The 67,665-nt window shown below is 37.7% G+C and overlaps 2 protein-coding genes across 2 annotated transcripts in view; one reads left to right on the top strand and one right to left on the bottom strand.

The window, feature by feature from the left end:
- Window positions 1-9,875: 9,875 nt before the first annotated feature.
- LOC115230225 lies at window positions 9,876-54,414 on the top strand (the record flags this gene model as incomplete). Its single annotated transcript, XM_029800441.2, has 7 exons — window positions 9,876-9,936; window positions 15,484-15,549; window positions 18,868-18,929; window positions 31,501-31,602; window positions 46,815-46,947; window positions 50,201-50,334; window positions 52,531-54,414. Coding segments are annotated over 7 exons (693 nt in total), but the record flags the coding sequence as incomplete, so codon positions are not given.
- Window positions 54,415-64,246: 9,832 nt separating this feature from the next.
- Window positions 64,247-67,665, bottom strand: part of LOC115230226 — a 7,068-nt gene continuing 3,649 nt past the window's right edge. Inside the window, exons 2-3 of the mRNA XM_029800442.2 lie at window positions 67,307-67,576; window positions 64,247-64,503 (exon numbers count right to left, since the gene is read on the bottom strand). Coding sequence (XP_029656302.2) covers window positions 64,304-64,503; window positions 67,307-67,576 — 470 coding nt within the window. The 3' untranslated portion in view covers window positions 64,247-64,303. The remainder of the gene's footprint in view (window positions 64,504-67,306; window positions 67,577-67,665) is intronic.

Here is a 67,665-nt window from a genome sequence, read left to right as displayed (position 1 = left end):
AAAACAAGTACCAGAAAAAATACTGGGGTTGACAATGATTAAAAAAAGACCCCTTGAAGGTGTTGTTCCAGCATGGCCAGAGCCAAATGTCTGAAACCTATAAAATGAGTAAACATAGATCATAAATTATAACTGGAAATCGGCTGCGAGCTGACTGCTGAATGGGATCAGACTCATTTTACATGACGATGGGTGGTAGGCTATAAATTAGTAGAAGGGTTTTGTGAGCTGAGTCCATAAGTTGGTTTTAGTTCCTAATTGAAACCAATTCACTTCGTTTCTAATGTCAATAAATGCCCCCATGAATGTCGTAAATGTTATTCACTCATTCTTCATTCTGCGCAATGAGAAAGAAATCAATATTACGACACAATAGCAGTGAGTTGGATTTCTAAATTGTATAACATAATCTGGTTAAGATTGAGAAGCAGACAACTTATAGGATGTTGTTTTAAAAAAAATTTGCTTCTCCTGAGTGAATGTATAAAGATATCCAACAGTGGATGTCAATATAACCTAAACAACACAACAGAAAAATGTATTTTTTTTTCATTTAAATAAAAACTTCCCTGTCAGAAAAGGTGACACAGCTTGTATAAATGTGTTTAGCTAAAAGCTTAGACATCAAAAAAGCCGAGACACTCTTCCTGAACACGACTTTTTATTGATCTTAACAGAGGTTCCACGTAAAGTGTTACATGGATACTTCACTCTTTAGCATTCAGATTACGCTGTCAGAATGTCTTTTATTTATTTCAGTCATTAGACTGCAGCCATCCTGGAACGCTACCTTGGAGAGATTTTGGTCAAATAAAATCAACACCAGTGCTTATTTTCCAAGCCTGGTATTTATGCTATTGGTCTCTTTTGCCGAACTGCTAAGTTACAAGGACATAAATACACCAACATCAGTTGTCAAGCCGTGGTGGGCAACAAACAGAGATACAAAAACACACACACACACACACCACACACACACACACATAGATATATTTATATACGACTGGCTTCTTTCAGTTTCTGTCTACCAAATCCTCTCACAAGGCTTTGGTTGACCCAAGGCTATAGTAGAAGACACTTGCCCAAGGTGCCATGCAGTGGGACTGAACCCGGAATCATGTGGTTGGTAAACAAGTTACTTACCACACAGCCATGCCTGCACCTATAATATAATCCTTTCTACGGTAGGTCTGAAATTTTGTGGGAGAAGGCTAGTTGATTAAATCAGCCCTCAGTGTTTCACTGGCACTTGATTTATCGACCCCGAAAGAGTGAAAGGCAAAGGTTGACCTTGGCGGAATTTGAACTCGGAATGTAGTGACAGGCAAAATAGCACTGAGCATACCTGCCAGCTTGCTGCCTTTGCACCTATAGTATAAAGGCAACGAGCTGACAGAAACATTAGCATGCCAGGTGAAATGCTTAGCGCTATTTCATGGTTTTATGTTCTGAGTTCAAATTCCACCAAGGTCAACTTTGCCTTTCATCCTTTCGGAGTCAATAATTTAAGTACCAGTTGCGTAGTGGGGTCAATTTAATTGACTGACCCCCTCCCCCAAAATTTTGGGCCTTGTGCCTAGAGGAGATAGGAATATAATGCTTATTTATTCATATTGTTTTGAATTAATGATGGCTTATCTCATAGCTTCAAGATTTTGATGATGTTGTTTATTTTTAGAATGACATTTCAGGGTAGGTTTGAGAGGCCAGACCCGGCCATTTTGAACATAAAACATATAGAACATTTGCACCAGATTATGCTAAAGGGTTAATTCTTAACACTGGCACATAAAAGGTTTTCTTGTTTTGCTGATCTTCTTAAGAAAACAAATCTGTTGAAATTTGTTCTTTTTTTTGAAGTCCTCAGAATTTTATAAACTTTCAACAGATCATGAAATAATTCAGTTTTGGAAGAGTGGTTCTTGAAGCAGGTCACACAGAGCTATAAATAATATAAACACTTTTGGATAGAAAATGTTGAGGGCTCTCTTCATTAGTTTGCTTCCCAATCATACGGTCCTGGGTTCAATTCCTCTGTGTGGCATCTTGGGCAGGAGTCTTGTACTATAGCCTCAGACTAACCAAAGCCTTGTAAGCAGATTTGGTAGACAGAAACTGAAAGAATCCTAGTGTGTGTGTGTGTCCCACCACTGCTTAACAGCTGGTGTTGGTGTGTTTACATCCCTATAACTTAGCCATTTGGCAAAAAAGACTGATAGAATAAGTACCAGGGTTTAACAAAAAAATTGGGATCGATTCCTTTGACTGAAACAAGTAAAAGATAGAAGTATACTGTGGAGGCATATGGCCTAGTGGTTAGAGCACTGGACTCGCTGTTGAGGGATCGCGGGTTCGAATCTCAGACCGGGCAATTTGTGTGTTTATGAGCGAAACACCTAAGCTCCACGTGGCTCCAGCAGAAGGTAATGGTGAACTTCTGCTGATTCTTTCACCACAACTTTCTCTCACCCTTTCCTCCTGCATCTTGCAGCTCACCTGCGATGTACCAGCTTCCTGTCCAAGTGGGGAACCTATACGCCAAGGAAATCGGGAAACCGGCCCTTATGAGCCAGACATGGCTCAAGAAGGAACAAACAAACAAACACCTTTACACTGTTTTATTCCTTAGTCTGTGACAAATTTCAGAAAGTTTGAATGACCAAACATTTTCTCACTGATTTGTTGGTTTACTTAGAATTTAATTCTCCCTCAAAATGGTTTCCTCTGATCTCAGTACACTGCTCCCAACATTCAACCCCAGTTTTTGACGGGTTTCCAGGAGGTAATGCACAGTTCTCATAGGGAATTTTTTCCAATCCCCTTTTTATTGTCTGAAATCATTGACCTTCTGTGAAAACAAGGTGGATTTCAACAACTTAGAAGAGGGAAAGGGAGTGGAGAAGAAAAGATCTGTAGGGGAAAATTTGGAGAATTTGGCATCTTTGGAACAAATCATTTTGTGTCTTTACCAAAACAGGTTGTGGAAAGTGTGTATTGTTGTAGTACATCAAGGTTTATTTTGTCTTTGCCTCAGGCCTTGTCCTTCATATTATCTCTTTCAAGCACCTCAGGACATCAGCAGTGTCCAAGCACATGAAACAAACTTATCTTGAACAATGCCCTTCAAACTCAGAAAGGACATTAACTTCACCTTCATTCACTTTTAAATGACTAAAATTTTTTTTTTTTTTGGTCATGCCAACAATTATTCAACTCCCTGCAAAGATTAACCTTTTCGTTTTCAACACAATAACTTTACATTTATGATTCTGTGACTCTTACAGAAAGATTCCATTATTATTTGAATGACAAAATTGCTTCTGACTGACTGTGATTTGGTTTTCTTTCTGCACATCTGTGCTTGTGCCACATAAAAAGCTCCTGTGATGGTGCCACGTAAAACGCATCCAGTACACATTGTAAGGTGTTAGGAAGGGTATCCAGCCATAGAAACTACATCAAAATGGACAAATGGAGTCTGGTGCTGCTCTAGGTTGACAGCTTCTGTCAAGCCATCCAACCCATGCCAGCATGGAAAACACACTAAATGATAATGCTGTCAGTATTCTGCAGACACACCACATTTTGCACCAGCATGATGTACCTTCAATTCTCATTTTTAAGAACCATAATACAGACTGGCACCCATGCTGGTGGCACGTAATAAGCACCATTCAAGCATGGGTCGATGCCAGTGTCGCCTGACTGGCACTCATGCTAGTGGCACATAAAAAGCACCCATTACACTCTCGGAATGGTTGGCATTAGGAAGGGCATCCAGCTGTAGAAACTTTGCCAGGCCAGATTGGAGCTTGGCACAGCCTACTGGCTGGCCAGTCCCCAATCAAACCGTCCAACCCATGCCAACTAGGAAAACAGACGTTAAATGATGATGATGACACTAACTTCTTCAGATAACCTGTCTGCTATCTGTGTGTTTGTGTAAAGGAGTTTGTGTTCCCCTCGTCCTCCCATTCATTCACTTCTGCTGGTCGTAAACAATTACTTATATTGTCAGTGTTGTTTGTTTGCTGTGCACTGCAAACGCATGTCCAGGTTTCTTGACTTGTCTTGACATGTCTTGCATAATCTTCATAAAAGAAAGGCTCGCTCATGCTGTGTCATTTGTTTCCAGTTCTTTGCGTAAACACATTCAAACCGTTATTTGTTGAACAGACAGAGAGATTATTACATCACCTGGAAGCAGGTGGAGGCCAGCATCATGAAGGCTATCAAACCATAGAAAACTCTGCCATAATGTGTACTCTTGTCTGATCTGTGCAAGCATGGACATGACGATGACGACAATAATGACAACACACACTTTTGCAGTGTAATTATCTGTTGTTGTTGTGGAAAATTGTCGAGATCCTTTTTCAGTGGATGTTCTTCCTTCAAAACGTTGGCGCCACTCAGGACATTGCATACAACCCAGACAATCCTACCTATAGGCTTGTTGCATTATTAGAAAAGGTTTTACAAAAGTTTCTCAAACAGAATTTCATACAAACCTATTCAAATCTTTGTTTCATCTTGCAACAAATTAAGTTCTCTGAATAGGCGCTGGAGTGACTGTGTGGTAAGTAACTTGCTTACCAACCACATGGTTCCAGGTTCAGTCCGACTGCATGGCACCTTGGGTAAGTGTCTTCTTGTGAGTGGATTTGGTTGATGGAAACTGAAAGAAGCCTGTCATATATATATATATATATATATATATGTGTGTGTGTGTGTATGTATGTATGTATATGTGTGTGTGTGTCTGTGTTTGTCCCCACAACATCACTTGACAACCAATGCTGGTGTGTTTACGTCCTCGTCACTTTGCAGTTCAGCAAGAGGGACCAATAGAATAAGTCCTGGAATCGATTTGCTCGACTAAAGGCAGTGCTCCAGCATGGCCTCAGTCAAATGACTGAAATAAATAAAAGAATGCATTCAATCTGGGGTGGCTTTGTATCTCCTCTAGTACAAGACACCTGTTCCTATCCCTCTGTCATACTTGAACCTTTCATCACCTGACATAAAAGCCACCGCCCTCAATACTACAACCCCTTCAGTTGAAGGGATCTTGTCATATGAATCCCTTGGTGTGAAGTGGTTGGTGTCAGAAAGGCCATCCAGCTGTGGAAACCATGCCAGAGTAGATGCTGCAGCTTGATGCAGTTCTCTGGCTCCTTGGCTCTTGTTAAAATCTACAATATATGCCAGATTGGAAAATGGACATTAAATGGTGATGATGACGACGGAACAACTGTGGCTATTTTTCAACTGAAAGTCACAGTCACCCAGATATAGCAGTGCAGTTGTGAGCACAGTGTTGGCTGGTTGGCTTGCTGTTTTTTAAAAGTTGAGCTTCATTTTCAGACAGGCTTTGGTATTACGTATAAAATGTTATTAATTCAAATAACAATATGATTTAAGAACAAAATTTGATAATTGTAATTATTTAAACAATGATTTTTGTTTTTATGGAAACCTTACTGTTGTTTGTTTGTTTGAATTTTCATTCATTTTGTTCCTATTCATCAGACGTGGAAAGCATTTCAACCTACATGTTGTTGTAAGGCAAGATCCCACAGTTGTATCCATGCATAAGCTGTCCCCAACCTGTGACCAGAAGGGACTAACCCTAACCCTATCATCACTCCAAACACATGTCAGTCACTTGCAACACATCCTTAAGAAAGGGGCTATTTACCCTGTCACTTCTTGACATGATGTCATTTCCTCTCCCTTCTAATCCCTTGACTTGACATCACTTCCTTTCTCTTCTTGTCCCTTGATGTGATGTCATTTCCTGTCCTTCCTTCTGGTCCCTTGACATGATGTCACTTTCTCTCTCTTCTGGTCCCTTGACTTGACATCACTTCCTTTCTCTTCTTGTCCCTTGATGTGATGTCATTTCCTCTCTTCCCTTCTGGTCCCTTGACTTGACGTCACTTCTCCCTTGCGGTTCCTTGACTTGATGTAATTTCTTCTCTCTTCCAGTCTCTTGACATGATGTCATTTCTTCTCCTCCCTTCCTGTTCCTTGACGTCATGTCATTTCCTCCTTTGACATGATGTCATTTTGCCTCCTCCCTTTTGGTCCCTTGACGTAATGTCATTTCCTCTCCTTACTGGTCCCTTGACTTGACACCACCTCTTCTCTCTTCCGGTCCCTTAACATGATGTCATTTCCTTTCCTCCCTTCTTTTTCCTTGATGTGATGTTATTTCCTCTCCCTTCTTTCTTCCAGTCACTCATCCTTCCTCCACACTACATTAATTTACTTTTGAAATAATCATTGATTTAAAAAAAAAAATTACAGCTTACGCAGTTGTTTACTGAATTAGGGAATTATCTAAAAAAAATGTTATAGTTTTGTTTTGCTTTTTAACCAGAATATTCCCAAATGATTGCCTTCTCATTCAAGATTAGACATTGATTTGGTAATTATTGGTTAGTTGCCAATTAGGTAATAATAGAGCCATAACACTAGATATGTAGATTTATTTAACAAAAATGGTATCAAGCGGGTTGTGATAAAACACTACATGTGTAGTAAATGCTTTCATTTAACTGATATCGTTAGCAGGACAGTTGATTGGAAGATGCTCAATTCAATAAAGGGACCAGAAGGGAAGAGAGGAAATGACATCACGTCAAGGGACAAGAAGAGAGGAGAGGAAATAACATCTGATAGATTGATATTGAGATAATGAATTTATTGGCAGCAAAAATGTGTTCACAAAAATTGAATTCTGTCATTTATATAAATTCAGTTTAGCCTAAAATATAGAGTTTGGGAAGCCAAATATGAAGTGGGACTGTGATCAGGTGGATATGCAATGTGCATTTAAAGTACAGGCTATATTAAGAAACTGATTGGGCATTGGGGGCATCATCATTGTTTACCATCCCCTTCCATCCATGCCAGTATGGGTGGACAGCTTGACAAGAGCAGGCCAGCCTGCACCAGACTTATGTGACTGTTTTGGCAGGATTTTTACAGCTGGATGCCCTTCCTAACACCAATCACCCAGCAGAGTGGACTTTGTGCTTTTTACATGGCACAAGCACCAGAGAGGTCAGTTTTGGCAAGGTTTTTACAGCAGGATGCCCTTCCAAATGGCAACCACCTTACAGTGTGTGCAGGACGGTCATTAATATATATATATATATATATAATATATATATATATATATATATGTATACGTATTTAATGTTTTCTCAAATAAACATGCACTTGAGGACACTGTAAGGTGATGCACATGCACTCAGCTCCAAGTGCACCTTATAGCAGAAACAGCTGTAAGCTAATGAAGCACATTGCATAATTCCTGTCCTAAATCCTGCCAAGATTGACTTTGCCTTTCATCTTTTTGGGGTCAATAAAAGAAATACCAGTTGAATACTGAGGCTGATGTCATCAACTTTACACCACCCCTCTATCTTGCTGGCATTGTGCCAAAAATTGAAACCAGTATTATGAACAGGCATAGTTGTGTGGTAAGAAGCTTGCTTCCCAACCACATGGTTCTGGGTTCAGTCCCACTGCGTTGCACCTTGGACAAGTGATTTCAACTATAACCTTGGGCCAACCAAAGCCTTGTGAGTGGATTTGGTAGATGGAAACTGAAAGAAGCTTTCAAAATGTAACCACATGTGAATTGTTGGCAATTTTCTTCCCCCTTCCCTTCTATTGGACTTTCCTCTGTTTCTGAAGAAGAGCACTTGCTCAAAACATTAAAACCCTCTTTCTTTCCCTCTCTGAGCATCTGCTAATGCTTTACATGTACTTCATCCTTGCGTTGTGTTTTTTTTTGTGTTTGTTCTTTTTTTGGATTTACTATGTGTGTGTGTGTGTCTGTGTTTGTCTTCCCCACCATCGCTTGACAACTGATGTTGGTGTGTTTACGTCCCCATAACTTAGCAGTTTGGCAAAAGAGAACGATAGATTAAGTACGAGGCTTACAAAGAATAAGTTCTGAGATTGATTCATTCAACTAGAGGCAGTGCTCCAGCATGGCCACAGCCAAATGACCGAAACCAATGAAGGAATAAATGAAACTGTATCCACTGCTTGATTCAAATCTTTAATACTGCCAAGTTTTATCCGTAACGAAGATTTAATTAGGAATCTGAATTTTAAAATTTTAAAATTAAACTAGTCAAGAGTATTTTGACTTTTTCCGACATCAGTTTACTTTATATTATTTACATTATTTACATTTGATGAATATTTGTCCACATTTTGTTTGTTGTTAACATATGGCATAGTGGCTAAGAGCACGGGCTACTAACCCCCAAGATTCTGAGTTCGATTCCAGGCAGTGACCTGAATAATAATAATAATAATAATAATATCGAAAAATACCTTAGGAATGGGAACCCAGGTTTGAAATTTCCCCAAGACACCTGATGAAGGGTGGAGGGTATATCAGCTGAAACGTTGTGTTAACAACAAACAAGAAGAGGACAAATATCCATCAAATGTAAATAATTCCTCATCTCTCAAATATATTACTTTGTAATCATGGAGGACTAATTTTTCTAATTTTAACTCCAAAAGAACAATCTTCCAGAATTATTATACTTATGTAATTTTTACTCAAAATTGGAAAAAAATGTCCTGGAATTTACTGGAATTTATGGTGTTTGCTTCTACACTGAATTGATTAGTTTTATATTGGAGGCACAGGTGTGGCTGGGTGGTTGAGTGGATCACTTTCCAATTGCATTTTTTCAGGTTCAGTCCCATTGTATGGCACCTTGAGCAAATGTCTTTTACTGTAGCCCTGGGCTGACCAAACCTTTTGAGTGCACTTGGTTGATGGAAACTGAAAGAAACCCATTGTGTGTGTGTTTGTGTCTCCTTGTCTCATGTGAGAGTTGTAAATGAGTTTCACTGTCCTACAAGCAGTGTCATTCATTTCCAAGAGTAGACATTAAAACGCTGATGATGATTTAATTATACGAGGGTGAGTCAAAAAGTAATGGCATTTTGTTTAGGACAGGTATAATTACCGACACAGGAACATGTATTATACATCAAAATGAAGCTGGTCCTCTGTGAATCACATCCTTACTTCTCAACATAGTCACTGTTTCTCTCAATAGCAATGTTTCACCTTCGAATGAGAGCATGTATCCCTGCCCTGTAAAATTCTGTTGACTGTTCTTTGAGCCACTTCTTCACTACAGTTTTCACTCCCTTGTCACTGGAATAATGCTTGCCTCTCAAACCCTCTTTCATGGGGCTGAAGAGATGATAGTCCAGAGACGAGGAAGTGAAAACTGTAGAGAAGAAGAACAGTCAACAGAATTTTACGGGGCAGGGATACATGCTCTCATTTGAAGGTGGAACATTGCTATTGAGAGAAACGGTGACTATGTTAAGAAGTAAGGATGTGATGCACAGAGGACCAGCTTCATTTTGATGTATGATACATGTTCCTGTGTTGGTAATTATACCTGTCCTAAACAAAATGGCATTACTTTTTGACTCACCCTCGTATAATTAAATCATCATCAGTGTTTTAGTGTCTACTCTTGGAAATGAATGACACTGCTTGTAGGACAGTGAAACTCATTTACAACTCATATTTGTAAATTGAGCAAGGACTTTGAACAAGTCAGTGAAAGAAGCTAAAATCGAAGAGAATATTATGAAACAGCCCAAAAGTAATTTAAATGCTGCATTTTATTGGAATACAGCCCAGACTTGCCTTTTGTGTTAATTTTTTTCACATTTTGATTTCTCATTTAAATTATGCAATTTACCAATATTTTCTTTTTTTTTATTGATTATATTATTTTAATATACACATGCATATCTTTTAAAGTTCATTTTTATTCATTTACTTACGAATGAAATTGATTTTTGTTTAGATATGCAAAGGTCGTGCTCCGCGTACTTCAAAGTTACAAAAACCAAGGCCATTGAAAAGAGGTAAGTATTGAATATCAAAATATTTCCAGTTTTTCAATGCAAAAGTATTGAATTTTGTTACTCAAGCTGCTAACCTTTATAATCCTCTGCTGAATTTTACTTGGTCATGTGCAAAGGGGTGCTGAAAAGTTTTTGGCTTCTGTTCTTTAGCATTTAAACCGGCCAGATATCATCATCATCATCGTCGTCGTTTAACATCCGCTTTCTATGCTGGCATAGGTTGGACAGTCCTCAGTCAAACCGTCCAACCCATGCCAGCATGGAAGCAGACGTTAAACGACGACGATGATGATGATGATGATGATGATGATATCTGGTCAAAATGTTTGACCTGTTTTATGTTCAGGCCGCCACCATGTAAAAAGCACCAGCCAAATGTAGTTGACGCCAGGCTCCTCGCCCCAACTGGCTCCTGTGCCAATGGCATGTAAAGAACGGCATCCGAACATAATCGATGCTAGCCCCCCACCTCCCGGCTCCTGTGCCAGTGGCACATAAAAAGCACCCACTACACACTTGGAGTGGTTGGTGTTTGGAAGGGCATCCAGCTGTAGAAACATTGCCAGATCAGACTGAAGCTTGGTACGGCCTCCTGGCTTGCCTGTCCCCAGTCAAAACTGTCTAACCCATGCCAGCATGGAAAACGGACGTTAAACAATGATGATGATGATGATGGTGATGAGTGACAAGATCTGGTTTTTCACATCTATCCTACAATGTCAATCTAGATAATTCGCTGTTACCTCTTCAAAATCTCAGGCGCTGACTGCTGGAGTCTACCAGCGAGTATTTATTGGTAAATTTGGCTGGATGGTCATTCACCTGTCATTGAAACTGCAGCAAAGAAGCCGAAGAACAAAAGGCCAAAGAAAGAAGGAAAAAAACAGCAGAGCTGAAGACACCTGAAGTGGAGGTGGGTGCCATGTTGTAAACAGTAGAGGCCGAAGCCAAAAGTGGTTCCTCCTGATGATGTCCTTAGCCACTGAGTCCTATAATGAGCTTTTGAGGTAGCAAACCACAAAAACTGGTTGGAAGTGCTAGCTACAAAATAAATAAGCATTAATTTGGACAGAATAATGCTAAAGGGTTAAGGGTATCGCGAAACGCCTGGCTGGAGGCCCAACCTTCCAAATTCTTCTACAGGACTTAAAAAAAACTGAAGGACCACTGCAATGTGTCTGTGAATCTGGGAGGGGAAAATATTGAATAAAATCATAATTAACTGATGCTCCTCTACTTTTCTTTTACCCAAAGCCAGGAACTTTTCAGCCCCACCCCTTCGTAGGCTGTAATGTATTTATATGAAACTTCCTTGTAGTATCCCAAAATGTAATATTTGCTTAATCTTTGTAATTTCATAATTTTATAATGATAGAAATAGGTGCTGGCTTGGCTGTGTGTTATTAAGTCTGTTTCCCGGCCACATGGCGCCAGATTCAGTCCCACTGCCTGACACCTTGGGCAAGTGTCTTTTACTATAGCCTCAAGCCAACCAAAGCTTTGTGAATGAATTTGGTAGATGGAAACTGAAAGAAGCCCTTCATATGTATGTATGTATATATATCCAATAGTGTGTGTGTATCTTTGTGTCTGTGCTCCCCCACCCCACCCCACTGCTTGACAACCCGTGTTGGTGTGTTTATATCCTGTATCTTAGCGGTTCTGCAAGAGAAACTGATAGAATAAGCTCCAGGCTTTCTAAAAAGAAAAAAAAAAGTAAGTATTGGAGTTGATTTGTTCGTTTGACTAAAATGGCCGCTGTCCAATGACTGAAACAAGTAACAGATTACAGTGAATGTGAAATGTACATTTTGGATTGATTGGATGGAGAGAGTCTTTTGATTGATACCTCTTTATGCTAATGACCAGTTTTTTTTCAGAAATCAAATGACTTGGTTTTGAACAAGAATCGACCTTCTTGCATGATGGTGCACTATCATACAAGACAGTTACAGTTTGCAATTTATGAGCTGTGCTTCTGTTGCTATATATATATATATATATATATATATATATATAGCCTCTTAGGTTCCCAGATTTTTTTTGTCTTTTGGGTTCGTTCGAAGAGGGTTCATAAAACTGGAAGGTGTAGTATTGTTTTCATCTTAGAGACATACCAGAATTCATTAAAGAAATATTATGGCTACATTTGCTGGGATCACAGATGAGATACACCAGAATATGGTGAATGATGCTGGAATATTGTGAAAAGCTACAAAAGAAAGTCATAGAATTTTAATGCCATTAACCCTTTTGTTACCATATTTCTTCTGCTGAGATGCTCTGAGTTTCTTTCAATTAATTTTAAATATAACAAAGAATTTAGTAAAATAACTTAGTTATTATTCAGCTAGTGTTAGGAACATAAGTTGTGACTAAGGTTTGGTGGAAAATTTTAATTCAGAAATTTTGAAAACAAGACATTTGTACTACAAAACCAGAGGCTGTTTCAGGCGGATTGGTAACAAAAGGGTTAATGTTACTGATATTTTGAATATCATCCATTTTATCCGACTTTTCTTTACCATCGTGATTAAATTGACATCATTTACACAAGTATAGACTTTAAATGTTTTGTGAAAATATCAGCTAAAAGCATGTATATGTAAAATAGTTTACTTCCCAATCACATGGTTTTTGGGTTCTGTTCCACTGCATGGCATTTTCAGTGTCTTCCACTATTGCCCCAGACGACCAAAGCTTTGTGAATGGATTTGGTTGACAGAAACTGAAAGAAGCCCATCTTTTCTGTGTGTATGTGTGTACATGTCCTCTTGTCTTGACATCATATGATAGTTGTGAACAAACATCCCCATCATATAAAATAATGTCATTCATTTTCTGTCTTTGATGAAAAATTCTCTGGCCATGAGGGATGTTACTGTACTTGGAATTAAGATAAAGTTTGGTATCTGGCAGTGGACAATCTGCCTCAACAAATTTCGTGTGACTCCTGCTAGCATGGGAAACTGTATTGTTAGTATGATGATGGTGGTGGTTATTAGAATTCCAATCTCTATCTCAAGGTACCATTCCATGAGATTTAATCTGCTACACGATTCTTGGAATTATACATACATACCAAGAAAGTGGATGGTCAAGTCAAGAGATTGGCATTTTACATTCTTTACACTACCTTGGGGTGGAGGCGCAATGGCCTAGTGGTTAGGGCAGTGGACTCGCAGTCGTAGGATCGTGGTTTTGATTCCCAGACCGGGCATTGTGATTGTTTATTGAACGAAAACACCTAAAGCTCCACAAGGCTCCAGCAGGGGGTGGTGGTGAACCCAGCTGCACACTTTCACCACAACTTTCTCTCACTCTTTCTTCCTGTTTCTGTTGTATCTGTATTTCAAAGGACCAGCCTTGTCACACTCTGTGTCATGCTGAATCTCCCTGAGAACTACATTGAGGGTACACGTGTCTGTGGAGTGCTCAGCCACTTGCACGTTAATAAATGAGCTGTGATGTCACTGGTGCCAAGCTGTTTCGGCCTTTGCCTTTCCTGTGGATAACATCGGTGGTGCGAAGAGAGGGTGGTATGCATAGGCAACTGCTGGTCTTCCATAAAAACAACCTTGCCCAGACTTGTGCCTCCGAGGGTAACTTTCTAGGTGCAATCCCATGGTCATTCATGACTGAAGGGGGTCACAACACACAACTGCCTTGGGTTTGTACCCAGGACATTCTTAACTAATTCGCTGTTGCAGGAAAATGATTATTATTATTGTTGTTGTTGTTACTAGCGAGTTGGCAGAAATGTTACCAATCTGCGCAAAATGCTTCGTGGCATTTCATCCATCTTTACGTTCTGAGTTCAAATTCTGTTGAAGTTGACTTTGCCTTTCATCCTTATGGGGTCAATATAATTAGTACCAGTTGATCATTTGGGTCAAATTAACCACCTTACTCACTCCCCAAAATTTGCTGGCCTTGTGCCAAAATTTGAAGCCATCACTATTGCTACTACTACTACTACTACTACTGTTATTATTATTATTATTATTATTATTATTATTATTATTATTATTATCATTGTTATTATTATTATTGTTGTTGTGGTGGTGGTGGTGGTGATCTTGCAGAATTGTCAGTACTCCAAGCAAAAATGCTTAGCAGCATTTCCTCCGTTAGACTCTTGAGTTTCACTTCCACCAAGGTCAACTTTGCCTTTCATCCTTTTGGGGCAGATAAAATGAGTACCAGTCATGAACTGGAGTGGGTTTAATTGACTTACCTCCTCCTTTAAAATCTCAGGCCTTGTGTCTATAGCAGAAAAAATTATTATTATTGTTATTATCATTATTATTATTGTTGTTGTTACCACTTACTAATCTAGTGGACATGACAATATTAAGGTTTCCAATTCCCAGTTGCAACCCCGAATTCACTTACTGGTAATATTCTTGAGAAAGTATGCCTTTATTTTCAATGTTTATCGTCTTCCTTTATGAACTTGTCATCTCGTGCATCATGAGAAACTTTTCTCATCTGTTCTTATTCAGGAATTTTAATTACACTCTTCTTCTGTTTGATTTTCCTTTTCATTTTTGGTGTGAGTGAATAGTGTTAACGCCATGTTGATTTAATCCCTTAATATTCAATTTACTCTGCCAAAGGTAATGCTTATTTATTCACATTGTTTTGAATTAATCACATGTCGTCTTGTAGAGTTGAGACTCCAATGATGTGATTGTTTATTGTAGGTTAGGTGTGACTGGCCACATCTGGCTGGTTTGATAATAAAACAGATAGACTATTTGGGCCAAATATGACTGGTTTAATCCTTTAGCATCTAAACTGGTCAAATATTCTGTTTTCTATTCAAACCAATGAGATCTTGCCTCTCACACCTACCCTACAATGTCATTCTAAAAATAAACACATTATCAAACTTCAAAGCTACAAGACAATGCATGAATAATTGACAACAATTATGCATTTCACAAAGTAAATTGGATGCTAAAGGGTTAAAGTTACGGAATATTATAAACGATCCAAGAGGATTATTCTGTGCAGGTCAAAAGCATCGTTTCTTTTCCTAATTATATTGAAAGTGTTGGATTTATTATTACATTTAAAATAGAAAAGAATTGTAGTTCGCTTGAAGTGCCATAAGTACAGAAGCAGACTAATGAATGAAATGTGGAAATCTAAACAATGCAGAGATGAAAGTTTCGGACACAAAAGCTCATCTTCAGAAAAATACTGTCAAGCAAATATGTGTCGACATAGATCCTGCTTTTGGGATTGCCAGATGAGCAGTGGACCTGTTTTAGTTAGATGCTTGTACTGTGTTCTTCTGATGATGGGCCTTTGCACCTGAAATATGTAAAAGTTCTTCAACTTCCATTTCTGCATTGTTTGAAGCTTTCCTCATTTCATTTTTGTAATTCTACGTTTAAAATATTTAACACTTATTTCTTGGTTTTTCATTTACATGTATATTTTTCACTTCTGACTTTTCAACACTTGATATTTAGTTATTTTACAACTGAATGTAAAACTTATACTGAAGCAAACGTCATCTAATGTTCTTGATTTTAGAAACCTTAAATGGTACACAAAACGGGAATATTTTCTGTGGTGGATTCTACCTCCTAAGCCCTACTGGTAATTAGCTGAATCTTATCTATAAAAAGCTTCTTAGCTTATTATAGATTGCTTCATATTATTTCTGTGTGTCATTATAAATTTCTTTATTTTCAATTGGTTATTTTCATTTGGTTGCTTTGTTGCATTTAAAATTTCATTTGAGCAATGACTTTTTTTTTTAAGGCTGTTTTTGCATTTATTAATTTTCATTTAAAAATTGAGTTCATTAGTTAGTGTTATTCATTTCTGTAATTTATAAAATAGCATCAAACATCTTCAAACGTAGCCTTGCATCTTTTCTGTGTTTTGTGGAAGAAGTTGTTCATCGTGTGCGTGTGTGTGCCTTTGGGTCCGTGTTTGTTCCCCCCACCACTACTTGATAACCAGTGTTGGTGTGTTTACATCCCAGTGATCTAGCAATTCAGCAAAAAGAACGGATTTAATAAGTTCCAAGTTTAAAAAAGAAAAATATATATTGGGGCAATTTGATCGACTAAAAATTCTTCTAGGCTATGATGCCCCAGCATGGTCACAGTCCAGTGACTGACTGAAAGAAGTAAAACAATCATGTTCCAAACAAGCTTCTATCACAGAACATTTCAAAAGAACTTCCTGGCTTTAGTTTTGATGTAAGACCAATATTTTTTGAAATCTTCCCTCTGAAAGTTTTCTCTCCTAGAATAAGATATGAGTCTATGTTTGAAGACAGCAATAAACTTTGGAAAAGGGTATGGCAGAATTACCTAATTCTTAGATATTGTGAAACTCTGATAGTTTTCTTTTAAACTCAGATGGATTTAAGAAATTATCACTGTCTTTGCTTGTTGCTGCTTCATGAAAGTTCACTTTACATTGGTTTTTGCCAGTTTTCGTTGTGAAATTTTAACCTTTCAGATCATACCGTATATTCTGTACAAAATAAATTTATATTAACAACTTAGGAAGATCTAGACTTTACAAAAATCTTTGGCAGCAGTTAAAAATGGTAAGGGTAAGTTTACTCAAAGAAGTTATCAATACTCAACAGCTTAATGTGTGTTGTCAGCAAATTAATTAGTTAAAAACGAAGCAACTGGCAACTGGCCTAGTTGGACTTTTGTTTCTAATCAAATAATATTCAATAAGAGATATCTTTGATGACATTGTTTGAAAAGTATTTTGATATTTTAGTTGTGTAAATTGAGATTCTGCTGGCTTTGTTCCATGCTTAAAATAGGAAAATGCCTAGCTGGATATATTTCTCTTCCATTCATAAGAATTTCAAATTTATTTTTTTTTATTTTTATCTAAAAGAAAAACATTTCTAGTTAATACAAATTTTAATTTTTTGCTTTTCTATTGGAATTTGAAGTTTAGATTCATTCAACTGTTATTGAAAAAAAAAATATTGTTTCAAAATTAGAAAAGCAGAAAGAAAATGGAAAATTTGATTCTGTTTGTTTTTTTTTTCTTTTATTGTAAGAATTTTTGAATATTAAACTCTACTGGGTGGTTATGTTATATTAGTAAATCCAAAATAACTTATGACTTCCTTATAGAGAGATATTTTGTTAACAGTAAACTTATTGAACTGTATTGTTTTCCCATAAATCTTTTCACGGGTTAGTTATCATTTGGTAAGGAATAAAACAATGTTTTTCGTAGAACAGTTTCAAATAAAAAGATAAAACCATTTCCCAACTCTGATTTGTGATTTTCCCCAATCATTTAAATATAAATCATTTCTGGATTTTGTTTGCAAACATAATTTCTTTCAAAAGTCTGGAAATCATGTTCAGAAAACATTTTGTTATGGAAATATTTTTGTAATTGATTCTAAGTTATGTTTTCTTTCTTTTAAATAGATTAACTTCTAAATTAGATAATCTAGTGTTTTCGCAGATAAGGTATTGATTTTCATTGATATTTGCTTTCTTTAATTTACAATAAAAACAAGATTGCACCTGATATAATATTTTAATTTAGTCAAGATATTGGAATAGATATTATTACATCAACTGTAGTAATTTGATATTTTTTGCTTTCTTGCATTGTTAATGTCTGAGATTATATAACATTTTTGGAAACCAGCCATTTCAAACATTTCTTTTCCTGTCTATGATACAATCTCTAAACCAAAACAACCCCTACCACCCAAAAAACTAAATAATTTATTCCAAAGATTTTCATCTTTTTTTTTTAAAGTTACAAATTTTTTATTTACCTAAAATTATATGATTATGGATATCTATTTCTGTTGTAGTTTAAAATGTCAAGAGTTAAGGAAAAACAAATGATTTTATTAGCTAGATCAACGTTTTCTAAAGTATGTTCACTTAAAAAAATTCTGCTTTATAACAAAATTAGTATTCATCATTTTCAAGTTATATATCATATTATATATATGTATATATATATATAACTTAAGTTTATTTCCACAAATTTTCTATAGAATTCAGAACCAGTACTGAAAGTTATGTTTCTAATATGAATTTGTCTACATAAACAATGCAATAGAAGATAGAAAATACTGGTGTATATATATATTTCAGGAGTTATTGCTGATTCATCAGCATCACATCCAACTAACTCATCAACTATCCATGAACCCATTGCTTAAATACCCACTAAGTTTAGCTGTGTAACATTACTGGATAGATTAATTTAAAATATTAAACACACACAGACATACGCACTAATTATCTTTCTTAAGGATTTTTTGTTAGATCTAATGTTTTTAAAATTAAGGTGGTAGGGAATTTTTGTACCTTTATTGGTATGGTTGCTGCAGTTTTTGGGAAATATATAAGGGTTCCATGACAAGTTTGGCAATCACTGGGTTAGACCTCATAGAAATCTTAATAACTTACTACAACCGTTTTATTGGTTATCTTATAAGATTGACTCAGTAATATCTATCTTCAGTTTCAAAAAATCACACTTCATTGTTAGTCGTTATAAATACACTTGCCTGCTGTGTACAATTTACTGAGATTGTTTTCTTAAAACTATTTTCAATATTTACTTTATTCAGTTCCTTGTTGTATTTAATCTTCACATTTTGTTCTTTTTTTTTTGTGTTTATGAAAGTCTTTGTCGCATGACTTCAGTTTCAGTCTTAACTTGTTTTACTATTTATTGTATAATTGTTAAATGTTATCTAAACTATAATCATAGCTCCAGTCATTTTATTTCAATTTACTGTGAATTTCTTATTTTCACTTATCTGTTTGTTTATTTTTTTTGTAAAACGTAATTGTTTTGTCTTTTTGCATTTGACATTTAAGCATTTTGATATCGTCACAGTAACAGCTGCATTTTATTTCATTTCATTCATGTACAAATTTTTTCCTGTAGATCCAGATGTTGATTTGAATAATCATATACCATCGACGTCCACCAATGGTAAACTATGTGAGGTAAGCTCATGTCTGATTAGTTTGCTGATAAATCGTCATCATTTCACATCCATTTTCCATGCTGGCATGGGTTGGATGGTTTGACAAGGAGCTTGCCAGCCGGAGAGCTGCACCAGGCTCCAGTTGTCTGTTTAAGCATGATTTCTACAGCTAGATGTCTGTAGTGGTCTTTGTAGCTAAATAGTTGAATGATCTCCCTTGCAAGAAGGATCTTCCTTTCTAACTTTCTTGAAGCTTCTGTGTCAGGAGACGTGATTCTTAATTATTCAAGAAGCTTAGCATTTCTCTTGGAAGTTTCTAAAATGTCTAGTGTTCCATTAATAAAAACAGCTTGCTAACTCCGCTCTTTGCTTCTTGGTTGTTTAGACTTAGAACCATTCATGTCATTGCCATGTCCATCTATTTCTCTATGCCACATGACTGAAAGCTGCCACTTAGCTGTTATTTCTATATTTCCTATCGCTGAACTTTCTTGCATAGATTACTTCATTCAACTAGATTCTACATTACGGTTATGTTTCATCGTTGACCAGTAAATAAAATGTATTTTTATGTAGTAAATATTATAAGTCTTGAATTTATTCTTCATCTCTATATGAACTCTTGTAATAACATACACACAGCCACATCAACACCTTATATATAACCATTACATGCCCTTCTTAAAGCCAACCCCTTTACAGAGTGTACTGGGTGCATTTTACGCAACACCAGCACTCGTGCTTTTTATATGGCGCCATCACAGACACTTTTTACATGATGCCAGCACTAAAAGATGAACTGAAAACATTTTAACGATTTAGATTTTTTTTCATTTCATCTAAAATAGTGTTTATGCTAGTTTATAAGAGTTGGCATATTAGAGAACCATGTGGCATCTTGGGCAAATGGCCTCAGGCCAAAAAGAAGTTTGTGACTAGATTGGTAGACAGAAACTGAAAGAAGCCTGTCTTGTGTGTGTGTATGTGTATGTATCTGCATCATCATTTAATGTCCGTTGTCCATGCTGGCATGGGTTGCATGGTTTTGTATGGCTGCATGCCCTTCCTAATGCCAACCACCCCCAAGAGTGTAAGAAGTGCTTTTACATGCCACCAGCATGGGTGCCAATTTGTGTGACACTGGTGTCTGCCACATCTGCAATATTGTTCAGCTTGATGGGTCTTCTTCCCAAGCACAACATAATGCCAAAAGTCTTGGTCATTGCCTTCATGAGGCCCAACACTCAGCTACTTTGCCTCCATGAGTGAGTGAATTCCTTTCGAGTGTTGCTGCTTTGTGTTTGTGTTGTCTCACACCACTACATGACAACTGGTGCTGGTTTGTTTACTTCCCCATAACTTAGCAATTTGGCAAAAGAGACCAACAAAATAAGTACCCGGATTTAAAAAAAAAGCAAATATTGGGTTGATTCATTTGACTAGAAATGTTTCAAGGTGGGGCCCCAGCATGGCCACAGTCCAGCGACTAAAAAAGTAAAAGATAACTTCTTAATATGATTCGTGAATAAATGCCAAAGACATACACATTTAAATTTGTTCCTACAACCACAGATGTTTCTATGTTTTATTGCATTCTACTTAACCCTTTTGGTACCAACCTGGCTGAAACCACCTCTGGCTCTGTAGTACAAATGTCTTGTTTTCATGAGTTTTGAATCCAAATCTTCCACCAAACCTTAGTCGCAATTTATGTTCTTAACACTAGCTTAATGACAACTAAGTTATTTTACTAAATTCTTTGTTATATTGAAAATTAATTGAAAGAAACACAGAACATCTCAACAGAAATACAGTAACGAAAGGGTTAATCAATTATCCTGTTACATTTTGAATATAACATCTCCCCTAAAATATGTCTGACTATTTATACAAATAACATAATTTATATTCTATTTATTTATTAATTTCATTTATAAAGTGAGTTACGTTGAAAGCACTTGATGTTATGTGTTTTAATTAGGTAAATTGAGGATAGTTGAGAGGAAAGCACTGGATGATAGGATTAAAGTGGGCTAATAACAGCTGAGACAGTTTAAATTTGTATTAGGAAGAGCTAGTGTGCATTCTTAGTCATAGTAACATTTGATTACATACTAGTCACAGTGTAATTACTACTGACTTCTATTTAAAGAAGTCATGGTTATTGTTTAGTTTGGTACTCGACTCTTTTGTATATTGATCTACCTGTGAATTATTATATTGAAATTTCAGGAAGTATACGAAGGGAACTGTAATTTGCGTTTGTACCTAAGCTTTTAGTTAGGGGTTGAATATTCCTTTTCTACTCTAGGCACAAGGCCCGAAATTTTGGGGGATGGGGACCAGTCGATTCGATCGACCCCAACACGTAATTGGAACTTAATTTATTGAACCCAAAAGGATGAAAAGCTAAGTCGACCTTGGCGGAATTTGAACTTAGAACATAACGGCAGACGAAATACTGCTAAGCATTTCACCCGGTGTGCTAACACTTCTGCCAGTTTACCACCAGAGTTAAAGGTTGAATATTAAAGAGCAAATTAAGACAGCGAACTGACAGAATCATTAGCACATCATTAGTAAAATGTTTAATAGCATTTTGTCTGTCTTTACATGCTGAGATCAAATTCCACAAAGGTTATCTTTTTGAGGTCAATAAAATAAGTACCAGTTGAATATTGGGGTCAATCTAATTGACTTAGCTCCTCCTAAAATTACTGGCCTTGTGATAAAATTTGAAACCAATATTAAAGAATAAACTGATGCAATCAGATATATATATATATATTGAGGAAACTATTTTTTAATAATATTAATTGTTTCTTTATTACCCACAAGGGGCTAAACATAGAGGGAACAAACATGGACAGACAAACGGATTAAGTCGATTGCATCGACCCCAGTGCTTAACTGGTACTTATTTAATCGACCCTGAAAGGATGAAAGGCAAAGTCGACCTCGGCGGAATTTGAACTCAGAACGTGAAGACAGATGAAATACAGCTAAGCATTTCGCCCGGCGCGCTAACGTGTCTGCAGGGCTGTTTAGACTGTTAATTACATGTTACTGTTTTGTAACAGTGACATTGATTTTAATATTTCATTAATTTCATCCTCTAAAAGCCAGTTAACAAATAGCTTTTTCTCTGTTCACCTGTTAATAGCAGAAACAGGTGTCACTTAGCACAGCCGACCGGCTGTTGGATTGGGCTAAAATGTTTTACTGTATCTTGTTTTGCTCTGACTGCAATAAACTTGACCTTTCATCGTGTGAGCTTCATAAAGTCAGTCAAGTTGATTCGTTTAACTGATATAATCCTCTGCAAATCTGTTGCGTTGAAACAACACGAGAGATCAATGTTAACGATGCATTTTCCATTTTTATCTCCAAAGTAAATTTACTCTGGAAAATTTGCAAATATATCTACTTTAATAATACTGTTGTGTGTTTCTCTGTCACAACATATGAACGAGAAAGGAAGGGGTGATAGATGAATAAGGAAGGGAGGGGTGGTGACAAACTGGTAGTGGGAGCATTTGAACTGTGTGTGTGTATGTGTGTGTGCGTGTACAAGGGAAGTATGTGAATGTTTGTATGTGTGTGTATATGCCTGTATGTGTGTGTGTGTGTGTACAAGGGAAATATGTGAATGTATATGTGAACCATCGTTCTTTTAGTAACAAATGATGATTGATGTCACATCTCGAAGGACAACCACTTGATAACATTGGCAAGTGTATTAATTTGATTTCCTATCCATATTTATATATAAAATACTACAATTAGCCTTCATTTTTGACGGCACAGGGTCAGCTAGTTTATTGATAAATTTTAACGTATTGTAGTAAATAATCAAAGTTTATAAGCCAATTAAGTTGATTCAATTAACGGGTTATAATCCCTTACTAATCTGTTGTATTCAAACTTGAGAAATCAATATAAGTGATAATAATATGGGGCAGAATTGTTAGCATGCTGGGCGAAATGCTTAACAGTATTTCGTTTGTTTTTATGTTCTGAGTTCAAATTTCACCAACTGACCCCCTCCCAAAAAGTTTTGGGCCTTGTGCCCGTAGTAGAAAAGAATATTTTCTCTCAGTTAAGGTGGCGAGCTGGCAGAATTGTTAATATGCCGGGCAAAATGCTTAGCGGTATTTTGTCTGTTTTTATGTTCTGAGTTCAAATTCCACCAAGGTCGACGTTGCCTTTTATGCTTTCGGGGTCGATAAATTAAGTACCAGTTGTGTACTGGGGCCAATCTAGCCATAACTGGCTCCGTCCCCCAAAATTTGAGGCCTTGTGCCTAGAGTAGAAAAGAATTGTTAGCACCCTGGGCAAAATGCCTTACAGCATTTTAGCTTTTTTTTTTTTTTTACATTTTGAGTTCAAATTCCGCTGAGGCCAACTTCACTTATCATCCCTTTCGGGGTTGATAAAATTAGTCCCAATTGAGTACCAGGTTTGATGTAATCAATTTATTCCCTCATCCAGAACTGCTGGCCTTGTACTAAAATTGGAAACTGATACAAGTGAAATATTTTACTTTCAACTCCAACATATTTACAAAAAATTTTATGTAAAAATATAATCGCTTTTTTTTGGGGATAAATTTTAAGGTGTTATATTAAATAATGAAATTTTATTGATTTTTTTATTTGTGCTTACAACTGTAATATTCATTTTCAAATTTATTTATATTGAGGGTAGTTGTAAAGAAATATTTTATTTAACAAGCTGATATACAGATATTAATATATCCAAAAATGAATTCATGAAATACATTTATTTGTTATTAAAGTCTTTGATTATTGTAAAAACTTAGCAAATCAAACATACCATGGCTAACATTCATTTTGAAACTTAATAATTTATCACTAATAAGTAACATTAAATAGGAAATATTGCTTGTGGTATCAGATAACCCAGGTTAGTCACACGCACGCGCGCATATTACTATGGCACTCCATCAGGTACGACGACGAGGGTTCCAGTTGATCTGATCAACGGAACAGCCTGCTCGTGAAATTAACGTGCAAGTGGCTGAGTACTCCACAGACACGTGTACCCTTAACGTAGTTCTCGGGAAAATTCAGCGTGACACAGAGTGTGACAAGACTGGCCCCTTTGAAATACAGGTACAACAGAAACAGGAAGAAAGAGTGAGAGAAAGTTGTGATGAAAGAGTACAACAGGGTTTGCTACCAGCCCTTGCTGGAGCCTCGTGGAGCTTTTAAGTATTTTTGCTCAATAAACACTCACAATGCTCGGCCTGGGAATCGAAACTGAGATCCTTTGACCACGAGTCCGCTGCCCTAACCACTAGGCCATTGCGCCTCCACACACACATATACGCACATGTGTGTGTGTGTGTGTATGTACATATGACAGCCATTGTTGTTTCACTTTATTTGACTTATTGCTGGTTTCTGACCCATTTTACACTATTTTCTCCTGAGTTAGCTGTCAGAATTGTTAGAACATCAGAAAAAAATGCCTTGTGGTTATTTATTCCACCTCTATACATTCTGGGCTCAAATCTCATTTGTGAACCCATGGGAAACAAACCTCCACCTACTATTCTGTCTATATGTCTGTGCACTCCTTTCAATGCAATGTATGCCAGGTCTGCAAATCTAACAGAGGCCTCAAAAATCATTTTAAGATCCACAAAAATCAGCAGCTCTTGGTAGTCCAAATCGGATGTGCAATCTGTGTGGGTGTCTTTTCAGAACATTGCCTGGTTTAAAAAGCCACATCAGATGCCATGATGGTTCTAAGGTGTAGGTACCGGAGGTGGCCAAACTCTGCATAAGGAGTAGACAACCACCATATATATATATATATATATATATATATATATATATATATATATATATATATTACGGAGTGGTTGGCGTTAGGAAGGGCATCCAGCTGTAGAAACACTGCCAGATCAGACTGGAGCCTGGTGCAGCCTCCTGGCTTCCCAGACACCGGTCGAACCGGCCAACCCATGCTAGCACGGAAAATGGACGTTAAATGATTATGATGAATGATAATAATAATAATAATAATAATAATAGACAACAAAAGAATGAGACCGTGATATTAGGTAAATAGAGGAATTTATATATGTATAGTTTAGGACAATCAGTAAATTGTCATAATAGGACAAATGCTGGAGCTAAGAGCTACGATGCATTCTCATCGGCTATTATGACAATAGATGCGTGTATTTATATGTATAAATGTCTAATATATATGTAAGCATACACCTATGTGCATATGAGGATGAAGTTGCATGCATATATATGTGTGTGTGTGTGTGTATTACAGTTCTATATCTAAGAGATGAGGAGTTATTTATATTATTTACATTTGGTGGATATTTGTCCTCATTTTGTTTGCTGTTAACACAACGTTTCAGCTGATATATCCTCCAGCCTTCATCAAATGTCTTGGGGAAATTTTGAACCTGGATTCTCATTCCTAAGCTATTTTTCGATGTTGTTATTATTATTATTTTTATTATTATTATTATGTTCACTGCTTGGAATCGAACTCAGAATCTTGGGTTAAGAGCCCATGGGCATATGGCGTAGTGGTTAGGAGCACGGGCTACTAACCCTAAGATTCCGAGTTCGGTTCCAGGTAGTGACCTGAATAATAATAATAATAATAATAATAATAATAATAATAACATTGAAAAATACCTTAGGAATGAGAACCCAGGTTTCGAAATTTCCCCAAGACACCTGATGAAGGGTGGAGGGTATATCAGCCGAAACGTGTTAACAACAAACATAATGTGTAAATAATGTGTGTGTGTGGATTTGTGTATGAGTACATAAATGCATATGTTTGTGTGTGTATGGGCATGTATATATATATATATATATATTTGTGTGATGTCCTAAACTATACATATACACACATACATATATGTATATGTGGATGAGGATAGCTGTGTGAAAAAGTGCCACACCTTAGCGGTTGTGGGAACCTGTGGAAGAGGTAGACCCAGGAAGACCTGGGATAAGGTGGTGAATCACAACCTTTGAACATTAGACCTCACCAAGGCAATGACTAGTGACTGAGACCTTTGGAAATATGCTGTGCGTGGGAAGACTCGCCTAGCCCAAGTGAGACCATAACCCTGTGGTCTATGCCAGGGGTGTAACCAGCCCACTTATGTGTACCTTTCCTTCATTGCACACTAAGCTCTGCTTGCGAAGACCTGTTGAGGCAAGGTAAATAGAAATCAAATTCGATGACTGGTATCCATGCTAGTGGAGCACTAAGAGCACCATCCAAGCATGATCGTTACCAGAGCAGCAAACTGGCTTCCGTGCCAGTGGCACGTAAAAGGCACCATTCAAGCGTGACTGCTACCAGCGTCGCCTACTGGCACTTGTGCTGGTGGCACATGAACAAAACATTCAAGCAAGGTCATTGCCAGTGCTGCTGGACTGGCCCTTGTGCAGGTGGCATGTAAAAAACACCCACTACACTCTCAGAGTGGTTGGCGTTAGGAAGGGCATCCAGCTGTAGAAACACTGCCAGATCAGACTGGAGCCTGGTGCAGCCTTCTGACTCTCCAGACCTCAGTCAAACTGTCCAATCCATGCCAGCATTGAAAGCTGACGTTATACAATGGTGATGATGAGATTATATATGTATGTACACACACACACACACACACATTTATATATATATATATACTATTACTTCTGTTCAATATATATATATATTATATATATATATTGGGTTGGTGCATAATTATTGCGGCTTTTTTTTCAATAAATTTTATTCAACAAAATCAATAACATGTAACAAAAACATCTTTAAATGATTATTCTGGAGCATATTCACCATCTACTTCAATTACTGCTTCCCATTTGCTTGGCAGACAGTCAGACTGTCATTTAAAGATGTTTTTGTTAAATATTATTATTGTTTTTTGTTTTTTTTGAAAAAAAGCCGCAATAATTAAGCACCAACCCAATATATATATATATATATATATATGTGTATATATATATATATATATTGAACAGAAGTAATAGAGTTTGATAAGTGCCGATGCACGAAACTCGCGGACCTTGAGTCACTCTATTGCTTCTGCTAAATATTAATAAAAATATCCATATACTCATAATTTGAATTCTATTTTTGCTGTTTGCATCAACATACCAGCATAAATATATATATATGCGTGCACACACACACACACACACACACACACACACACACACACACACACACACACACACACACACACAGTGTTATGGTTGTGTATGGGTAAAAGAAAGTGTTCAGTACACACTTCTTGTGTATATTTTGTGTATTAAAACCAAGAGAGACTTTATTGAAATGAAGATTATTTTTTAGTGGTTGTTTGAAAAGAAAAGATTAGGCTTAAAGCTTAATAGATTTGATTACAAGCTACTTGTGCGTGTGTGTGTGTGTGTGTGTGTGTGTGTGTGTGGTGTGTGTGTGTGTGTGTGTGTGTGCATGCATGCATGTGTGTGTGTATGTATGTGTGTGTTTAGTGTTAATGCTTGTGGCTTAGTTGTTAGGGTTATTCAGCTTACAATCATAAAGTTGGGAGTTCAATGTGTCCTTGAGCAAGACACTTCATTTCACGCTGCTCCAGACTGCTCAGCTGGCAAAAATGAGTTGTATCTGTAATTCAAAGGGGTCCAGCCTTGTCACATGCTGTGTCAAGGCTGGATCTCCCCCTAAAACCGTTAAGGGTGTGCAGGTCTATGGAGTACTCAGACAGTAATTTTTTTTTTTTTTTGTTAACCTGTACTTATTCTGTCGGTCTCTTTTGCTGGACTGCTACGTTACGGGGACGTAAACAGACCAACACCAGTCATCAAGTGGTTGTGGAGAACAAACACACACACACATATTATATACAATGGGCTTCTTTCAGTTTCCATCTACCAAATCCACTCATAAGGCTTTAGCCAGCCTGAAACTATAGTGGAAGACACTTGCCCAAGGTGTCACAGAGTGGAACTGAACCCGGAACCACGTGGTTGGGAAGCAAGTTTCTTACCACACACCTGCACCTGTTTATACATCTATGTTGTTTATATATTTGATATTAATGTCATATGACCTTTATTTTGGAATGATTGTTGAGATGTGCGTAGCTTCTTGCAATTGAAACAAGAACTGGAACAAGAAGGTTTCTGTGTTGCTTACAAATCTAGGTTAAAATTGTATCATTGTTACTGGGTCAGAAAACTGGATTTTTCACCATAATTATTGCAACTATTTCTGATGGGAGGAATTTTTTGCATTTTTCTCTGTTGTTAAGCAAGAAAAAGACTGCTTTGTGGACACTCCTAGATTTTATCATCTTTTATTTTTTTTTTACTTGTTTCATTCATTGGCCTGTGGTCATGCTGGGGCATTGTCTTGAAGGATTTTAGTCAAATAAATTGACCCCAGTCCTAATTTTTTCAAAGCTTGGTACTACTATCTGTCTCTTGTTGAAGTTATGAGGACACTAACGCCAGTTGTCAAGGTGGGGGCACACACACACAAAAGGCTTCCTCACAGACTCCATCCATCAAAAGCATTAATCAACCAGGGACTACAGGCAACGGACATTTACCTGAAGTACCAAGCAGTGGGACTGAACTGCTGAACCACATTTTAATTTCATTCCAATTGCCTATTTCCATTCAAGTTGGATGGATTTTGACTGAAAATTTCTCTCCATGCTTGACTCTGCATTTCATACATTTGCTACCCAACCCCCAGGGGCGGGTATGACTGCATCATCATCATCATCATTGTTTAATGTCCACTTTCCATGCTGGCATGGGTTGGACGGTTTGACTGAGGACTGGTGAGCCAGAGGCTGCACGAGGCTCAATCTGATCTGGCAAAGTTTCTACAGCTGGATGCCCTTCCTAATGCCAACCACTCTGAGAGTGTAGTGGGTGCTTTTACGTGCCACCGGCATGAGGGCCAGTCAGGCGGTTCTGGCAATGACTATGCTCAAAAGGTTTTTTTTTACGTGTTACTTGCACAGGAGCCAGTCTGGCAGCACTGGCAACGACCACACTCAAATGTTGTTTTTTACGTTCCACTGTCACATGTGCCAGTAAGGCGACGCTGGCAACGATCATGCTCCAATGGTGCTTTTCACATGTTACCAGCACAAGAGCTAATGTGGTTAGAAATTTACTTCCCACCCACATGGTTCTGAGTTCAGTCCTACATTGTGGCACCTTGAGCAAGTATCTTCTGCTTAAGCTTTGGGCTAACCAAAGCCTTGTTCGTGGATTTAGTTGACAGAAACTGAAAGAAGCCCTTCATAAACAAAACTTCCCTTTGGCACTCAATTCTGAATAAGTCATCATCCTTCAATCGAAGGATGGCTTGTCTTTCATTTCTTATCATCATCATCATCATCATCATCCAGTGTTTTAAATCTGGGTTTTGTCCCTGTTGATGTGGGGTGGCTGGATCTACCTCAATGCCATAGCAACCAAGGTAGGCAGGTGCAACTGACCCCAACCTTTGGGCTGGCAGGTGCCCATTCTCCTCTGCTATCATGAGGCTTTTTTTGAGCTGGATTTTCTATGGGGAGCATGCCCTTGCATACCTCCAACCTCAGTTTCTAGACATGAGCGGTCCCGAGACCAAGGCCTCTATCATGATTTTTAAGAAATGCAGTGGAAAACTAGCTCAGGAAGGCAGGGATGCTATTCCCTGAGTTCCCTTTGAGATGCTCTGTGTTTCTTTCAATTAATTTTAAATATAACAAAGAATTTAGCAAAATCAGGAACATAAATTGTGACTAAGATTAATAATGATTATAATAATTATAAGAAGAAGAATGATAATAATAATTATAAGAAGAAGAATGATAATAATAATGATAATAATAATAATAATAATAATGATAATAAATGCCCTGATGCAGTACCAGGCAGTGGCTCTTGTGGCTTCTGATCTTAACTGACTAGAAGTGTTATCATGTACATTGTTTTGTCTTGGTATAAAAGATGGGCTACAGCAAATATTCTGCTCAATACCACAGATTTGCTTGTCAGTTGTTTGACCTTAACCAGTTGAGCATGTCCCTTAGTGGCTGACGATATGTGCATCTCTGATCACGAGCAGAAGTAGTGGGGGAGCATCATAGTTATGTGTTGAGAGAGATTCTTTGGGGTTTGGATAATTCACCTCTGGAAACATAGGTGTTTCGTTCATCATCCGTAAACAAACCTTATTCAGGGACCTTTTGCGTGGGCTAAGCTACTCGACCTGAAGAAAATTCTAACTGGGCCCTACCTGCAAAGTCATGTGCTGTTTATCTTGATATGAGATCATGCACATATGGTTGTGATGCATATGGCTGGTGTACCCTTATCAGACAGGTAGACATGATGAGTATATTGGGCTTCATATAATTGCAGCCCAGTGTCACTTTGATGGCATTTACTGCTCTCTCTCTCTCTTTCTTAATAATAATAATAATAATGAAATTATTGTGTATAGTGTTCAGGTGCACAACTCACCAAAAATGCATGTACAGTACATAGAATTATGTACAAAAGTCAGGAAAGTGAACAGTTATTGGATCGCGATATACATGTGTGCTTCCCAACCACATGGTTCCAGGTTCAGTCTCACTGTGTGGCACTTCAGGCAAGTGTCTTCTACTATAGCCTCGGGCTGACCAAAGCCTTCTGAGTGGATTTGGTAGACGGAAACTGAAAGAAACCTTTCATATACATCATCATCGTTTAACATCTGTTTTCCATGTGGCTGCACCAGGCTCCAATCTGATCTGGCAATGTTTCTACAGCTGGATGCCCTTCTTAATGCGAACCACTCTGAGAGTGTAGTGCGTGTCTTTTACGTGCCAGTGGCACAGGACCCTGTCAGGCGGGCCTGGCATTGATTGTATTCAGTTAGCGCTTTTTATGTGCCACCGGCACTGGAGCCAGTCGGGCAGCCCTGGCATCAATCACATTCAGATGGTGCTTTTTTACGTGCCTCTGCCACGGGAGCCAGTCAGGGGTCACTGGCATCGGCCTTGTTTGAATGGTGCTTATATATTTATGTGTGTCTGTTTGTTGTCATATCCCCACCGCCGGCTCTTGACAACCGATGTTGGTGTATTTACGTCCCCGAAACCTAGCGGTTCAGCAAAAGAGACTGATAGAATAAGTACTAGGCTTACAAAGAATAAGTCCTAGAGTCTGCCTTTGACTAAAGGCAGTGCTCCAGCATGGCCACAGTCAAATGACTGAAACAAGTAAAAGAATAAAAGAATTACATTTGACAAAAGAACTAATAAAATTATCTCAGATTTTCAATTCCTCTTTATTGTAACTAACTGGCAAACATCTTGGATCTGCTATCATTTGGAATGGTTTCCTGGAACTGAATAATCTTCAGTATTGTTATTGATGTATTCTTTTGAATCATTAAAAATTTGTGATACCATCTTGAAGGTGACAGTCATATTTGGCATTCACTCTAATGCGTAAAACAAACAAGAATATTAAACCATTTTATATTTTATTAATCCTGAATAAGTGTCTGATTCTTTTTCTTTTTTCTTTTTTTGGCAGAGAAAAATTATTCTTCAAAATGTTCTGCAGAACAAGGCAAATTTTGTGATCCAAAGGAGTCTGTCTCATGAGCCCCTAAGTGAGAGCAGTTCATCAGTATTGGTAAGGAGAATTGTCTACTTGCAATGATTAATAAAGTGTTTTTATTTCCTGAAACGGTCAAGTGTAGCGGTGTGGAGGCACAGGCATGGTTGTGTGATAAGAAGTTTGTTTCCCAACTACAGGGTTCCAAGTTCGGCCCCACTGCTTGGCACCTTGGGCCAACCAAAGAATTGTGAGTGAATTTGGTAGATGGAAACTGAAAGAAGCCTGTATATTTATATATACCTATGTGTGTATATATCTTTGTAACTGTTTGACCCCGACAACTGCTTGACAACAAGTGTTGGTGTGCTTATGTCTCCCATAACTTAGCAGTTCAGCAAAAGAGACCAGGCATTAAAAAATCAGGACTGGGATTAATTCCTTCAGCTAAATTTTCTTCAGCCCCAGCATGGCCAGAGTCACATAACTGAAACAAGGGAAAGGTAAATGGTAAAAGGAATCATTCTTATTTCTTTATTGCCCATAGAGGGGACAAACAAAGACAGACAAACAGATTGTCGATTATATCGACCCCAGTGTGTAACTGGTACTTATTTAATCGCACCCCACCCCCCAAAGGATGAAAGACAAAGTCGACCTCGGCGGAGTTTCAACTCAGAACGTAGCGGCAGATGAAATACTGCCAAGTATTTCGCCCAGTGTGCTAATGTTTCTGAGATTCTGTGGCAGGAAGAGGGGGGGGGGGGCGGTCAAACAACAAACAGCAGAAAAAGATGAACAGCAGCAGAGAGGAGAAGTGAATGGGAGAATTAAAATGAGAAGGGTTTAGAGCAGTGGTTTCCAACCTTTTTACTACCAAGGGTCCCTTTTATTTAAATGAGTTTTCTCACAGTCTCCTTTTAGTATGCTTATCCTTTTGTGTGTGTGTATATATATATATATATATATATATATATAATAAAATATATAATAAAATATTAGGGAATAAATCCAAACTTACAGGGAAAAATCAGATTTAGGATTAAATCCAATTTTATAGTATAAATATATTATATTATATTAAATTAGAGATAAAACCACTATTAGGCAAATCAAACAATGAAAAACATAAGCCAATACATAAAATTAATTTAATTTATATTATTTTAAATATATATCAAAAGTATTAAAAGTTTAATAAAAGATAAAGAGTATATATATATATATATATATATATAGGCACAGGAGTGGCTGTGTGGTAAGAAGCTTGCTTTCCAATGACATGGTTATGGGTTCAGTTTCACTGTGTGACACCTAGGGCAAGTGTCTTCTACCATAGCCTTGGGCCGACCAAAGCGTTGTGAGTGGATTTTGTAGATGGAAACTGAAAGAAGCCTGTCGTGTATGTATATATATATATATATATATGTGTGTGTGTGAAATTTTGAATTTACAGACCCCTGGTTTATGAACCACTAATTTAGAGACTTCTTAATTCCTTTGACACCACTTGGAATATAAGACATCAACAAGAGATCTCCATCTGTTTCAATCCTTGGCAGTGGATTGGTCACCAGGTGTCGCTACCTGCCACTGCTTTAGGTTAATGAGTTGCAGTAAGAAGTGTAAATTGTTGTGTATTTGTATTGTTTGTACATTCAAATGTCCCCTACTTTTTAAATAACCGTACACTCTATTGAAAGCACAATCAACAGACTAAATGTTGATAGACAGATGTTTAAATGATGAAAGCAAAGAAGTGTGTCATCATCATCATCATCATCATCTCTATTTAATGTCCGTTTTCCAAGCTGGCATGGGTTGGACTGTTTCACTGAAAACTGGTAAGCTGGGGAGCTTCACCAGGTTCCAATCTGATTTGGCATGGTTACTGCCGCTGGATGCCAACCACTCAAAGAGTTCCACGCCACTGGCATGGGTGCCAGTCACCAGTATTGGCCATGACTGTGATCTCACTTGGCCTGACAGGTCTTTGCAAGCACAATAAAATTGCCAAAGGTCTCGGTCACTTGGCACTGCCTCTGCAAGGCCCAAAGTTTGAAAGGTGCTTATTATGTGCCACTGGCACAGGTGCCAGTTATGCAACATTGGCATATTGCTTATTTTTCTGCCATTATCAATTTCATTAATTTATTACTGATACATCAGGTACTTGTCTCTGCTGCTGCTAATGTAATAAGTCACCTGAGTAGAATTGGTATTCAAGTCATACTCAAATCAAACCAGTCTTGAAAAGAAGGAACACTTTAGCCAGTGTAGTCCTAGATACCTTTTTCTTTATTACCCACAAGGGGCTAAACACAGAGAGGACAAACAAGGACAGACATAGGTATTAAGTCGATTACATCGACCCCAATGTGTAACTGGTACTTAATTTATCGACCCCGAAAGGATGAAAGGCAAAGTCGACCTCGGCGGAATTTGAACTCAGAACGTAACGACAGATGAAATACGGCTATGCATTTCGCCTGGCGTGCTAACGTTTCTGCCAGCTCGCCGCCTTAGTAGTCTGAGATGAAGTGAAACTGAGCAACAATTCTATAATTTCTTCAACACAACCAAATGTATCTCTTTGCTCAAGGAGACTGTTTCTTCAGTTTGGAGGAAAGGAAATAAGGAAACACAGATCCTGCATCTAATATGTAAAAACATCCTTAATTATTTTTGTTGATGCTAGCAATTTGAGGTAGGTTCCCCTTTTTTCTTGGTATGGCTTTACTCTTTTACTTGTTTCAGTCATTTGACTGCAGCCATGCTGGAGCACCGCATTTAGTCGAGCAAATCGACCCCGGGACTTATTCTTTGTAAGCCCAGTACTTATTCTATCGGTCTCTTTGCTGAACCGCTAAGTGACGGGGACGTAAACACACAAGCAATGCGAGAGGGACAAACACAGACACACAACATATACACACACACACATCCATATATATATCTATCATCATCATCATCATCGTTTAGCGTCCGTTTTCCATGCTAGCATGGGTTGGACGGTTCTACTGGGGTCTGTGAAGCCAGAAGGCTTCATCAGGCCCAGTCAAATCTGCAGTGTTTCTACGGCTGGATGCCCTTCCTAACGCCAACCACTCTGTGAGTGTAGTGGGTGCTTTTTACGTGCCACCCGCACTGGTGCCAGACAGAGCGGCAACGGCCACGAACGGATGGTGCTTTTTATGTGCCACCGGCACGAGGGCCAGGCGAGGCTGGCAACGGACACGAACGGGCGGCGGTGGCAACGGTCGCGAAACGGAAAGTTCTCTTACATGCCACCGGCACTGGTAACACATCTGCAATTTCCATTGATCGATTTCGATTCTGATCGTCACTTGCCTCAACGGGTCTTCACAAGCAGAGTTTTTACATGCCACCGGCATTGGTAGCACATCCGCAATTTCCATTGATCGATTTCGATTCTGATCCTCACTTGCCTCATCACGTCTTCACAAGTAGAGTTTTGTGTCCCAAGAAGGGAAGGTATGCATACGTAGGCTGGCTCCATCCCATGTAGAAGGCCACGGGTTATGGACTCACTTGTCCTGCCGGGTCTTCTCGCGCACAGCACACTTCCAGAGGTCTCGGTCTCTAGTCATTTCCTCAGTGAGACCTAAAGTTCGAAGGTCGTGCTTCACCACCTCGTCCCAGGTTTTCCTGGGTCTGCCTCTCCCACAGGTTCCCTCAACCGCTAGGGTGTGGCACTTTTTCACACAACTATCTTCATCCATTCTCGCCACATGACCATACCAGCGCAAACGTCTCTCTTGCACACCACAACTGATGCTTCTTAGGTCCAGCTTTTCTCTCAAGGTACTTACACTCTGCCGAGTGTGAGTACCGGCATTACACATCCATCGGAGCATACTGGCTTCATTTCTAGCGAGCTTACGCATATCCTCAGCAGTCACGGCCCATGTTTCACTGCCATGTAGCATGGCTGTTCGTACACACGCATCATACAGTCTGCCTTTCACTCTGTGCGAGAGGCCTTTTGTCACCAGCAGAGGTAAGAGCTCTCTGAACTTTGCCCAAGCTATTCTTACTCTAGCAGTTACACTTTCAGCACACCCGCCCCCGCTGCTGACTTGGTCACCTAGGTAACGGAAACTATCAACTATTTCTAGTTTTTCTCCCTGGAAAGTGACGGAAGTTGGTCTCAGAGCATTTTCAGTGTTTATTGTTCCTGAGCATCTGCCACATACAAAAACCATCTTCCTAGTTAGCCTTCCTTTGACATTGCTGCATCTCTTATGTGTCCATAGCTTACACTTGGTGCATCTTATAGAGTTTTCTACCTACACCTTTTCTACAGATCGAGCAGGGCCATCTACCTGAAGGTGTTTGTGATTTGTCTACCTTCCTACTGATTACGACTTTGGTTTTAGCTAGATTGACTCTGAGGCCCTTCGATTCTAATCCTTGTTTCCACACCTGAAACTTCTCCTCCAGTTCTGATAGCGACTCAGCAATTAGAGCAAGGTCATCAGCATAGAGGAGCTCCCAAGGGCATCCTGTCTTGAATTCCTCCGTTATTGCCTGGAGGACTATGATAAATAGGAGGGGGCTGAGTACTGAGCCTTGGTGGACTCCTACCTCTACCCGGAATTCTTCACTGTACACATTTCCAACCCTCACCCTACTAGCGGCGTCCTTGTACATGGCCCGCACAGCTCTCACTAACCATTCATCTATCCCTAGTTTCCTCATTGCCCACCAGATAAGGGATCGGGGGACCCTGTCGAAGGCTTTCTCCATGTCAACAAAAGCCAGGTACAGGGGCTTATCTTTGGCTAGGTATTTCTCCTGCAGCTGCCTTACCAGGAATATAGCATCAGTAGTACTTTTCCCTGGCACAAACCCAAACTGCATCTCATCTAAACTAACTCTCTCTCTAATTAGTTGGGCTATGACCCTCTCCGTAACCTTCATCACCTGGTCCAACAGCTTGATACCTCTGTAGTTATTTGTATCTAGGGCATCACCTTTACCTTTGTAGCAGTTGACTATTATACTGCTACACCAGTCATTGGGTATGACCCCTTTGTGTATCACCTGATTAACTATACGGGTGACTAGGCTATAGCCGACACTACCAGACATTTTGAGCATCTCTGCAGTGATTCCTGATGGGCCTGGGGCTTTCCCTGTCTTCATGCTTCTAATTGCCTTAGCTACCACGGAACTATCAACTCGGATAGCTGGTCCCTCTGTTGGGTCAACATTCGGCAGACTCTCTTTATCCCATTCATTTTCTTCATTCAGCAACCTTTCATAGTGGCATCTCCAAACCTCTCTCTTTGCTTTGCATCCTCATTTAGCGCAAGTGAACCATCTTCCATGCGAACACACTTATCTCCTACCACATCATCACGATTCTCTCTCACACACTGTCTTGCAACACGAAACACCTCCAGTCTTTGGTCCTCACGGCGCAGAACATTGGCAAATTTTTTCTTATCTGCTTCCCCTCTGGCTAAATAAACCTGTCTCCTAGCTTCTCTTTTGGCAGTCTGATACAATCCCCTGCTACCCCCATTTTTCCAGACCTTCCAAGCCTGTCTCTTTTCTCTAATAGCCCTGTCTACAATATTGTTCCACCACCACGTTATTCTAGGTCGAGAGGGGACTTTGCACCAGCCACAGATCTGGTCAGTGGCTCTCAGCAGGTTGTCCCTTAGAAACGTCCAGCTGTCTTCTACCCCCCTGTGATGCTCTATCCCCTCTCTACTTCGTCAGAGGCTTCAAGTAATATGTCCCTAAATCTCTGTCCATTTGCAGGATCTTTAAGCTTCCAGATCCTTCTTCTCCATATTTGTCGTCTTCTGGTTGTCCTCCTAGTCCTGATCCTAAAGTCACTAACTACCAGTCTATGTTGTGGGGTACATTCTTCACCTGGGAAGGTTTTGGCATTTATAAGCAGCCATCTCTCCCTTTGCCTTGTAAGGATGTAGTCAATTTGGCTGGTATGTTGGCCCGATTGGTAAGTGACGAGGTGGCTGGTAGGTTTCCTGAAGTTAGTGTTGCAAATCATAAGATTATTTGCATCGCAGAACTCCAGCAGCCTGGTTCCCTCCTCGTTGCGGGAGCCATAGCCATAGCCTCCATGTACGCCATGGAAGCCCCCAGCATGTCGTCCAACGTGACCATTGAAGTCACCAGCCATAAAGATAAGGTCTCTGTCGTTCGTCAACGAGGTAGTCTGCAGTAGAGTGTCATAGAATCGGTCTTTCTGTCCATCGGGTAGCCCCGACTGAGGAGCATAGGCTGATATAATGGTTGCTAAACTATGATGAATCACTAATCTAATCTTAAGTATTCTGTCACATACTCTGATTACCTCAATTACTTTATCTACCCATTTCTCAGCGATAAGTATACCCACGCCACCAACCCCGTCAGTGTTCCCAGCCCAGAAAATCTTGTACCTGCGTTCCTTGGCTGTGAGGAACCTAGCTGATCCTCCTCTCCACCTTATTTCTTGCATGCAACATATATCCACACATCTCCGTTCAAGCATCTCGACTATCTCACCAGACCTACCTTTCAGAGTGCCAACGTTGAGGGTGCCAACCCTGAGGGTGTGGGAGGCATGGGCTCTAGAGACCCTGGGACAGTGGACAGTAGCTTCGTGTACCTGAAAAGAAAGCTCGCATTTGGCAGAATTCATGTGCAAGAAATGAAGTAGTAAAGTAGCCTTCAGTACAACCTGCATAACGCTAGCCTTTCATATTTTGCACTGTATGAACATTACCTTACATAGGTCGAGACTAGGGGTAGGGAGGGGTAGGGATGGTGAGAACATTTGCAGTCTTCATGGGAAGCAACCCCGGAATGGCAGAGAATAGGAACTTCCGGCATGCGTGGTGGGGGTGGGAGGGCGGGTGCACCGTGTCTGAGTAAAGAGGTTCTGTTAATCGTATGAGCTAGCAAATGGGTTTGTATGAATCGGGAGACAACGCTAAACGAAAAATTGAAAAATCAGAGTGGCTATGAACCTGTAGACAAGTCTAAACGAAAAAAAATGTTTGAGCTAGACAGGGTAATGAGGGAATACTGAAAGAATGAGGGACAATACAATGAGATGGAAATTGAAGAATAGAGAAAGAATAAGAATAAGTGCAAGAAAGAAGGTAGTTGTAGCGAGGTTGGACGATTCACTTAACTTTTAGCCATTTATGATCTGTGCGTATTCTTTAGATATTTTGAAGCGAGTGGGGTTAACGATAAATGCGATCGCTCTTTTATATATGGCGATGATGGTTTTGGGAGGGGGGGGCATAGAGAACCATGGCGATGATGGTTATGGGAAGGGGGGACATAGAGAGAGAGAGAGGGGTTAGTTAGAGAGAGAGGTCAAGGGACACGTGACAATAAGCGGTGTGAGGGAATTTGACTGGGGACGGCATTGTCGATAAATAAATTAGATAAATAGGTTTGAAAATCAGAAAAATCAGAGGGAATATCATTATTGATAGCTAATATAACACCGTGTCTGAGTAAAGAGGTTCTGTTAATCGTATGAGCTAGCAAATGGGTTTGTATGAATCGGGAGACAACACTAAACGAAAAATTGAAAAATCAGAGTGGCTATGAACCTGTAGACAAGTCTAAACGAAAAAAAATGTTTGAGCTAGACAGGGTAATGAGGGAATACTGAAAGAATGAGGGACAATACAATGAGATGGAAATTGAAGAATAGAGAAAGAATAAGAATATAAGTGCAAGAAAGAAGGTAGTCGTAGCGAGGTTGGACGATTCACTAAACTTTCAGCCATTCATGATCTGTGCGTATTCTTTAGATATTTTGAAGCGAGTGGGGTTAACGATAAATGCGATCGCTCTTTTATATATGGCGATGATGGTTTTGGGAAGGGGGGGGGCATAGAGAACCATGGCGATGATGGTTATGGGAAGGGGGGACATAGAGAGAGAGAGATAGGGTTAGTTAGAGAGAGAGGTCAAGGGACACGTGACAATAAGCGGTGTGAGGGAATTTGACTGGGGACGGCATTGTCGATAAATAAACATTAGATAAATAGGTTTATATATATATATATATATATATATATATATATATATATATACATATATACGACAGGCTTCTTTCAGTTTCCGTCTACCAAATCCACTCACAAGGCCTTGATTGGCCCGAGGTTATAGCAGAAGACACTTGCCCAAGATGTCACGCAGTGGGACTGAACCCGGAATCATGTGGTTGGTAAGCAAGCTACTTACCACGCAGCCATTCCTGCGCTTTGTACAGAATTTTCTGTGATTGACAAATACAAAAAAGATCATTAAAAAAAAAAGAGAGAAGAGAAAAAAGGAAGCTAAAATACTCTGGTCATATCAGTAAGAGCACAAGGTGCACAGAAACCCTTACTGGAAGGAAAGATAAATACCATATGCTCGAAAAAATTTAGAACCAACTGGTTGTGGCACGTAAAAAGCACCATCCGAATCGTGGCCGATGCCAGCGCTGTCTTGACTGGCTTCCGTGCCGGTGGCACGTAAAATGCACCATCTGAATCATGGAGTGGTTGGCGTTAGGAAGGGCATCCAGCTGTAGAAACACTGCCAGATCAGACTGGAGCCTGGTGCAGCCTCCTGGCTTCCCAGATCCCCGGTCGAACCATCCAACCCATGCTAACGGACATTAAACGATGATGATGATGATGGTTTGATTACACCAAGGACTGGACTAAACTGTACGGTGAATGTATAAGAATGGCAGAGAAAAGATCCAAATGGAGATTCCTAATACTCAATTAGCCGAGTGTGGATGGCACCTAATTATAACGAGTGGACGCTAACGATAGATAGGTTCTAAACTCGTGTAAGAACTGGGGTTTAGTTATTTTGATTTCTTTTTCTTTGTGTTTTTATTGTTTGTAATTGCAAGACTTTTATATTTATTTTAGTCACTTTTTTAATGCATGTTGTAATGGGTTGGACAGATCTACTGAGCAGCATGCCACAGCTTATCAAATTGTCACTGAGGCCTAACATCTTCAGATATACATTATTTACATTTGATAGATTTTTGTCTTCTGGAGCCTGGTGCAGCCATCTGGTTCGCCAGCCCTCGGTCAAACCGTCCAACCCATGCTAGCATGGAAGGCGGATGTTAAACAATGATGATGATGATGATGATCTTGTTTGTTGTTAACACAACGTTTTGGCTGATATACCGTCCATGGGCATATGGCGTAGTGGTTAAGAGCACAGGCTACTAATCCCAAGATTCTGAGTTCGATTCCAGGCAATGACCTGAATAATAATAATATTAATAATAATAATAATAATAATATCGAAAAATACCTTAGGAATGAGAACCCAGGTTTGAAATTTCCCCAAGACACCTGATGAAGGCTGAAAGGTATACCAGCCAAAATGTTGTGCTAATAACAAACAAGATGAGGACAAACATCTATCAAATGTAAATAATGTACATAATTCCTCATCTCTTAAATAGAGACCTGTATCTTCAGATTGACCTACCTTATCACTTCCTTCTAGAATATCTTGCTTAAGTTATCTCTTAAATAATCAATGTAGCTCTATTTCACACAACATTCATGCTCTATATTTGTCACAGTTGTACACTGATCAATGGTCTCTTAAAAACAGTAAATTGAATCTAGACTTAAACCCATCACGATTCACAAAGGATTACGTATCATTCTTGTTTAGTTTCACAGAGTTTTGATTCAATATCATCAGACCAGCTGGCATCCCTTTCCCATGTGTTGCCAGACTTGATATATTCCATGTTCTCTACAAATTTAGCCACTGCTTCACACATTTCACTTCAACATTGCTCAGTCTGTAGATGTTACACATTCAAAATCAATAACTGCCCCCTATATTTTGTACAGATTACTTTCTTCTGGGAAAAGGAAACTTTTTATTACCTACAGAGGCATCAGTTCCTGAACTTCCTTCCACCTATACTGTAGCTGCTCTACTTTCACTGTATTTAACTTCCAGTACTAATTAGGTCACTTAGGCAACAGCTACTATCAACTACTTTCTTTATTGTGTGTGTGTGTGTGTGTGTGTAATGAGTATTCTTACTCTATCTGTGCTACACATCACTTATATCCTGTTATTTTGCTACCTTCCTCTCAACCTGCCACAAGTTCCCTCTCACCATTTTCTGTACTCTTTGCCTTGCATGGAGTTTGCACCAGTTTCCTATCAACTGCAATTCTTAACTAAAAGAAAGAAGAAAAAAATCTTAAAACTTTATGTATTTATTTTTGGTTCTTTAGTATGATGTATTACCATTGTTTGATTGGTTGGTTAAAGGTTATTTAATCTAATCTAGCAACCAAAATGTTTGACCTTTTGAAACAGAATATGTTGATGCCAAAAGAATTCATGCTTTTCTCACAAAATTTGTTCTTTTTGAAAAGAGTAAAAATCTGTTTTACATTGGCTGTGAAGTAAGAAGTTTGCTTCCCAACCAAATGGTTCCAGGTTCAGTTCCACTGCGTGGCACCTTGGGCAAGTGTCTTCTTCGATAGCCTCAGGCTGACCAAAGCCTGGATTTGGTTGACAGAAGCTGAAGGAGTCCATCGTATGTGTGTGTGTCTGTCCCCCACTCTCTGCCACCACCACCACCACTTGACATCCAGTGTTGGTGTGTTTATGTCCCTGTCACTTAGGGGTTCTGCTAAAAACACCAATAGAATAAGTACCAAGTTTTAAAAGAATAATTACTGAGGTTGATTTTGACTAAAAAATTCTTCGAGGCAGTGCCCCAGCATGGCCACTGTCTAATGACTGAAACCAGAAAAAGAATAAAAGTTTATTTAATCTAATCTAGTAACCAAAATGTTTGACTTTTTGAAACAGAACATGTTGATGCCAAAAGAATTCATGCTTTTCTCACAAAATTTATTCGTTTTGGAGAGAGTAAATCTTATTACAGATTTAATTTGAAACTGTAGTCATCAATTCGTTTAATTATCTGTTGGCAGAGAAATATTTTACAGCAAGAGATGGCGATACTAATATTTGATTTTTGCTTCTCACTAATGTCTTAACTTAAACAATTTCCTTTCTTTGTCAATGCCTCCAGTTCCAGATTTAAATTACCCACAAATGGCAGCTGTTTAGAATATTGCATCCAAATAGTCTAACACTTCCACGGAGAGAGAATTATTTGCTTAATAAATCATTCAATTTAGCCTTTCTGATGAGCATACAGTTATTGTTTTGCTGTATCAAGACTTGTTTCAGACTAGAAATTCCTCAAATGAACCGGAACAACATCTCTGGTCTTGAGATGAATGTTTCCTCTGCTGTCAGTTATAATAACCTGCTACAGTTGAAAGCACAACCTAGAACTCTGGAGTTGAATTCTATTCTGTGGCACCTTGAGCATGTCTTCTTCTATAGGTCCATGTCCAGAAAATCCTTGTGAGTGGATTTGGTAGATGGAAACTGAAGGAAGCATATCACACACACAGACATGGTTCTTTTATGCACCCTGTACCTGTATGAAAGGACCTCTTGATACTAATATCACAGTATTTAGCATTCTATGACATATAAAAGATTGTCTTTTGAAAAGACATAGAAATTCTATGTATAATGGCAGCAAAATTTGGCTGGTATGCAGTGACCAGATACCTGCCACTGAAGATATAACAGTAAACTGAAATCACCTGATCTGGCATTTCCAGTACTCATAACAGATGATTCTTGTCTGCCAAAATTTATGCCTGCTTTTATGTACCGTGCACCTATATGAGAAGACCTCTCCAAGGCTAATACTGCAGTATTTTGTGTTCTAACAAGGCACCCACATTAAGTTGGATATGAAGATTTGTGTGTTACCTTCCTTGTAAACAGGTAAATGTTGGCAGCAGAAAGGGCATCCAGCTGTAGAAAATCTGCTCAACAAATTTTATCTGACTTATGCAAGCATGGAAAAGCAGACATTAAACAATGCTGAATACAACGTCTGTTTACGTACAGGTTACACTCATGTTTTCAGTTGTCTTTTACATTGATTTAGGATCACTTCTTGCATCTATTTGTTTAATGTTTCATCTTGGTAATTATTCAATAAACTTAGAACTGGGGGAAGAAACTCCTATCCTTTCCCCCTCCCCCCTCAATAGTTTCAATATTATAGTTGTTGACAACTAGTTACTAAGTTCCTAAGGAATTCTGATTCATGTTTGGTGAAGGATACTCTCACTGCCCACCTTTAGTGAACATTACTGATCATATCTAATTTGACAGAGGAATAGATGCCGAAGTTATGGTTTTTTTTTTTAATGCTGGGCCTCACAGAGACAATGACGAAAGATCGAGACCTCTGGTGATATGCTGTGACTGTAAAGATCCGGCAAATAAAGTGAGTTCATGTCTATATCCTACACCAGTTTCACATAACCAGCTCCAGCCCATTCAAAAGTACCTTGGATCGTAGGGCGACCTACTGTGCTTGAGGAGACCTATTGAGTCAAGTACATCAACATCAATATGAAAATCAAATGGAAATTGTGGCACATAAAAAGCACCATCTGAACGTGGTCAATGCCAGCACTGGCTTCTGTGCCGGTGGCACGTAAAAAGCACTCACGGAGTGGTTGGCGTTAGGAAGGGCATCAAGCTGTAGAAACACTGCCAGATCAGAATGGAGCCTGGTGCAGCCTCCTGGCTTCCTAGACCCCAGTCAAACCGTCCAACCCATGCTATCGTGGAAAACGGACGTTAAACGTTGGTGATAATGATGAGGATGTTGATTCCTGATTGCTTTAATTGAAACCATTCTCATTACACTTATTGTGTTCTCTTGACGGTGGTAAGTGTCAGCAATATATTGGTGTTGATTAGAAAACATCAGTTCGTGTCCAGACAAAATTAAAATTAATGTTTTGCATAGGAGTGGCAATGTGGTAAGAAGCTTGCTTACTAACCACATGGTTCTGGGTTCAGTCCCACTGCATGGCACCTTGGGAAAGTGTCTTGAACCATAGCCTCGGGCCGACCAAAGTCTTGTGAGTGGATTTGATAGAAGGAAACTGAAAGAAGCCCGTCGTGTATATATATATCTGTGTGTGTATGTATGTATATATCTGTGTATATGTATGTATATGTTTGTGTGTCTATGTTTGTACCCCCCACCATCACTTGACAACCGATGTTGGTGTGTTTACTTAGCGGTTCGGCAAAAGAGACTGATAGAATAAGTACTAGGCTTACAAAGAATAAGTCTTGGGGGGTCGATTTGTTTAGTCAAATGACTGAAACAAGTAAAAGAATAAAAGATATTAAATAATTCTTGTTTGTGCATTAAAAAAATATACAAACTAAGGGAAATAACTCTTCAAAGAAATGACAGAAAAAAGCCATCTCAATGTCTATAATGAAATATTGCGTTTTTTTCTCTCTCTACTATTTCCAGAAATGATGGAAATTTTATTTTAAAATTAACAGCTTTCTGCCCTTTCGTATACAATAAAAGTAGCGGATCTTTTCGGTTTGAACGGCAGTTTTTAAAAATAATTTCCACGTAACTAAACACTTTTAAACTTCGTATACTGGTAGAATGTGTTTATAAAACATCTTTTTCTCTTGGCTTTCTTGAGAAAATTCTATCGTTTGTAAGATATTTGTTGTTTTTTCTTCTTCAATTTCTGCAATTTCAACCAATCAATGACGTCTATTGAGTTGAAAACATTCTGTGCAGTATGAATATGTCCCACGTTTAAGAAACAGATTAAGTTTATTTACATTTGTGAAGAAAAAAAGATACCCCACCCCCACCCCTAAAACAGATTGAAATGCAATAGATCGATACTAGGGTCATAATTATGGGTGACAATTTCATATGACACCCCTAGAAAAAACTGCCGGTCAAACCGAAAAGATCCAAAGTATCTTGTAACAAAGATAATTATTTTGCCATTGTTGTTATATTCATATAAAAAAAGAATATTTAGAAAGGAATTCCAAACCAAACGAGCTGTCAGCTGATCAGGCTCCACTTTATTAGTCTGTTATTTTCAGTTAGTTAATTGTACTTCCCATGTTCAGAGAAATATTTTAGTAATTGTGTCAAAAGAGTCGTTTCAAAGTCTGCTCAATTGTTTAGAAACATTTTCCAACTTCATTTATACCTCGAAACAACTCACAGTCCTCTCTGCATGCTGCTGCCCTGCGTCTCCTCTCCCATCACCATCGTTTAACGTCTGTTTTCCATGCCGGCATGGGTTTGATGGTTTGACAGCAAATGGACAGTGTAAATTGATTAGATCAACCCAAGTACTCAGCTGGTACTTATTTTATCGACCCCAAGAAGGAGAAAGGCTAAGTCTACCTTGGCAAAATTTGAACTCAGAACATATAAAACTAGATGAAATGCTACCAAGCATGGCATGCAGACGACTCTGCTAACTCCCCACCTTAGAGTCTATTAAAGTTGGCTTCAAATTTTGGCACAAGGACAGTAATTTTAGGGGAGAGTTAAGTTGATTACATCGACCCCAGTTTTCAACTGGTACTTATTTCATTGACCCCGAAAGGATGAAAGGTAAAGATAACCTCAGCAAAATTTGAACTCAAAACATAACAACTCTGATGGAATGCTGCTAATCATTTTGTCCAGCATGCTAACCATTCTGCTACTTTGCCAGCTTTGAGTCTATTAATATTAAAACTCTGAATGTGGAGTTTCTCAGGTTAATACCAAACAATTCTAAAAACTTTGTAAATAAGGCTATATTTCCATTCTCATCAAATTCAGGAATTACATTAACTCTGAAAGAAGTCGACATTCTATAATGCTTTTCGAGATATACCATTTGCAATAAAAATCTTTTCACCCAATAGACAAACATTCTCACTAATGTACTTCAAATACTAATGAATAAAAAGAACCGTGTCCCTTTTTCAGTCTTGTGTTTTCCATCTTTAAAAACCTCCCTCTAATCTCCTTCAACCTATAATAATGGTCCGACCCAGAATCTCCTTCAACCTATAATAATGATCCGACCCAGAATGAAAATGTAATTGTTTTTCTTTTTGTCGACCACAAGCACTTTCTGCAAGTTCCTCTTTCATAGAACTATCCGGAACTTTTGTTCTTAGTTTTGCTGAAATTTTCACTGTAATCCTCTCCTCTATCCTTAATTATCATAATTAATTCTTAAATCTTAGAAACATTTGGCTTACAACTGATATTTTGTTATGCTTTTCTATGTACAACATATTTATGTTTTTTCTTTCTTTCCTTTTTTTTCTTCTATTTCCAGAAGTGTAATGGGCCCAGATCAGCTGGTTGTGTCAATAGTTCCAGATCTGTTTTCTTTGGAGATGTAAAAGAAAATAAATACCATTCTTTGACAGATGTTCTTCATTTGATGAATGATATTTTGCCCGAAATTTGTAAGAAACAGTTTTCAAGCACTTCACACAACTCCTAATTAACACTTACTCCTTAATGAAAATATAATGAAAATTACCAGATAATTTAAGAATTCAAAATAACTCTGATGTGGCACCTTTCAAATATGCTTTTCCCTCATATTGTTTAATTCAATTCTGTGCAAACTGTGGCCAGCAGAACTTTCTGATAACATGATTAACCCTTTCGTTACTGTATTTTTTTTTGAGATGCTCTCTGCTTTTTTCAATTACTTCAAACATAACAAAGAATTATTATTAAGCTTGTGTTAGGAACATAAATTGTAACTAAGGTTTGGTGGAAGATTTTAATTCAGAACTTTAGAAAACAAGACATTTGTACTCAGAGCCAGAAGCAGTTTCAGACAGGTTGGTATCAAAAGGGTTAAGAATTGTGTCTCTATTGTATATTTTAACCCTTTCGTTATCATATTTCTGTTGAGATGCTCTGTGTTTCTTTCAATTACTTTAAATATAACAAAGAATTTAGTAAAATAACTTGGTTATCATTGAGCTAGTGTCAGGAACATAAATTGTGACTGAAATTTGGTGGAAGATTTTAATTCAAAACTTATGAAAACAAGACATTTGCACCCAGAGCCAGAGCTGGTTTCAGCCAGGTTGGTAACAAATGAAAGTTAAAGCTTTTGGCGAGTGTGGCCCCCACCCTTGATAATGAATCATGTCTTATGCAGCCTGCTTCTCAAAAAACAAAAACAAACTCATACCTGGCTTAGTCCATATAGTTTTTTTTATATACAAGTGCATGTGTCAAGATTCTTTCATTAGGCATCGGTCAAGGTTCGCCTTTTTTTTTTTTGAAAGAGAAACAGTTGCTCATTCATGCAAGTCTCTTTCTTCTCACTGCTGACATGGTCCAGTGCTTCTTGGCTTCAGCGTCATTGCAGGATTTGCTATCAGAACTCAAAGAGCCAGGAGAAACCTCACACCACAAAGCCTCTTACCAATCCTCTTGCTATTCCACCACCACACTGTTTTGGTTGGTAATTGATTGTTCCCAAGACATGAAAGGCAAAGTTGACTTCAGTTGGAATTGAACTCAGAGCAGAGGGTATCACAACATCTGCTGCATTGCATTGTAGCCAACTCTTACTACAAATTATTTGGGTTTAATATGAAATATAAATCGTCTAAATCCAGTTACTCAAAAAAAGATGTTAGGATGTGATCTGCTATTTCTAGTACCCCTGTTGTCATCTAGTGTGGCCTTTTTTTTTATTTCTTAAATATGGTTGGGTATGATTTGAGAGCAATTTAGCTACTATCTTTAGCAGATTGAATGACAGAGCATGTTATTGCTATATCTTTCAGTTTTCTGTTCAGTAGTATAGTTTATTGTCCTTCTTATCTGTTGGTATTTAGTGAAGGGTTTATCAAGGGATTTTTAACTGATTTTGTGACAGAAATAATTAATTTCTGTTGTAAATGCATGAAGTAAAAAGTTCGCACAAAAGAGACTACAATTTGCTGTTAAAGAGGAGAAGAGAGATCTGTTTTGAAGTGGAAGACTTCTGTATGTAGTGTCCCATTTCTACTTCACGGTGAACAGGTCCCGTTGATTCCAAAAGTCGCTGTTGGTTTTCTCTGACTTTATGAAGAATAGTTGCAAAGGGGTGTAATTGCAATATTGTAAGAGTTATCTACCTTGCTTTTCCTCTGTCCTGTTGATAGCCTTTTCTATTCAGGGTACAAGGCTCAAAATTTTGGGGGAGGGGGCCCAGTCGATTAGATCGACTCCAGTACACAACTGGTACTTAACTTATCGACCCCGAATGGATGAAAGGCAAAGTTTGAACTCAGAACCTAAAGACAGACGAAACACCGCTAAGCATTCGCCCAGCGTGCTAACGTTTCTTATTTCTTTACTGCCCACAAGGGGCTAAACATAGAGGGAACAAACAAGGACAGACAAACGGATTAAGTCTATTATATCGACCTCAGTGCGTAACTGGTACTTAATTTATCGACCCCGAAAGGATGAAAGGCAAAGTCGACCTTGGCGGAATTTGAACTCAGAACATAGCAGCAGACGAAATACTGCTAAGCATTTCGCCTGGTGTGCTAATGTTTCTGCCAGTTCGCCGCCAGAGTTAAAGGTTGAATTTGGTTGACGGAAACTGAAAGAAGCCCATCATATATATATATATATATATATATATATATATATAGATAGATAGATAGATATATATATATATATATATATATATATATAGATATATATATATATATAGATAGATAGATAGATATATATATATATATATATATATATATATATATATAATATATATATATATATATATATATAGATAGATATAAATATATATATATGTAGACATGTATGTATTCCTTTACTCTTTTACTTGTTTCAGTCATTTGGCTGCGGCCATGCTGGAGCACCGCCTTTAGTCGAGCAAATTGACCCCAGGACTTATTCATTGTAAGCCTAGTACTTATTCTATCGGCCTTTTTTGCCGGACCGCTAAGTTACGGGGATGTAAATACACCAGCATCGGTTGTCAAGCGATGTTGGGGAGACAAACACACATACATATATATATATATATATATACACATACATACATACATACATACATACATATATATATATATATATACACATACATACATACATACATACATATATATATATATATTATATATATATATATACATACATATATACGACGGGCTTCTTTCAGTTTCCGTCTACCAAATCCACATACAAGACTTTGGCTGGCCCGAAGCTATAGTAGAAGACACTTGCCCAAGGTGCCACACAGTGAGACTGAACCTGGAGCCATGTGGTTGGTAAGCAAGCTACTTACCACACAGCCACTCCTGTGCCTAACTATGTCTATGTGTGTCTTTGACTCTACCTCCCCCCACCGCTTGACATCCGGTGTTGGTGTGTTGATGCCCCTATAACTTAGCGGTTTGACAAAAGAGACTGATAGAATAAGTACCAGGTTTTAAAAGTACTGGGGTTAATTCATTCAACTAAAAATTTTTCAAGGTGGTGCCCCAGCATGGCCACAGTCTAATGACTGAAACGAGTAAAAGAATAAAAAAATCTAGGATAACTTACATTGAAACGCATTACACCCTTCGCAACGCACACAGACAGGGATAATCCCTGCTTTTATGGATACAATTTGGATTTCATGCTTGGGTATTTTTTCTGAATGTTCTAAAAATTCTGCTTCCAATTTTGTAGCTTCCCAAGAAAAACTGAAATGCAAATTGTCACGACAGAAGCTTCTTCATTTGTCGACTTCCCCTTCATCTCAGAAACCTCCCAAAGATTGGATGCAGTTACGACTAGAGTTTCCTGATTTATTTAATTTAGAGGTAATATTTTTTTTATTATTCTATGTAACATCATTCACCCTTTTGTTACTCTATTTCTGTTGAGATGCTCTTTGTTTCTTTCAATTAATTTTAAATATAACAAAGAATTTAGTAAAATAACTTAGTTATCATTAAGCTAGTGTTAGGGACATAAATTGTGACAAGGATTTGGTGGAAGATTTTAATTCAGAACTTATGAAAACAAGACATTTGTACTACAGGGCCAGGGACGGTTTCAGCAGGGTTGGTATCAAAAGCGTTAATATGAATTTTTGTAATGATATTTGTGCAAATAGAATAGAGGAAACTTTGTTGGTGAACCAAATCCTTGAGACCCTGAGCCATCCTAGATGAATGTTTCATTTGTGTCTTGAGTGGAATTAAAAGTTTACCAATAATTATTTTGAGGCTTAATTCTTAATTAATAAATACATGTGTATACATGGAAGTGTGAAGGTTCATGGTCTTGTTGTTGCATTCATGATTGTAATATTGTGGTTTTGATTCCCAGACTGGGTGGCACACATTGTGTTCTTGAGCAAGACACTTCATTTCCCCTTTGCCCCATCCCACTCAGTTCCAACAATAGATGGGAAGTTAACCCTGTGAAGGTCTGGCATCCCATCCAGGGGAAGTGTTGTAATCTGAATCACTTATATGCCCTTGAAACCAGCTCAAGCTCCACCCTTGTGAGTCCTTGGCCTCATAACAGACCGAAGTAAGAATTTAGCTTTTGTGAATAGAATAGTGAGGAATTACTTTCGACAATTGTGTTCTTCTCCCTTGAGAAGTGTTTGAATATTTGCTTAGCTGCACCAGAAAGTAGTATTCTTCTGCTTCATTAACAGTTTGGCATTCAAATTATTCCGCCGTCAAATGGTAATGCTTATTCATTCACATTGTTTTGAATTAGCCATGTATTATCTCATAGCTTCATGATTAACTCCGAATGTTTCCCATGGGCTTCGCACAATAATTAAAGAGTAAAGATTGAAAGAAAGAGTTATAGATGTGAACTTGCTCAAACTTGTCATAAGTTTGTTTTTGAAGCGTTGAAATATATTGGAGAACAAGTAGAAAGATAAGTTTTTTCAGCATGTAAATACTGAACTGTATATATATATATATATATATATATATATATATATATATATATATATAACTAATGTAGGATAAAATTTTTTTAATTTTTTTTTCGAAAAAAATTTTATCAATGGCCAGCATATCAAAAAATACCTTTAAAGGTTAAATTTATAAATAACTTATAAAATAAGGGCAAAAGAAAAATTCTAATGCCAAATATGCCGAAAAAAGACAAAATTGTCAATAACCATTATAATTTATGCGTCTTGAAAGATGCCGATAGAAATTTCTAAAAAATTCCGTTATTACCGTATTGGTCCTAATTTCAGGGTTAATTCATAAGAATTTTCCCCACGTCAGTAATAAATATATATATATATATATAAGGATAAAATCCTTTTAAGAGCAGAAAAAATTGCCAGCAACCAGCCATGAGGATCGAACTCACACCCCTCCAATATCTAGCTGGAGTGCTTTACCCATTAAGCCAAACTGCTGACTGGCGAATTTTACTGCAATGTTAGAAGTTGGAGGAGTGTGAGTTCGATCCTCGTGGCTGGTTGCCGACAAATTTTTCTGCTCAGTATTTGTGTTTTTCCGTTTTACTAAAAGAAATCCATGAATAATTACTCATTGGCGTTAGGAAGGGAATCCAGCTGTAGAGACTCTGCCAGATCAAGACTGGAGCCTGGTGCAGCCATCTGGCTCACCAGCCCTCAGTTAGAGTCGTCCAACCCATGCCAGCATGGAAAGCGGACGTTAAACGATGATGATGATGAGCAAGATTTAATGTGTGGATTAATGGATTTGTTTTAATCTTTTTGTTGCCATCAGATGTAGAGTTGGTTAATGCAATATAAAATGGCCTTAGTCTGTATTTAAAAACCTGGATTGAAAACAAATTTTGTCTACTTTTCTGAGATTGAGTTTGTAATTGAAACCTAGAAATGTGTCTTGAATAAATTAAATATTCATACTTTGTCTTATTTTGCTTGTAAATCATTCTTGCTCTATTTCAGAATGTTGAGCACTCTGTTTTATGTTATGTGTGTGTGTATGCATGTCTGTGTGCATTTTATGTATTTATTTTGCACCTTAATTATTATTTTTCAGAATTTAACATATGTGGACCCTACAGAGCAAGAATATTGGCTTGAGCAATTGGAATCTAGAAAGTGTGTTAGTCTTTTTGTTTCTTCTTCCAATCGGAGACAGCGGTCCCGGTGTAGCTCAGAAGTCAGTGACTAAATCAATCAAACTGAGCAGACTTACAAGTTGGAACTCTGAGAAAGAATACTTTGAAACAAAAAAACAATGAAAAAATACCACAAAAAAAAAAAGACAAAAAGCTAGAAACTTAATCCAGAGAGCAATTTTTGTGATCAAAAAAAAAAAAAAACTTTAGTTCTTAACTCTGTGATTTCATTCTCTCTTCTTACATCATTCCATTTCTCCAGTTCCCCCTACCCCCCCTAAATTTTTTTTTTCCATAGCATATTTATTTGCTTTGTTTAATGATTGTCCTTTTGGTTTGTGCAGTCTTTCAGGACATTCAACAAATGTGCCAAAACATTGGAAACTTGAATTCCAGAGAAACAACAAAAAAAAAGAAAAAGTTATCAGATTTCAAATTATTTTTAACTAATTTGAATGAGTTTTTTTCTTTTCTTCCTTTGCATTTTCTTTTTTATTTTACTTTTCGATTATTTTTAATATTTTTTTTTTTTATCCTTTCCTGTTTTTTCAGTAAAAGACCTGTGATAAATATTTTAGAACTGAATGAGAAATTCTTTCTTATGAGAAGATACAAGAAAACTCTCAAATGTTTAATAATTGGATGTGGAAATCTTTTTTCAATTATTATTGCTGAGAAGAAACCTTTGAGGAAATGAAACCAACCCAAAGTCAACCTCTGTTCCTTGTTGTTTCATCCATTTTATTGGTTCTAAATTGGTTCGTTTCAACTGTGAAACCTTAAATTAATCTTAAGTTGCAGTTTTTATTTATTACTTCATGTGATGTTTAACCATTCTTTGGTGTTAGTTCTTTCTTTCTAGGATTTGTCATGGAATACATTGGAATACATCAAAATATTTTTATTAATTGTTTTTGCTTTTTGGTAATATTTTTTTTTTTTTTTTTAAATTCCATTTCATGTATTTTAAACCAATTCCTTGAAGAGATTTTCTGCTTTTTGTATTATTGATGTTACCAGTACAAATAATTTAACAAGTTTAAGCTTCAAATGGAGAAAATAAACAACTGTTATTTATTTCTATATTTGCTGGGTTTGACTGCTGCATTCTTGGATTTAAGTTTAAGGAAATTTTCAGCTTTATGTTGTAAGGTTACACTAAGAGGAAAAAAAAAGTTTTTTTATTTTAATCTCTTAACAGCTGTTTTATTGAGATTTTAATCAAAGTTAACATTGTAATCAGTAAGTCTCACTTGAAATCCAACTCTCTGTTTCTACATATCTTAAAACCTTGCTAAAAGATATTAGTATGAAAAAAGAAAAAAAAAAAAATGTAAATATGTGTTTGTATGAAACTTCAAGGTCAGTTCGAAAATAGGTTAAAATCTGGAATCTAAAGAAACTTGGTGATGGTCTCCATTGGCAATAATTCATAAGAGAATGTGTGAAAGAGTTCTTTGATAATTTAGGTGAAGAAATATAATGTTTTTGGCTGCTTGCACTTTGATCTGAGAGCAAGGATGATTGTTTTGTTGTTTTGGTTGCACACCAATGTGCAGCATTGTTAGCTTGCAACTAAAGAACAACTCTTTCAAGGCTTTTTTTTTTTTTGTCTTTTAATCTTCTCTGTTCTCTGATGAAGAGCAACAGCCTGAAACATGAAATTATTTAATTCAACTGAACTTATCAACCTCTTGTACAAAGTCTTCCATTTAGAGAATAGATTGGTATTGTGCTTGTTGTTTTATAGTTTGGTAAATAAATCCCGGAAGCATGAATATTCTAACTTTACCCCCCCGCCCAAAAAAAAAACATTAGTAGAAAATTCTTAGAAAAACATTGTTCTGAATACAACCCTTAGATACTTCTGTTCACTTGAATGCCCCCCCCCCTCACCATTTTAACTGAAGAAAAAACACAAGTATTAAACTTTGTAACAATTTTTTTTTTTTAGTGTAATATTTTATGGCAAGTCTATGCTTCATATGCTTGGTTTAGATTTGATCCCTTTATATATATATATATATATATATGTATATATATATATGTATATATATATATACACACACACTCACATACACACACTTATACATATTGTAAATATGTGCATTATATTCAAAAACAAAAAATTACCAAATAAATTGGATTTATGTTATGTCTGTTTTAAATGTTCAATTTCAAATTGTATTTTTTATTAAAAATGTCAAGACAGTTCTTCAGTTAATTTCACTTTTCAAGTTTGTATTTATGTATTTCAACCTGTACACACACATTGAATCATCATCCTCATCCTCATTATTATTATTATTATTATTATTATTATTATTATTATTATTATTATCATCATCATTAATATTATTACTATTATATTTGTTGATTTTCTGTACTAAATGTAAAGGCTGCATCTCATCTTCAAAGTGATTTGAATCAATTTCTTTTTATACATATGCATGGTTGCATAAAACAACTCCTTTGCTAATGTCTCTAATAATAATTATTCTTCAAAACATTTCCCGTGGATTACATACACAAGCCCCATAAGATGGCCAGTTTTCTCCCAGTATCCATTTTAAAAGATCACCTACTCAAAAAAAAATCCCTATGTCTCACATTTGTGTTTCTTCAAAACTTATAAACATACATTTTCCACCATTTTCTCAACACAACTATTTCTAACTACAAAAAAAGTTCTTGAACCATTCCTTCTTCAGTATTCCTGAAACTGCTCCCTTACTCATCCTACTTCCTTATTTAATTACCACACTTGTACGAACTGAAAAATGCCACCCCCTTTGGTATCACTCAGTTTTTGTTTTTTTTTTCTTGATTCAAGAGAGAATGCTAGTTAGAAAATTATAATTAATATTAATTTGAATATTTCATTTAATTTTTAACCTTGTAAAACTGACTAAAAATGAAGAATTAGCTACCAATATTATTACTATTTCATGGTGTTACTAATCTCACTGTATATTCCAGTCACGCAAGGTTTAGTCTTTTACCCTTTGATCCAGCAAAATTCAAAACTCTGACTTAGAAACAATGAATTAAGCTTAATTATAAAAAAAAGAAACATCTTTGTCTTTGCCAGTCTTCAACACAATTCACTTTGTTAATTTTCATCCTAAATCCAGTTATATTGCCCTTAGAACTTTTGACTTATTGGCTGCTACTACTGCTACTATTAGAGATTTTGTTTTCATGTGATATAGCCAAAGCAGGGGTAACTTTACTCTGCTTTTGAAGCTGTGCATGAAGGACAATTTTGAGCTCAGTTCTGCCAGTTAACAAAACAATTATCCTTTTGTACTTTTGATGTTTAGTGCATAGATCTATATACATTCCCTTTAAGCCTATTTAGACTAATCTCAAGAGTTGAGTGGTCTTTGCTATTGACACTGTATAATGCTGGTGATATGGTACAAATTGGTGGAACTGATGAAAAAGAGTTTAGTGAAGCTGCTGTGCAAAGTGGGAAATCCAACATTTCAGAAATTGTCCTCCTTCAGAGAAAATTTGATAGGAAAGAAAACCAGGAGAGAAAACCAGAGTTTTACATCGACCAAAAAATACTCTGCTGTCTTTCCATACATTTCCCTCCTGTTGATTTTGTTCTCCGGAAGAAAACCATCTGAAATATTGGATTCTTTACTCCTCCGTGCATAATAAGTTCACTGTTCTCTTTTCGTTTTTATTACCATTATTAAATAACACGAATCTTGCTGATGAAGACCAACACACCAGTCTCTTTGGAGTCAGATCATATACAAACTGTTGGTATCCTGTTAATTTGACCCCTTACTACTATTTTTGCACTTTGATAAAATAATTGAATGTTTTTACCTGTAAAATATTAGGAAGTTATCTAATAACAAATGACTTAATCTGAGTGTGTGAGTTGAAAGAGAAGCAACAATGTCATGGAAGAGTCTGTTTAATAACATAGGAAGTTGTTAAATTCACTACATGAGATAACTTTTGGTGCCACATAAAAAGCACCTGATACACTCTGTAAAGTGGTTGGCATTAAGAAAAGGCATAAAGGCGGCAAGCTGGCAGAAACATTAGCACACCGGATGACATGCTTGGTATTTCGTCTGTCGTTACGTTGTGAGTTCAAATTCCGCCGAGGTTGACTTTGCCTTTCATCCTTTCGGGGTCAATAAATTAAGTACCAGTTCCGCACTGGGGTCGATGTAATCGACTTAACACCTATGTCTGTCTTTCTTTGTCCCCTCTATGTTTAGCCCCTTGTGGGTAATAAAGAAATGGGTTGGCATTAAGAAGGGCATCCAGCTGTAGAAACTATGCCAAAGCAGGTACTGGAGCATGGTGCAGCTCTCTGGCTTGTCCGTTCTTGTCAAACCATCCAACCCATGCCAGCATGGAAAATGGACATGATGCTGATGAAGCAAAAATGACAAAGTGACTTGAGGACCAAGAGTTTCATGCATTGGCACTTATCGCCAAACTTTGATTCGTGCCAAAGTGCAAAAGTCTCATCTCTTTGAGTTAGTTTTTGTAACTTCTGTCAATTAAGAAAAATATATACCCATGTTTTGAATTCTGTTTTCCTGTTTATATCACCAAACCTGTTCCATAAGATTTGGAAATTTCCACACAACTGCAACCACTGACTCGGTGGCAATGAAAGTTCCACTTGAAACGTTAAATCTTCCTTTCTTTCCTTTCCTGAGCATCCAATAACACTATATTTGTTCCACATCCTCACATTTTCTCTTCTCTTTGTGTTTTCATGTTTGGATTAACTATATATATGTATATATCGTCGTTGTGTAATGTTCACTTTCCATGCTGGCATGGGTTGGACAGTTTGACTGAGGACTGGTGAGCCAGAGGCTGCACCAGGCTCAGTCTGATCTGGCAAAGTGTCTACAAGTGGATGCCCTTCCTAATGTGAAACTCTGAGTAACAGTTTTTGTGATGTCTTTGCAGCTTATATATATATATATACATACACATACATACATACATATGCATAAGTTACCACGTCCTGCTCTCTCTCTCCCCCTCTCCCCCCTCTCTCTCATTGGAGAGTTTCTTCTAATTTTATTATTCGACCCTTTAGCATTCAGATTATTCTGTCATATGTAATCCTTATTTATTTGCATTGTTTTGAATTAATCCTATCTCAGTTTTCAGATGTCAGTGATGTGATTGTTTATTGATAGAATGACGTTGCCGGGTAGGTGTGAGAGGCCTGATCTGGTCAGTTTGAACAAAAAACAGGTAGGATATTTGAGCTGGATATGGCCAGTTTGGTTGCTAAAGGGTTAATTATTCTAGTCATTAAGAATGAATTTTTAGACTTAATTGCAATTTATTAATTACTTTTCTTTCTGGACTGTAATATCTCAATTCCCACCAATTAACCAATTGTTAAACCTTGTTGTTTGCTTCTCAATATTTTCTCCGTGGTATTACCATTTCTTTATCATAACTGACAGATTTCCAAAGAAATAGCTATTTATATAACAACAGTAAACAAAATCTACCTGGCAATATTTTTGATTTTATATTTTATATGACAGACAACGAAATAACTAAGTGAACCAAACTCAATGCAAAATTAGACTTTTAGACTGCTGATACTATTTCCTGAAAAAATGTTGCTTTAGAAAATGTAAATTAATCCATAACTCTGCTTGATGCTAATAATTTTGTTTGACAGATTTGAACTCTGAGACCTTCACTGAGTTCTGCTCACTGATCTAGAAATTCTTCATCTTTGGTATGTGGAGGTAATGGGGGAAAAAAAAGGAACATAACAAATTGATAGTAGATTTCAAATATATAATTATGATTATGTTGTTGAAATGACCAAAGTGGTTGAACAGTATTTGTTCTTGTTTAATCTGGTCACCCTCTGGCCACATCTTGTTATTGGTGGTATCTGCCCGACTTGTGTCTATCTTTTCCCTGGTACCATGCTGTACCCTGAGAAAGGCCATTATTCCTCTTATTACTTGATGAGAGAAAGAGTCGTCAGTGAAGTGCTGAACTTGCAGGAAACTACTGGAGAATTGACAGCACTGAGGTTGGCTCTTTTGTTATGATAGTAAAAAGGAACCATTTCATTTATATACAATATCTTTTACCTCCTCAACTGATCAAGAGCTCTCCTTGTTGAACTTCATGCCACACACACATACATATATAAAGCCTATAGCTGTTCCTGTGCTAAGAGTTGAACCCTGGCTGCCATATAAGCTAAACAAGAAAATCTGTCAACCATGTTATGTAGTACTAGTGAGCTCTACTGAAGTATGTCTATGCTCCAGATGTAAGCAGCCAGTCAATAGGATTCTAGCTCTGGTCATCTTGTCTCTAGGGCTTAAATAATTCCAAGATTAAAAATGCTGTAGGGATTATCAAAGAGATTGGCCAAGTTAAGCAACTGAGTTACAAAGCTCTCTTGTGGGTTTGTATATTGGTTAAAGAGCTCAGATAGGATTTGGCAGTAAACCAAGTGGCTGAGAGTTCCGTCTGGTCTCGCATCAGCATTGGGTTGAGGCCATGACACTTGACACTGAAATGACTCCATTCTAACACACAAAGACCAAAGGGATAAAAACTCACTGCTGTAAGCAGTAACAGTACCCTAAATAGGGTTTAGTTAGCTTGCAGTGCTGAGCTCAATTATCCAAGTTATACCTGTCCATGTAGGAATAATTTGGATGGAGATTGCTTCCTACATCTCGTTGAATTGCTCTACGTTTCATTTCATGAAGATGTGACAGTTTCAAGTGGTGCCCCACAAGATATTTTTCTTTAGTGATTCGTAAGGCATCCATAGATGCTGAAGTATGGTACGATATTGGCATATATGTTTATGCATGATGCTGCAGTGTACCAGCAAGTTAATTGTAGAGTAGAGACTTATAGCATAACTCTGGTTATTCCCCTCTTTTTATCTTATCTGATAATAAAACTGTTTCGGTAGCTGTATAATTAAAATATGACTCATTATTTTGAGACTATTGTGTGTATAAATATAAAGAAAGTGTATATCAATTGTAAAATATTAAAACTAAACTCCACTCATCGATATTATTATTATACTGCTGTATTTAGTTTTCAACTAAACTTCTTCACTCAAACTGATGAAATCTGTGCAGCAGTTAAAATTGGGCAAAAGTCTGGGTTTTTTCTTTGTTGTTTTTTTTTCTTCTGTTTTTGTCTCCCCCCACCCCACTTATTTTTAACATGTAAAATATGTCACTTTCTCACGAAGGGGTCATACAGCCTGGAACGTTTAGTGTTGGGGAGGAAATAGGACGTTATGTCGTTTATCCCTTACCCTGAGGGCGTTAGCGAGGGAAGTGGCTACAATTGGAGAATCACAAACGGGTCACAGACTTCAGTTCTTCTTCTCGAGCTCACCTCAGCTCTTTGGTGCTCACACCCCTTTTAAATCTCAATGGTGATTCCACACTGCATGTTGCGTCAATAAATATACATTTTATGTCAAAGAAAAAGAAAATTCCCTGGCTACATTTCAACTGCAGTTTGATCATTTGGAGACCAATTAACTGTACTTAATTAAAAAATATTTGTTACATTGTACTGAATCTTATTTTGTATTTGCCAAAGTCACTGTAAGACTACAAACTATAATAAAACAAAACAAAGATTAAAAAAGAAATGTATTAATTCATTGTTGTGACTTATTTTTCTCTCGCCAGACGAAATACTTTGTGGTATTTCGTCTGTCTTTACGTTCTGAGTTCAAATTCCGCCAAGGTCGACTTTGCCTTTCATCCTTTTGGGGTCGATAAATTAAGTACCAGTTGCGTACTGGGGGTCAATCTAATCGACGCCCCCCCCTCACCAATTTCGGACCTTGTGCCTAGAGTAGAAAAGAATATTTTTTTTCCTCAAATGAGTTCATTGTATTAAGTTCAACATTCAGTGAGTGATGGCAGTGACCAGTGTGAGTGAAATGACTTTTCAATTTAGACTTATTGTTAAGGTGTTCAGCTGCCAGACTCTTTGAATGGCCGGACACAATGCTTAACAACATCTCGTCCGCTTCAAATTCCACCGAGGTTGACTTTGCCTTTCCTTTCATCTTTTCAGAGTCGATAAAATAAGTACCAGTTGAATACTGGGGTTAATGTAACAACTTATCCCTTCCTTTGAAATTGCTGGCTTTGTGCCAGAATTTGAAATGGATTTAGGATTATTGCCCATCAAACATCACTTAATTCTCCTGTCATCACAAACGTTGTTTGGATTTAACAGCAAAAACGGAATGCAACCATTGAAGGTCTTGATATGAGATTGGACATTGCTAACGGTTTCCTTTTTATTAGGGGCTTCGACCCTTCATTGCAAGAGGTCTACAAAGTTGTGTACAAATCATGATACCAGCTCAGGTGAACTGTGCCAGTAATATCTCTGAAGGCTGCACATAAGTCCTGATTATGTATATGAAACATGGACACTTCAAATGGAAAGTCAAGATTTCATCAGCTTCACTGGTATTCATGCTCGGATATATGTATGCATGTGTGTCGCTCTAAGTTACGCAAAACATTGAAACCCTTTTGCCTGTGTATCGAGCAGCAAGCAAGTCGTAAAAGGCAGCAATATGACGTAATGGTCATGTTGCCCGAACAAGTATAATTGTTGGTTTCCCATTGGTTAAAATTTCTGCCCATATTTGAATTCTAAACTTTCATCAAAGAGAATTCTTTCACGAAATACGGTTCTTAGAATTCAGGTATGAATGAGCATTTAGGGATCTTTTCGGTTTGAACGGCAGTTTTTTCTAGCAGTGTCATATGAAATTGTCACCCATAATTATGACCCTAGTATCGATCTATTACATTTCAATCTGTTTTAGAGTTAGGGGGAAGGGTATCTTTTTTTCTTCACAAATGTAAATAAACCCAATCTGTTTCTTAAACGAGGTACATATTCATACGGCACAAAATATTTTTTTTACCTCAATAGACGTAATTGATTGGTTGAAATTGAAGAAGAAAAAAGAACAAATATCTTACAAACTATAGAATTTTCTCAATAAAGCCAAGAGAAAAAGATGTTTTATAAACACATTCTACCAGTATACGAAGTTTAAAAGTGTTTAGTTACGTGGAAATTATTTCAAAAAACTGCCGTTCAAACCGAAAAGATCCTAAGGCTTATTTGAATTGTTGTGTAACTCTGATAGTTAATATGAAAGAATTAGGTAGTAATGAAGTTATGTCGTAACTCTCTACGACAAATTGCTTTATTTCTAAGTGGACTGTAAATATTAAATGTACATAAATAAACTAATGTAGTCAATATTTTCTCTTTCTCAACTTCTTTCCAATCTGTTAATGAAATTTATTTCTGCAATTATGAAACTGTTTTTATAGCAGTGAAAAAGAACACGAACTTATCTTCAACATACATGCACATTCAGCATGTCCTTTCAAGCGTCTTGATATATATACTTTTCACTATGGCGTTTATGTAGCTTGTGTTGAGATTTATGTATAATGATAATACTTATAATTAAGTTATAAGTGACGGGTTTATCAATATAGATTCTTATTTAAGAAATAAATTATATTAGTTATCTATTCCAAATAGAAACTATAAATAAAATAAAGCACCACATTATAAAAGTGGAAACCAATCAGCCGTTATAACAAGCCACCGTTATACCTGCATATATATATATATATATATATATATATATATATATATATATATATATAGGGAGAGTTTACGAAAAGAAACACAACAAAAGACGAAGACAGGTGGTGTACAAAACAAACAGATGTATTAGTATAACGCTCAGGAATAGAAAAAGTCTTTTATATTTCGAGCCTATGCTCTTCTACAGAAAGGGGAGAAACAAGAAGAGAAAAAATGTGTGTAGTGGCTAACGATCTATCATGGCGTATATATATATATATATATATATATATATATATATATATATACACGCAAGTACGCACGAACACGCACACACATGGAACATTCAATAGGCAGATTTACTGATTAGTGATAATTAGTAAACCCTAATATTTCAGTTTTTCTATCGAAGCTGTTTGAAATGAATAGAAATGAACTAACACCCGAACTACCCGGTTTTGCTTTTCGAATATCGAATTCAATGGCATCTCGTACAACCTTTTCTGAAAAAAACATTTTTCAAACCACTCCCGGTCCTCTGCAAGATGTTTGGCTTCCCATAAACATTAATACAATAAAAACAGACTTTTTTCTTCGTTTTGCTTTACATGAAAATGGGGTGCATCTATTGGGTTGGTAACTAAGTTCCCGCAGTTTTTTTTTAATTTTAGAATCTATTTTTGAATAATTTTGAAATCTTTTTCTTTTTCTAGTTAATTTTAGTTAATTTTTGATTATTTTCAGATCATTAAAATGGAATGTCAAGTTAAGAAAAAGTTAAGCATTTTCGACACCGCCTTCTTTTTGCTTTTAATCAAGGTTCTAAGGCCGCAAAAGCTGTTCGCGACATTTCTGCTGTGTATGGAGAGTGTGCCATAGCTGAAAGAACCGCTCGTGATTGGTATGCCAAGTTCAAAGATGGAAAGTTTGACCTCAAAGACGCACCTCGTTCTGGCTGTCCAATTGAGTTCGATGAAGAGTGATTAAACCAACTTTTGCACTAAAATTTCTTCGTCAAACACTGTTATAGAGAAGCATCTTCACTCGATGGGAAAGGTTCAGAAGTATGGAGCATGGGTTCCGCATGTTTTAAGTGAGAACAACAAAAATCAACGAGCCACAATCTCTGCTGGTTTACTTGCTCGTCACCGCTCAACTCATGGACATAAGCAACGATTTCTTTACCGAATCGTTACTGGCGACGGAAAATGGTTCCTTGAACCTCAATATGAAGCAGCGTAAGGAATGGCTTAGCCCTGGTAAACAAGCGACACCATGCGTGAAACAAGATCTTCATCCGCGTAAAACGATGTGCATATGGTGGGATTGGGAAGGGATTATCCATTACGAATTGCTTGAACGGAACCAAACGGTCGACGCGGAACTCTGTTCAACAGATGGAACGACTCAACACGGCTATTCACGAGAAAAGACCTAATCGGCAACGTGGAGTTCTTCTGCATGACAACGCTCGCTCTCATATCGCCAATATGACCAAGGAAGCCATTTAAACGCATGGCTGGGAAATGCTGCCACACCCGCCGTACTCTCCTGATTTGGTACCAACGGATTTCCACCTCTTTCGATCTCTTTCAAATGCTATGCGCGGAGTTTCGTTCAATACTGATGCAGAATTGAGAGCTTGGTTGGATCCATTTTTCGTGTCGAAATCGGGTGATTTCTACCAACGAGGTATTGAAAATCTTGTTGAATGTTAGGAAGAAGTTGTAAACACCAAGGGTGAATACATTATTGATTAATTAGTTGGTAATTTTTATTAAACCTTTTAAAAAATTTAATTAAAAAAAAAAAAACGGCGGGAACTTAGTTGCCAACCTAATAATATGTCCGTGCGTCTTTTATGCAAAGAGTAAAAGGAAGCTAGACAAAGAAACATGGGACATGATAAAGAGAGACAGATATGAAGTGAGAGAAGGAAAATGAGACGTATCGGGAGGAAAGAAAGAAAAGCAAATCGCGTTGCAATATTAATTGAGCTTTTTAATTAATTTCGCTGTAATTTGCAAGGACTGTCCATCATTTGTAATCAGTATTGCAGACAACTTCTATCCTTGGTACGGCGCATATTCCATCCGGACATTTAGTGACGCTACTTCCTTGGACCAACGCTTGCAAAATAACGTTCAGAGTCAACTGGATGAATTTACATTGAGATTCATCGCTTATATAATCAGATGGTATCTCCAGCACTATGCTGTCTGTGACTATCTTTTTGCCTGTGGAAATATAAAATAAAAGCGGTCTTTCACTGACACACTCATGCATTGAAAAGGTAACGAATTAACAAGAGTTGTAAAAATGTGGCTTAGAATACCTTGCGTTACTTGAGTCAGATTTCTCTGCTGTGAGTTCAAATCCTGGCGTCAAGTTTGTTTTTCATCCTTCAAAGATTAATGAATTACCAATCGAGTGCTGGGGACGATTCTTTTCTCTCGGAATCAGCTAAGTTTGGACTGTGGGAAGGGTCATTGGCGGAATGGGAATGGTCGCTCACAGTTAACCTTTTTCCAAAAACAGAATGGTTGAAGGACCAGCAAGGGGCTCTCATATAAAAATTGATGCGTTATTAGAACCGTCCATGGTGAGACCGAGATCGATGGGTGGAACATATTTGGCAGCCTAGTGCGAGATATGCTCTGTTTGGAAATGAGACAGGATGATCACGGCTAGATCGCCTTGGAACATAGGACAGCTCATTCAGAACAGACAGTTTACTACTACCTATTTCTTTATTACCCACAAGGGGCTAAACATAGAGGGGACAAAAAAGGACAGACATAGGTATTAATTCGATTACATCGACCCCAGTGCGTAACTGGTACTTAATTTATCGACCCCGAAAGGATGAAAGGCAAAGTCGACCTCGGCGGAATTTGAACTCACACCGTAACGGCAGACGAAATACCTATTTCTTTACTACCCACAAGGGGCTAAACATAGAGGGGACAAACAAGGACAGACATAGGTATTAATTCGATTACATCGACCCCAGTGCGTAACTGGTACTTAATTTATCGACCCCGAAAGGATGAACGGCAAAGTCGACCTCGGCGGAATTTGAACTCAGAACGTAACGACAGACGAAATACCGCTTAGCACTTCGCCCGGCGTGCTAACGTTTCTGCCAGCTCGCACTATAAACCATGAAACTCACATAAAGCTGGGTGGATTCAGCTGTTGAAAACTAAATATTTTGATCACAGAACGCAACACTATTTCAAAATAGGTGCAGCCAATCTCTCGGTTGTTTTCTTCGGCATTCTATCAAACTCACCGTCCGCTTTCTGATTGCTACATTACACACAGGATAACAGTTTTTATAAGGGAATGTCTCGTCACTTGTATATTATGGAACTATAAGCCTGGTATTGAAGTTAATGTCTTCAAAGAAATGACGATGAATTGTCGGAGAAAAATACCAAACAAAACAAATCAGCGGCAAAGTTTCGATCCACCATAGAAGTTAGTTTACTTTGTATATGTCTCCGGTTCTCTGAGATAGAATTTGACATTGAAATGTGTTGGCGCACAGCAAATATCAAATACACTTAGTAATCTAAACCAAATGATAATATCAAGGTGATGTCTTTCACTTTTAAAGACGGTAGGGTGTGATTTAAAGGAGATTTAGCTGCTATTTTTTGCTGGTCGAACGATAATGTAGATGCTCTCTCGTTGCCTGACTAATATTTTATCATTGAGTGTAGTGTACGTTCAGATTCGTTCTCATCGATCGGGTTTCTATTTGTAGTAGAAATTAATTCACTTCAGAAACACGTCTCTAATAGGACCTGGACACCACACAATTCCATTTTTCTCTGCCCAAAATATAGGCAATTTGAATATAATAACAGCACACATACGCACGCACGCATGGACACACACACACACACTCGCACACGCGCACATTCCTTTATGGAATCCTTAGCGTAGAAGTTTCACTCTGATGAATCAAGTTAATGAAACGTCGGTTTACAGTTCTCTCCTCACAACCCGTTCGTTTTTAGGGCAAAATTCAATGATTCAATGTTGTCACTCCTTAAAGGCTTTCAGTGACGATGAGCCCCGTTCATCCCCAGACGAAGATCCCATTAAAATCTCTGAATCGATGCGTTGCATTGTAGAGAGCAGAAGGGAAGGTGCTGTGGTGTAGTAGAATGTCACGCAGCGTGTTTTTGTAGAGCAGAAAGAAATGCAGGGAATTGTATAACAAAGCGCAGCATAGCTGGAGTGTGGGCAGAGATTTAGTTTTTCTGTGTAGTATAATGTAGTGTGTAATAGCTATGATATCCAGGGTCTTGTGACCAGGCGGGAGTAGCCAACGGGTATGTAATATTTATGCACGAGAAGACTGTGTCCAGTAGACTCTGCCTAAAAAACCTTTCATGGGTCAGTGACGAGGAGAGCAACTGCAGCAACGCATTGTGAAGTGTTGAGAGTAAGACGGGACATCTGAGTCATTCCCCGCCTCCGTCTCTATCTTCAGTCGTCTTGACCTGGTCTCGAGGGAAGACGGTCACGGATCGGACGAGAGACTAAGATTGACGCGTAATTCTTCATTTTAAACAAAGACGATGCGCAAGTCATCAGTCATCAGTCATCCTTCGAAAATGACTAAATGGCCCTTGTCGTCCCGACGGACAAACACGTAGAGTAGAAATATAGTTAACTGTGATATAATGCAGTTTCAAGAATTTGATACGTCAAGCGCAAGTTTCAAGACCACAGCTTGGTCATTGTATAAAACTGACCTCCGGTTATATTTCAACACCGAAATTTGGTCATAACCCAAGACACCAACTTATTTAGGTCTCAAGATCACAATTTGATTGACTTAATATTTCAGCTAAGTTATAACTCAATGTCACAAATCTGTTTGAACTGTCCCTTCAGGAAGATTTTAGTACTGGCCAGATACCTTACAACATTCTTGACAACGTACGTTCTTTCTTGTCTCAGAAAGAATTCCATTTCAAAGGAATAAGAAAACAACATATAAAGAACAATTGAAATACACACCTATAGAACTTCGTGTCGGCCGAATGGTTTCGGGAGGTAGCGTTGTTGTGACATGTTGATCGTCTGTCAAACATTCGGGTACATTGATTGGCCATGTACAGATATCATGAATCTCATCAAAAACAGCTCCAGTTTGACACGTGAAGAAATACGGGTATGAATTGACACAACGGTAGAAGACGGTGCAGTTGTTGGGGTCTCGGAAGTAACCGTATGGTTTGGGACAGTTGAAATTAGCATTGATGCCATGGAACATGTTCCAGAACAAACCTACCGAACAAAAAAAAAATGTTTTTGATAAATAAGCAAAGCACACATTTAATAGATTTTTCTTGCTTTTTCTACCATTTTCTTCTCTC

Source organism: Octopus sinensis, unplaced genomic scaffold, assembly GCF_006345805.1.
Source record: "Octopus sinensis unplaced genomic scaffold, ASM634580v1 Contig14981, whole genome shotgun sequence".
In the NCBI taxonomy this organism is placed as follows: domain Eukaryota; kingdom Metazoa; phylum Mollusca; class Cephalopoda; order Octopoda; family Octopodidae; genus Octopus; species Octopus sinensis.
The sequence above is the reverse complement of the archived record's forward strand: the minus strand, read 5'-3'. Positions and strand labels throughout refer to the sequence as shown.